The 72,089-nt window shown below is 37.3% G+C and overlaps 2 gene segments (V, D, J or C); both read left to right on the top strand.

Moving 5' to 3' along the window:
- The first annotated feature begins 15,778 nt into the window (after positions 1-15,778).
- On the top strand, positions 15,779-36,273 carry LOC299440 (Ig heavy chain V region M167-like). The segment is given in 3 exon segments: positions 15,779-15,893; positions 16,024-16,450; positions 36,021-36,273. Coding segments are annotated over 3 exon segments (726 nt in total).
- Positions 36,274-50,425: 14,152 nt separating this feature from the next.
- On the top strand, positions 50,426-50,936 carry LOC120103441 (Ig heavy chain V region 23-like). The segment is given in 2 exon segments: positions 50,426-50,527; positions 50,608-50,936. Coding segments are annotated over 2 exon segments (375 nt in total).
- Positions 50,937-72,089: the final 21,153 nt, after the last annotated feature.

Here is a 72,089-nt window from a genome sequence, read left to right as displayed (position 1 = left end):
GTCAAAACAGCAAATGCACAAAATAAAGAAAGAATATTAAAAGCAGTAAGGGAAAAAGGTCAAAAAACATATAAAGGCAGACCTATCAGAATCACACCAGATTTTTGCCAGAGACTATGAAAGCCTGAAGATCCTGGACAGATGTCATACAGACCCTAAGAGAACACAAATGCCAGCCCAGGTTACTCTATCCAGGAAAACTATCAATTAACATAGATGGAGAAATCAAGATATTCCATGACAAAACCAAATTTACACAATATCTTTCTACAAATCCAGCACTACAAAGGATAATAAATAGTAAAGCCCAACATAAGGAGGCAAGCTACACCCTAGACAAAGCAAGAAACTAATAATCTTGGCAACAAAACAAAGAGAAGAAAAGCACACAAACATAACCTCACATCCAAATATGAATATAACAGGAAGATTTAATCACTATTCCTTAATATCTCTCAACATCAATGGTCTCAATTCCTCAATAAAAAACAAAGATAAACAAACTGGATACACAATGAGGACCCAGCATTCTGCTGCCTACAGGAAACACATCTCAGAGAAAAAGACAGACACTACCTCAGAGTGAAAGACTGGAAAACAATTTTCCAAGCAAATTGTTGGAAGAAGCGAGCTGGAGTAGCTATTCTAATATCAAATAAAATCAATTTTCAACTAAAAGTCATCAAAAAAGATAAGGAAGGACAATTCATATTCATCAAAGAAAAATCCACCAAGATTAACCCTCAATCGTAAATATCTATGCCACAAATATAAGGGTACCTACATATGTAAATAAACCTTACTAAAGCTCAAAACACACATTGGACCTCACACAATAATAGTAGGAGATTTCAACACCCCACTCTCATCAATGGACAGATCATGGAAACAGAAATTAAACAGAGATGTACACAGACTAAGAGAAGTCATGAACCAAATGGACTTAACAGATATTTATAACTTTCTATCCTAAAGCAAAAGGATATACATTCTTCTCACCTCCTCATGGTACTTTATCCAAAATTGACCATATAATTGGTCAAAAAACAGGCCTCAACAGGTACAGAAAGATAGAAATAATCCCATGCGTGCTATCAGAACACCACGGCCTAAAGCTGGTCTTCAATAACAATAAGGGAAGAACACCCACATATACGTGGAAGTTGAACAATGCTATACTCAACGATAACCTGGTCCAGGACGAAATAAAGAAAGAAATTAAAGGCTTCTTAGAATTTAATGAAAATGAAGGTACAACATACCCAAACTTATGGGACACAATGAAAGCTGTGCTAAGAGGAAAACTCATAGCTCTGAGTGCCTGCAGAAAGAAACAGGAGAGAGCATATGTCACCAGCTTGACAGAACACCTAAAAGCTTGAGAATAAAAAGAAGCAAATACACCCAGGAGGAGTAGAAGGCAGGAAATAATCAAATTCAGAGATGAAATTAACAAAGTACAAACAAAAAGGACCATAGAATGAATCAATAGAACCAACAGTTGGTACTTTGAGAAAATCAACAAGATAGATAGACCTTTAGCCAGAGTGATGAGAAGACGCAGAGAGTGTGTCCAAATTAATAAAATCAGAAACGAAAAGGGAGACATAACTACAGAATCAGAGGAAATTCAAAAAATCAACAGATATTACTACAAAGGCCTATATTCAACAAAACTTGAAAATCTGCAGGCAATGTACAATTTCCTAGACTGATACCAGGTACCGAAGTTAAATCAGGAACAGACAAACCAGTTAAACAACACCATAACTCTGAATGAAATAGAAGCAGTCATTAAATGTCTCCCAACCAAAAAGAGCCCAGGTCCAGACGGGTTTAGTGCAGAATTCTATCAGACCTTCATAGAAGACCTCATACCAATATTATCCAAACTATTCCACAAAATTGAAACAGCTGGAGCACTACTGAATTCCTTCTTTGAAGCTCCAATTACTCTTATACCTAAACCATACAAAGACCCAACAAAGAAAGAGAACTTCAGACTAATTTCCCTTATGAATATCGATGCAAAAATACTCAATAAAATTCTGGCAATCCGAATCCAAGAGCACATCAAAACAATTATTCATTGTGATCAAGTAGGCTTCATCCCAGGCATGCAGGGATGATTTAATATACAGAAACCCATCAACGTGATCCATTATATAAACAAACTGAAAGAACAAAACCACATGATCATTTCATTAGATGCTGAGAAAGCATTTGACAAAATTCAACACCCCTTCATGATAAAAGTCTTTGAAAGAATAGGAATTCAAGGCCCATACCTAAACATAGTAAAAGTCATATATAGCAAACCAGTTGCTAACATTAAACTAAATGGAGAGAAACTTGAAGCAATCCCACTAAATTCTGGGACTAGACAAGGCTGACCACTCTCTCCCTACTTGTTCAATATAGTCCTTGAAATTCTAACCAGAGCAATCAGACAACAAAGGGGATCAAGGGGATACGGATTGGAAAAGAAGAAGACAAAATATCATTATTTGCAAATGATATTATTGTATATTTAAGTGATACCAAAAGTTCCACCAGAGAACTACTAAAGCTGATAAACAACTTCAGCAAAGTGGCTGGGTAAAAAATTAACTCAAATAAATCAGTAGCCTTCCTCTACACAAAAGAGAAACAAGCTGAGAAAGAAATTAGGGAAACGACACCCTTCATAATAGTCCCAAATAATATAAAGTTCCTCAGTGTGACTTTAACCAAGCAAGTAAAAGATCTGTAAAATAAGAACTTTAAGCCTCTGAAGAATGAAATTGAAGAAGATCTCAGAAGATGGAAAGATCTCCCATACTCATGGATTGGCAGGATTAATATAATAAAAAAGGCCATTTCACCAAAAGGCATCTACAGATTCAATGCAATCCCCATCAAAATACCAATCCATTTCTTCAAAGAGTTAGACAGAACAACTTGCAAATTCATCTGGAATAACAAAAAAACCCAGGATATCTAAAATTATCCTCAACAATAAAGGGACTTCTGGGCAATCACTATCCCTGAACTCAAGCATTATTACAGAGAAATAGTGATAAAAACTGCATTATATTGGGTCAGAGACAGACAGATCGACCAATGGAATAGAATTGAAGACCCAGAAATAAACCTACACACCTATGGTCACTTGATTTTTGACAAAGGAGCCAAAACCATCCAAAGTAAAAAAAGTTAGCATTTTCAGCAAATGGTGCTGGTTCAACTGGAGGTCAACATGTAGAAGAATGCATATTGATCGATGCTTATCACCCTGTACAAGACTTAAGTCCAAGTGGATCAAGGACCTCCACATCAAACCAGATACACTCAAACTAATAGAAGAAACCTGTGGAAGCACCTCGAACACATGGGCACTGGAAAAAATTTCCTGAACAAAACACCAATGGCTTATGCTCTAAGATCAAGAATTGACAAATGGGATCTTATAAAACTGTAAAACTTCTGTAACGCAAAGGACATTGTGGTTGGACAAAATGGCAACCAACAGATTGGGAAAACATGTTTACCAATCTTACAACAGATAGAGGGCTTATATCCAAAATATACAAAGAACTCAAGAAGTTAGACCGCAGGGAGACAAATAACCCTATTAAAAAATGGGTTTCAGTGCTAAACAAAGAATTCACAGCTGAGGAATGCCGAATGGCTGAGAAACACCTAAAGAAATGTTCAAAATTTTTAGTCATAAGTGAAATGCAATTCAAAACAACCCTGAGATTTCACCTCACACCAGTGAGAATGGCTAAGATCAAATACGCAGATTACAGCAGCTGCTGGTGGTGATTTGGAGAAAGAGGAACACTCCTCCATTGTTGGTGGGATTGCAGACTGGTACAACCAGTTTAGAAATCAGTCTGGAGGTTCCTCAGAAAATTGGACATTGAACTACCTGAGGACTCAGCTATACGTCTCTTGGGCATATACCCCAAAGATGCCCCAACATATAAAAAAGACACATGGTCCACTATGTTCATAGCAGCCTTATTTATAATAGCCAGAAGCTGGAAAGAACCCAGATGACTTTCAACAGAGGAATGGATACGGAAAATTTGGTACATCTACACAATGGAATATTACTCAGCTATCAAAACCAATGAGTTTATCAAATTCATAGACAATTGTTTGGAACTGGAAAATATCTTCCTGAGTGAGGTAACCAAATCACAGAAAAACACACATGGTATACATTCATTGATAAGTGGCTATTAGCCCAAATGCTTGAATTACCCTAGATGCACAGAATGCATGAAACTGAAGATGGATGATCAAAATGTGAATGCTTCACTCCTTCTTTAAAAGGGGACCAAGAATACCCTTGGCAGGGAATAGAGAGGCAAAGATTAAAACAGAGACAGAAGGAACACCCAATCAGAGCCTGCTCACATGTGGCCCATACATATACAGCTGCCCAATTAGACATGATGGATGAAGCAAAGAAGTGCAGGCCGACAGGAGCTGGATGTAGATCTCTCCTTAGAGACACAGACAGAGTACAGCAAATACAGAGGCGAATGCCAGCAGCAAACCACTGAACTGAGAACAGGACCCACATTAAAAGAATTAGAGAAAGGATTAGAAGAGCTTTAAGGGGCTCAAGACCCCATATGAACAACAATGACAAGCAACCAGAGCTTCCAGGGACTAAGCCACTACCCAAAGACTATGCATGGGCTGACCCTGGACTATGACCTCATAGGTAGCAATGAATAGCCTAGTAAGATCACCAGTGGAAGGGGAAGCCCTTGGTCCTGCTAAGACTGAACCCCCAGTGAACATGATTGTTGGGGGCAGGGCGATAATGTGGGGAGGATTGGGAGGGGAACAGCTAGTGGAGGGAGAGGGGTTAGGGGAATGTTTGCCCGGAAACCGGGAAAGGGAATAACATTCGAAATGTAAATAAGAAATACTCAAGTTAATAAAAAAAAAAGGTTAAAAAAAAAGAATAAAAGGATTTCCGGGGAATCACTATCCCTGAACTCAAGCAGTATTCCATAGCAATAGTGATAAAAATTGCATGGTATTGGTACAGAAACAGACAGATAGACCAGTGGAATAGAATTGAAGTCCCAAAACTTAACCCACATACTTTTGGTCATTTGATTTTTGAGAACGGAGCCAAAACCATCCAATGGAAAAAAGATAGCATTTTCAGCAAATAGAGATGGTTCAACTGTAGGTCAGCATGTAGAAGAATGTAGATCGATCCATTCTTACATGCTGTACAAAGCTTAAGTCCAAGTGGATCAAGGACCGCCACATCAAACAGAAATACTCAAACTAATAGAAGAAAAAGTGAGGAAGAAACTCAAATACATGGGCACTGTATAAACTTTCCTAAAGAAAACACCAATGGCTTATGCTCTAAGATCAAGGATCGACAAACAGGATCTCATAAAACTGCAAAACTGGGAAAAGATCTTTACCAATCCTACAACTGATCGAAGGCTTATATCCAAAATATACAAAGAAATCAAGGAGTTGCACTGCAGGTAGACAAATAACCCTATAAAAAGATGGGATTCAGAGCTAATCAAGGAATTCACAGCTGAGGAATGCCGAATGGCTGAAAAACACCTAAAGAAATGTTCAGCATTTTTAGTCATAAGTGAAATTCAATTCAAAACAACCCTGAGATTCGACCTCACACCACTCAGAATGGCTAAGATCAAAAACGCAGATGACAGCAGCTGCTGCTGGTGATTTGGAGAAAGAGGAACACTCCTCCATTGTTGGTGGGATTGCAAACTTGTAAAACCCTTCTGGAAATCAGTCTGGATTTTCCTCAGAAATTGGACATTGACCTACCGGAGGACCCATCTATACCTTTATGGTGCATATCCAAAAGATGTTCCAACACACATCAAAGACACTTGCTCCTCTATGTTCAGAGCAGCCTTATTTATAATAGCCAGAAGCTGGAAGAAACCCAGATGCCCTTCAACAGAGGAATGGATACAGAAAATGTGGTACATCTACACAATGGAATATTACTCAGCTATCAAATCAATGACTTTATGAAATTCATAGGCAAATGGTTGGAACTGGAAGATATCGTGAGTGAGGTAACCCAATCACAGAAAAACACACATTGTATGAATTCATTGATAAGTATATATTATCCCAAATACTCTAATTTCACTAGATGCACAGAACAAATGAAAGTCAAGAAGGATGTCCATAATGTGAATGCTTCATTCCTTCTTTAAAAGGGGAACAAGAATACCCTTGGGAGAGAATAAGGAGGCAATGTGTAGAACAGAGACAGAAGGAACACCCATTCAGAGCCTGCCCCACATGTGGTCCACATATATACAGCCACTAAACTAGATAAGATGAATGAAGCAAAGAAGTGCAGGCTGACAGGAATCAGATGTAGATCTCTCCTGAGAGAGACAGCCATACTACAGGAAATACATAGGCGAATGCCGTCACTAAACCACTGAACTGAGAACGGGACCCCCGTTGAAGGAATCAGAGAAAGGACTGGAAGAGCTTGAAGGGGCTAGAGACCACATATGAACAACAATTGCAACCAAACAGAGCTTTCAGGGACTAAGCCACTATCCAAAGACTATACGTGGACTGGTCCTTAGCTCCAACTGCATAAGTAGCAATGAATAGCCTAGTAAGAGCATCAGTGGAAGGGGAAGCCTTTGGTCCTGCCAAGACTGAACCCCCGGTGATCATGATTTTTGGGGGAGGGCAGTAATGGAGGGGTGGATGGGGAGGTGAACACCCATATAGAAAGGGAGGGGGAGGGGCTAGGAGGATATATGCCCAGAAACCGGGAAAGGCTATAATAATCGAAATGTAAATAAGAAATACCAAAGTTAATAAAGATGGAGAAAGAAAATATGAAGAAATCTTCAATGCCTCTAACTTGTTTAGAATTGACAATAGTTCTATCACATATTATAAGAGAAATGCCTGTTTTTTTTCTTAGTAAAATAGGTTTTTAGTACCTTTTTTCAAAGTTTAACCTAAGATGATGTGTCTCATTGATACTCATTGTTAAAGAGGTCTATATCTTGGTATAGAAACAAGAATTGTCCCATTTATTTTTATCCAATCCATTAGTCTGAATCATTTTATTGAGAATTCGAGGTCATTAATACTAGGATTTATTAATGGAAGATATATAATTATTCCTGCCATTTGTTGTTTGTGGTAGTTTCTTAGAACTCATGATTATTCTGAAATTGGTGACCTCTTCAATTTTGTCTTGAGTATGTTTATTCTATTCTGCATAAATATTCAATTTTTCTCTGAAGTAAGGATTAATGATCTTACATTTCTTAACAATTTTATTGTGAATATTTTTCATTTTTTCATCGTTTTTAAGATATACTGTAGTCATACAAGATCATCTGTATTGACAGGTGAGCACTTTAAAAATATGTTGTATATCTTTCCTCGTTTGTCTGACTTAAAATATTACAATTGAAAAATAACCAGTTATTACCATGGACCTGTGCTTATAAATGACCTGACTTGTGTTGCTTTTAATAATTTTTGCTTCTCCTATCATCTTAATAGCTTAACCTTAACATTGTCAGGAGATTTTTTTTCCTGTTTATCTTTAGTCTTCTATTGTCCAGGTGTACATAGATTAGTATTTTTCCTGAAGATTTTGGAAATTTTCTTCTATATTTTTTCTGAAAATATTCTCTGTGTCTTTGTTATGCATTTGTATCGTGTCATCTCCCCATAATCCAAAGAGGGCATGTGTTTCTCAATTGTGTCACAAAGCATCCCTGTGGTATATTTGCAAATAATAAAATGTTTCTGATTGAACTTCATTATGTGACTCAATGCCTTTCATTTATGTTCCTTCATTGACTTTGAGCTTTGGGTTTTTGTTTTAGTATAGCTTGGTTTATTCTAGACTCCTTTCACTGAGGCCTGTGCTTTTTGTAAAATTATAATTTTCATGTCCAGCATTATTGCAGTTTTTTCTTTAACAATGTTTGCTTTATGAAATATTATTTATATTTTACATATTTTCTCATTCAGTAAAGCTCTTTTTGACAGTATTGTTGTGAAGTCAATTGGTTTCTACTGAGTACCAACTGCTTGACTACTTCTATACTTACCACTTTGAGGGAGGATATCAGGATTTTTGCTCTTAAGGAAGGCAGTCTTACAGAGAAAATATGCTTTGTATAATATGGATGCATCACTTGTTAATGCAAAAGTCTAAGAACTATGGCTTAGGTATAAAATAGATATCTGGGAGAAACAGCATTCTGGGATAGAGCTAGGCATGGTACATCAACTCAGGAAGATGTTAGGAAAAAAACATGTTATCTGAGTACAGGTACTGAAAGTAGGTTAAAATACATAACTTATCTCAAGTTTAGAATCTACTCAGATAAAACCCTAGCTAAATGGATAAGGTATCTGTAAATATATTTTGAGTCTGAGTCATATTTCTGGAAGCATAGAGTCGGGATGAAGAACCGGACCCTAACTTAGTAATTTCTTTATTTTATTCACATTATATCCAAATCTCAGCTCCCCCTCTCTTCTTCCCTGAGTCCCACCATTACAATTTCTTTGTCCCATTAGATCCTCCCTTTCTACTCACAAAAAGGGAAGTCCTTATTTAGTACCATTCCAGTCTGGATAATCTAGTCCCAGCAGAACTAAACACCTCTACTCCCACTGAGGACCAACCAGGCAGACCAGCTGACGGGGATTTAATGGCAGGCAACACAGTCAGAGACAACCCCCATTCCAATTGTTAGAAGACACATAAGTAGACGAAAGCTTCACATCTCCTAGAAATGTGGAAATGCTATTTACTCGATGGTTAAGTCCAGCGACAGAATGATAGGTTGATTAGCTGACTCTGTAGGTTTTCTTTTGGGTTCCTGGAGCCCCCCAGCTAGCTCAATTTTATCTCTTAAACTTCAAGAAGAACTCCTCAGCACCACCTGATTTTTGGCTATGGGTCTATATATTTATTTCCATCCCATGGTGGGTAAAATGACTCGTGTGACAGTCATGTGAGTTTTCTGTCTGCAAACTTTGCAGATAATCATTAATACTGGCAAAGGTTTGCCTTCTGCTGTATAATGGGCCCCGTGTCCAACCAACCAGTCACTGATCAATCCCTTAGTCTCTGCTTCATCTTTATCTTTGTAAATCTTGTATGCAGGAAAAACATTGGGGTTGAAGTGTTTTGTGGGTGAATTGATGTTCTTCTCCCACCTTTGGAAATCCTGACTGACTAAAAAACATGTCCATTTCAGTCTTTAGATCCCTTGAAGTTAGGGATCAGCTAAGGTCATCCCACTAGACTCCCCATAGACACCCATATTCCAGGCTCCAGTTGGTAACAAAGATGCTCCCAAACAATATCCATTCTCACTCACAGCCTTCTCATGCCACCTTCCCCCACAAAAGAACATCATCCCAATATCTTTGCTTAACCCCCTCCCAATAAGTAGTTTCTCCTCATCCATCTCATGACAATTTTGTTTTCCCTTCTGAGTGAGATTCATAGGTTCTTCTTTGGGCCTTCCTTGTAGGGCCCAGTATTTGTTAGTCTCTGATTTATAGATTTAATTGTATTTAATTGATTTAATTGATTTAATTGTATTTCATTGGGCAGATGCAATATTTTCTTATCTTTTTACAATATTTTCTTTATTCATTTTGCACATGAGGGACATATAGGTTGCTTCAGTTTCTGGCAATTATGAATATGGTACTATAAAAAGAGTTGAGCAAGGTTTTCTTTAGTAATCTGGAGTATCTTTGAGGAATATTCCCAGTATAGCTATACCTGGATGTTGAGATAAACCCAATCCCAATTTTCTGAGAAAAATGTCAAAATGATTTCCAAAGTTGTTGCAGCAGGTTGCACAGTCTCTAACAAAGGAGGCCTATTCCCCTAGTTCCACTTCCTCGACAGCTTGTACTGTCCCTTAGTTTTTGATCTTAGGCATTCTGTGGCTGTAAGACGGAATGCCAGAGTCATTATGATTTGTGATTTTCTCCAATCTAAGGACACTGAACATTTCTTTCACTGGATCTTGGCTATTCCTCAGTGGAGATTTTGAGAGCCAACTCTGAATTCCTTGTCCTTTCAATAAGGTAGTATATGATAAAGGGCATTTCTGGGGGCAAGAATTGGTCTTGAGAGAAATTATAGTTGATTTTAAAAATAACAAAGGCGTGTATCTGCCTCAATTCTAAATTACTTTGAGCAGTAGCTGGTTGTCCTGTTTGAGTTCCTCTAATAGCAAATGATGCAGATTCTCCATTGTTTATCATCTCATCATAAAACAGTAGAAGATTAAGTCATGGATTAATTCCCAAGGCTTTTTGCTCTCTTGGAAAGGCTTGACTCTCAATTGTAAGGAAGAATGGAGGTTTGGAGCAATAACCTTTTATTGCACCATGAGAAAAGATTCATACTCACTGCAGAAGGAAAAAAAACTTTTACACATGAACTCATGCATAAACGCACATACATCATACTCCTTATCAGACACTTATTTGTTTTCCCAACAAATGATCAATACATACTTCCAAAGGCATTCCTATACATATGTGTATGTAGCATAAGATGAGAGCCAGTGCAGAGAGAATTCACTCACTCATGTTAAAATTCTTGGAAACTTCAGAAATTAAAGGCCCATGTCTAAACATATTAAAAGCAATATACTGAAAACCAGTAGCCAAGATGAAAGTAAATGGAGAGACACTTGAAACAATCCCCACTAAAATCAGGGACAAAATGAGACTACCCACTCTCTCCCTATTTATTCAATTTCAAAGTCTAGTCAGAACAATGAGACAACAAAAGGAAGTCAACGGGATACAGATTGGCAAGGAATAGTCAACATATCACCATTTGCAGAAGATATGATAGTATATTTAAGTGACCCAAAAATTCTAACAGAGAACTACAGCTGAAAAACAACTTCAGCAATGTGTCTGGATATAAATTTAACTAAAACAAATCAGTAACTCTCCTCTACTTGAGGATAAATACACTGAGAAAGATATTAGGGAAATGACATCCTTTATGATGGTCACAAATAATATAAAACAACACTTTTTGACTTTAAACAAGAAAATGAAAAATTTCTATTGCTAGAAGATCAAGCCTCTGAAGAAATAAATCACAGAAGATCTTAGAAGTTGGAAAGATTTCCCATGCTCATGGATTGGCAGGACTAATATTGTAATAGAGGCCATCATTTCAAAAGCAATCTACAGATTCAATGCAATCCCCATTAAAATTCCAACCCAATTCTTCATAGAGTTAGAAAGAGCAATATGCAAGTTCATTTTCAATAACAAAAAAAAAAAAAAAACCCAGGATAGCAAAAACTATTCTCAACAATAAATGAACTTCTAGGGATTATACCATCATGGACCTCAATATGTATAAGAGAGCAATTGACATAAAAAGTATATCGTATTGGCACAGAGACAGGCAGGTAGATCAATGGAATAGAATTGAGGACACAGAAATGAACTCTCATACCTCATATGGGTTATCTTTGATCTTTGACAAAAAAGCTAAATATATCCAGTGCAAATTTTTCAAAAAAATGGTGCTATTTCAACTGAAGGTCAGCATGTAGAATAATGCAACTCAATCCATTCTTATTGCACTGTACAAAGCTCAGGTTCTCAGGGAATGTAGGACCTCCACATAAAACAAAATACACTCAAACAAATAGACGAAGAGGAAGAGCCCCGAACACATGGATACTGGGCAAATTTTCTTGAACAAAATGGCTTATGCTCTAAGACCAAAAATCAAAAAATGGGACTTCATAAAAATTACAAATACTGTTTTAAGGCAATGGACGCTGTTATTAGGACAAAGTGGAAATTAAAGATTGGGAAAAGTTCTTTAGTAACCCAGCCACAAAAGAATTCACATGGTGTACAGTCACTGAAAAGTGGAATTTAGACCAAAATTTCTGAATACCTAAGAAAAATTCACAGATACTCTGACTCTCAGTAAGAAGGAAGAACAAAGTGGGAATGCTTTTAAGAAGTTAAAAGGAAGAACAAAATCCCATGGGAGTGAATGCTGGGAAAAAGAGTATAGCTGGGTCTAAGAAACAGGTCATTCAGAGACTCCTACATCTGGGGATCTAACCCATTTGCAGCTACCAAATATAGTTACTATTTCTGATTCCAAAAATTATTTGTCTAGAGGAGGCAGATATGGGTGTTTATTGAAAGGATCTGCCAGAGATGTACTGGTACAAATGAGCATGCTTGCAGCTAAACATTGGACTGAGTATGAGAGGAGTAAATAATAAAGAGCTTGAAGAAGTCTGTATCCCTACAGGAAGAAAAATAATATCTACCAACCAGACCTTCCCCCAGAACTCCCAGGGACTCGACCACCAACTAATGAGTACACATGGAGGCATCCATGGCTCCAGCTATGTATGTAGCTGACTTTAGCATTGTCTGGTATCAAATGGAGGAGAAGCCCTTGGTCCTGTAAAGGCTCCTTTCACCAATGTAGGGAAATGCCTGGGCATTGAGTTGGGAGTGGGTTGGTAGGAGTGGGAGCATCCTCAAAATCATGGAATGGGGAATGGATATAGGAGAGGTGGAAAAAGGATAGCATTTGAAATGTAAATACATAAAATATCCAAGGAAAATAAAATTTAAAAACGATTAAAACAAAAGAACAACAAAAACAGACTGTTCCATCTCATGGTAAGGAAAAGCCTACCTGCTCTTTCTGCTCTATCTGTAGCTTCGTTTTGTCTCCATTACTCACTTATGCTCTGTATAATTTTGAATTGCTCACCTGCCTCTTCATCTACTACCTTAGTTTCCAATTTTCTTTCTGCATTCTATCATTTGCTTTTGCCTTCTGCTTTCTGCCTAACCTTTATACCTGTTTTTGGAGAAAATATCAAAATTTTCTCTTATTTTTTTCATATTGTATATTTTATATTTACATTTCAAATGTGAACTCCTTTCCCAGTTTCCTGTCCACAAACCCCCTTTCCCATTTCCCTTACCCTTCTTCTGTGAGGGTGTCCCCCCACCAAACCACCCACCTCTTCCTGCTTCCCTACCTTGAAACTCCCATACACTGAAGGATCCAACCTTGGCAGGAAAAAGGGCATCTCCTCCCACTGGTGCTCAACAAGGCCATAGTTTTCTACATATGCAGCTGGCACCTAGGGTCTCTCCCTTGTACTCATTGGATGGTGCTTTAATCCCTGGGATCTTGGGTTGTTGGTATTGTTATTCTTATGGGGTTGCAAACCCCTTCAGCTCCTTCAGTCCTTCCCCTAACTCATCCCTCTATGTCCCTATGCTTAGTCTGATGGTTGGCTGTGAGTATCCACATATGCATTTGTCATGCTCTGGCAGAGTCTCTCGGGAGACGAATATATCAGACTCCGGTCACCTTGAACTTCTTGGCATCATCAATATTGTCTGGGTCTAATACCTGCATATGGGATGGATCACCAGGTGAGGAAGTCTCTGAATGGCCTTCCTTCAGGCTCTGATCAATTCTTTATCCCTGTATTTCCTTTATACAGCAGCAATTCTGGGTTAAAGTTTTGGAGATGGGTGAGTGGCCAAATGCTTCAACCAGGGGCCATGCTTAATTTCTGTATATGATCCCTTCCAGTTTTCTCTTTTCTTTGTTGAGCATTTCAGCTAATGTCATTCCCCATTGTGTCCCAGGTGACTCTTGATTAACTTTTAAATATTTCTTCATGGTGTGGCTCATCTTTAGGAATGGTTTCTTTCCACATTTAAGCAAAGTGATTCCTTCCTTTACAAATCCATCTTTCTTATTCAGAGAATATATTTTTCAGAAGTACAAATGAAATATCAATTTCTTTCTTCTAAAAGGGAAGAGAGGTATGGTAGTCACTCAAGTGGATGTTTGCCAAAAGGATTTATGGTCTCACTGGTGAATAGAAACTTGGAACAACCTTAGAAGAAAGTCAAGGTCCTAGCGTCTCCTTGATAGTCATCAAATACCTCGTGTCTTTTCTTTAGAGTAGGCCACAAAAGGAAGGTCAGGAGCAGGAGCTTCAGTGTTTTGTGAGGAAGAAATAAATGATTTTTGGCCTTGTCTCTATGTTTTTACATTTTTTCACAGAAATGCAAGGTCGCTGTTCTCATCAATCAATCTAGACAGAGAAAGAGCAACTGCTCGCTGGGCAGCCACTTTTTAAATGATTTCTTCTTTCCTCACCCTTCTGATTTGGGTGTCAAGAAATTTCTTCCCCTAGAATCCCTTGCCTCTTCCATTGTGCTTTCAATCTTCTTACCAGCATTTTTTTTTAGAAGACCTGGGGTAGCTGGTCCCCCTGGAGTAATTCTTGAATGATGATGAAATGTTTTCCACAAAGCAAAGACTGTTGAGTTGAGCAGATATGATTTTCTGAAAGTGTTGAACACCTGTATTTACACAGCACAGCACAGAGTCTGCTAATCTTTATGCATTCAAAACCCAATATCATGCTTTTCTGGAGCACTGATCTTCAAACCATCTGTGTGCACAATTATCTATTTGATACAAATACTGTCCTGATGATATTAATGGGCCCTGGCATTTTAATTAGGAGTCTCACTGCTAAAAAAAGACTTAAGACTCCGGAGAACCTGCAAGGAGAACCTGGAAAAGAATGAATCCAAGCTGCTCCATTCAAAACTCAGTGAGACTTACGTTAAATGAAATGCCTGACGGTTAGGAAAGGGAACTCCAAAAGTCCACCACTTCAGGAGGAAAAATGATATTGCCACCGCTCAGTCAAAATGTCTGACACAGAAGGGTTCCTTTTTAAAGGAATTGCAGGGACAAAAATGAGAAGGGACTGAGGGAAAGGTGTTTTAGTGATCAGCCCAACTACAAATCTACTTCATTGGAAGACATCAAGGCCGGTTCTATTACTCATGCAATGATTTTCTTAGAGTCTAGAGCTTCACATGGCTGTCCTCTGAGAGGCTCAAAGAGCAGCTGACTAAGTCAGATGCAGATATTTACATCTATACATATGAGTGAAGTCAGTGACTCCTACGGTTGAGGATGGAAGATGCAGAGGATGAGGATGACCCAACTAAGCAGCATGCAGGAGCTACTCTGAGGTCCCTGATACATACATATCAGAGGAAGGCCTAGTCTGGCATCAGTGGGAGAATATTGACCTAATCTTTAAGAGACTTTAGGCCCCAAGCATGAGGGGGCCTGGTGGTGATGGAGCATCCCCTCAGAGACACAAGGGAGGACAAATGTGATGAGGAAATGTTGGATGGGGTACCAAGAATGGAGACAGTTACTGGAATGTAAATAAATTTTAAAAAGAAAAGAATTTCATTCATGAATATAATATATCCTTTCCTCTTCACCTTAACATAGGGCACACATGTTTTCCCTGCACCCTCTCCAAATACAAATAAATAAATAAATAAATAAATAAATAAATAAATAAATAAAGCAAAACATTAGAGAGAAAAAAGAAAAGGAATGTCAATAGAAAGAAAAGAAACACATACTGTTAGTTAGAATGTGAACTTGCTAAATAACAATAAATATTGAAGTGTTATCACATATACATTATAAACAATTTAGTAGGATGGTTACTGATAGCTAGCTCATTCACTCTTTCCCTGCATTTTGTAATAACTTCATATCCCATCTCCACAGCATCAACAGTAGAGCTGATGATATAGCAGAGGACATGCAAATTAGACCTCCCTCAGCACATGAAAATCATCGCATACAGACCCTAACAGTGGGATCTAGACCTAAGTTACAAAATCTTCACCTTCACAGATCAGCACTCAGGACAGACCTGACACTATGAAGTTGTTGCTAAACTGGGTTTTTCTAGTAACACTTTTAAATGGTAATTTATGGGGAACAATTGTTGCTGAATGCGTGCGTGAGTGTGTGTGTGTGTGTGTGTGTGTGTGTGTGTGTGTGTGTGTGTAACAGGGATAGTAGATGTGTATAATGAGCATTCTCTACTCTTTCAGGTATTCAGTGTGAGGTGAAGCTGGTAGAATATGGAGGAGGTTTGGTGCAGCCTGGGGCTTCTCTCAGACTCTCCTGCGAAGCTTCTGGATTCACCTTCAGTGATTTCTACATGGAGTGGATCCGACAGGCTCCAGGGAAAGGACTGGAGTGGATTGCAGCAAGTAGAAACAAAGCTAATGATTATTCAACAGTGTACAGTGCATCTGTGAAGGACCGATTCACCATCTCAAGGGATACTTACAAAAGCATCCTCTATCTTCAGATGAACACACTCAAACCTGAGGATACTGCCATTTATTACTGTGCAAGAGATTCACACAGTGAGGAGACTTCAGTGTTAGCCCTGACAAAAACTTGCTTACAAGATTTCTCAGTATCAGCAGGGGGCGCACATGACCAGAGAAAAAGACTGCATTATTTCTCCAGGTACTGTTTTTTTTTTTTGTTTTTTTTTTTTTGTTTTTGTTTTTTTTTTTATCTGGAAAGTTCTCTTGAACTTACAATGCTTCATCTACCAAAGAAGTATTTTTTTGCACTGGAAAGTGGAAACTGAAAAACATGCTACAATTGTGAAACACTGCAATGTGGGTGAAAATTTCTCTTTGGCCTAATTGAAATTTTGGAGACAGGGTGTAAAGTAAAAACACAGATATGTCTTTTCCATTGTATATTTTCTTTAGAAATATTTCTCTGCAACATTTTGTGTAATAATTTAAATTGTTGAACTTTTACCTTAGATTGTGTTTCCAAGTTTCCTTTGAAGAACACATCACATTAATTGTAAACCCAATATTTGAATTTAGAATAGTAATATTTCACTAAGCTCCTTCCCATACTTAAAGTTTATTTGTGTGATATGAAGCTGTTACATTAAATATAATGTATGCTGATATTTATTTGTACAAAATCAGTCACTATTGAAAAGGAATTTTCTACTCTTCTATATTAATCCATTTTCTGTTAAAGATAGTACAATACAATAATTTTAAAGCTCAATTTTACAATGGGCTTTCTCACAGAAACATTGACAAAAAACTCTGCCATATTTTTTGCATAATTCAATAACAATTTAAAAAGTATTATTCATCCTTCAGTACTTTAAAATCATGAACTCAACTTACTTTACAAATTTAACCCATATAATATTTCTCCAAACTGATTTCCATAATAGTTGATTTTATTTTTCTAACCAAAATATTGTGTAAAATGCTTCTTTCTCTAATGACCGTTCACATCATTTCAGATTTTCTGATCGTAGTCATTCTTACTGAGGTGAGCTAGTACCTGAAACTTGTTTTCATTTAAATAAGCATGATATCTAAGGATTTTGAACACTTGTTTACTTTAACTTCTTTGGAATGTCTTCTTTCCCATCTGTCCTTCAAGCTTTTTGACACTTACATTATTCCTGCCTCCTCTTCAGAGTTCCCACTTAGAAAGGCCTGTTCCCCTTCTGTTCTTCAAACTTTCTAACACTTATATTCTTCCTGCATCCCCTAGATAATTCCCAGAATTTAGGACCAGATCCCACTGCAAGAGTCAATCTGCGCTGGTTTTGAAGTGCAGAGGGAGGCCTACTTTGCATTTTAGTTCAATCAAAGGCCAAGTTATAAAAATTCCAGTGAATCTGGGTGTCTTAGACATAAGAGGTGGAGGTTAGGAATCCATTTATGACTCAAATAGTAAAGAGCCATGCTGGTAGAGAACATGTTTCTAGAACATGTTTCAGCCCTAATCTTGATAGAAATTAATATGATGTGAGTGAATCAGGGTGATAATGTCTCAGAGTTTGGGTTGCGTAGAGCAGTGAATCAGTACCATAGGTAACATTGAGAAATGGTTCATAGGATATAGAAGTCTGCTTTATAGGAAGTCGGAAAAATGCCTGGGAAAAAATTTTAGCCAAGTTATTGTAAAAAATTGCTTATCAAGAACTCATTGGGTTCCTGCTGTTTTTGAGTAAGACACATACACATGGGACACTGACCAGGGATGCAGGCAGATAACAGGGTGTTTCTACTGAACAGAATTATATTCACAACTCAAAGACTCCTATTGTAAAAGTGGTTCTGACTCCTGGGCAGTGACCCACCTTATATGAGAGATGTTCCATGGACCCTGCTGGTCAGTGATATGTGATCAGCAAGAGCTTTAATGTTCTCCACTGATGCCTTATGAGGCCAGGTTGAATTCAAAGCACTTCCTCAAATCCAGAGATATTTTTCCTTATGAGGAAGGTCTTGGCCATTCATTGTAACTTGTTATGAGCAGCCTAGATATGGGGGTCTTAGTATAATCAGGAAGAAGCCTGTTTCCAAAGAGCTCATGGAAGGAATGGGATGTTTTTCCTCAGATAGGATGAAGAGGTGCTTTTCTTTGCCAAATTGTCTTTCCCAGGTTATTTTTATCTCTTACTGAAATTGGATCTAGTCTTAATAAGGTCAGCTCTTATCTCATGTATATGAACACCACATTAATATTTTCTGCTCAATACAAGACTATCTCTTAACACACAGTACATGTTAAGAAGCCTCACCTCCAAATTTTCTAAGTTGACAGTTCTCTACTATGAGCTAGAGGTAGAAAATCTTTCTGGTGGCAAAGTCAACATTTAAATGTCTCCACAACTTAGGCCTCGAGGGTAATCTACACACTTGTGTGAGAGTGACATCAACTTGCCTTCTCTACAAATGTGTTCACTATCAGGTCCAGCTACAGCAGTTTGGAGCTGAGCTGAAGAGGCCTGGTGCCTCAGTAAAGGTGTCCTACAAGGTTTCTGGCTATATTTTTACCAGTCCCAGTATTAACTGGGTAAGGTAGAAGCCTGGAGAGTGGCTAGACTGGATGAAGTAGCTGAAACTTACCAATAACAATGCCGTTTATGCTCAGAAATTCCAAAGGTGGGTCTCTATGACTGGGGACACATGCTGTAGCACAGCCTAAACAGAGCCAGGCTGACTGAAATCTGAGGACTAACAATCTATAATTTAAAAGGCACAGTATAAATATCACTATCCCATATGATTTTTCCAAAGTCTGATGGAAAAGCAAATTTCCATGTGTCTCAGATTTTATGGAGAATTAGACAGAAGATTTTTTCAGGAAATTCCTCAAGTATAGGAGAAAAATATTATGATTTATTCTCAATTTAAAGATTAATTTTCCAATCAATCTGCACACAAGTTACAGAGTACAGATTTCCCATTTATTAATGTTTGTCCCTACAGCTCCTTTTGATGTTGATGTGAACATTTGTTTCTACCATAATTGGATCAATGTCTTTCAACAGTTGCTTATCTATATAAGGATGACCAAAATGTGGATTCTACTACTCCTCCTTAGAAGGGGGGAAAATAGCAGTTGGGGATTTAGCTCAGTAGTAGAACGCTTTCCTAGCAAGCGCATGGCCCTAGGTTCAGTTCCCGGATCAAAAAAAAAAAAAAAAAAAAAAAAGAAAGAAAGAAAAAAATAGCGGGGTGGGGTGGGGAATATACATAGGAGTGAATATGGAAGCAAAGTTTAGAGCAGCGACTCAATTATGGCCATTCAGAGCCTGACCCACATGTGGCCCATATATACAGGCACCAAAACTAGATAATATTGATGAAGCTAGAAAATGCATGCTGAAAGGGACCAGATGTAGATGTCTCCTGAAAGACACATTCAGAGCATGTCAAATACAGAGGTCGATGCTAGCAGCGAACCACCAAACTGAGAATAGGACCCACTCGGTGAGAATTAGAGGAAGTATTGAAAGAGTTGAAGGAGCTTGCAACCCCATTAAAAAAAAAAAAAAGACAATGTCTACCAACCAGAGTTTGCAGGGACTAAACCACTACCGAAAGATAATACATAGACTGACCTAGGGCTCCAACTGCATATGTAGCAGGGCACCAGGGGAATGGGAAGCCCTTGCTCCTGCCAAGGTTGAATCCCAGTGCAAGGGAATATGGGTGGGTGCAATAAGGAGGATGTATTGTATAAGGGGAATACCTATTTGAGGAAGGGAGAGGAGAGGGAAGGGAAGCTTGTGGACAGGAAACCTGGAAGGGGAATAAAGTTTGAAATGAAAGTAAAGAAATATATCTAATAAAAAATAAAAGAAACAAAAAAAAATCAAGATATATTTTCTATGATATGGCCAAGATTATTCTTGAATTGCACTATAATTGAAATCCTGGTTAAATATTCAGTTTTTGAGAATTGAGGAGTATTTTCAAATATTCGTTTTTATTACCTGATGCAGTCTTAATAGCTTTCTTGATTTTTGATATACTTCTTAGTAATCATAAGTCTATTATGGGGTATAATATTTTCAATTTTTAATTTGAGTCATTAGGAATATTCTACATCAGATTGTCTTATAGTGAAAGACCCCCCAGAGTGGGGAGACCCTCACACAAGTCTCGTGACGATGCGAGCCCCCAAGGACTCACGTCCTTGAGACCATCCTTGCTGTAATAAACATGAGGTTTATTGATAGGAACCAATGCACTGGGGTCGAGACTCATATTCCACGCAGGGGCAGTGGAGTTCAACTCTGAGAGGCTGGGAGAAAGGGTATTTAAAGGAAGAAACCACAACCCAAGGGGGCAGGGATAGCATCATTGGAGAATCACAAGAAGCTTCCTGTCTCTCAAGATTGCTTAACTTACCTTTATGGTCCACTAGTTCCTAGAAGCTTCCTGCTTCTCAAGGTTGTTCTCTATGTTTTTAATATAACTTTATGGTCAGCCAGTTCCTGGAAGAAGCTATCTGTTATCTTTACTAGGTCTGGACTCACATATCCAAGGACCTTATCTTAAGTCCTTTTATCTAGTTCCTGGGAGAGCAGGCTCAAGAAATGTGATCTATTACTTACTTACAGGTAGAGGGCAGGGTCTGGAATTTGAGGTATTTAGGGCTTCTTAGGAGTGAGGTTGCATTTTTAAACTCTGACTTCTTGGCTGCAACTTTTGTTCTTTTAATAGGGAAGTGTTTTTATGATCTTAGGTGATACTTGAAAACCTCCCCCAAACGGGGCAACAGTTTTAATTGAGTATAGGGTCCCACAAATTATAACTTCAGAAAGAGGCTGAGTGGAAGTAAAAATAAATGCATTCATTGCCTCATTTTTATTTACTCATAAGTGAGGTTGGAACTAGGTGTTTCATATTACTATCTCAAATTCCGGCAGACTTATGATACACCAAGGAATCAATCATATGACTACTAAGTTACCTTTTATCATTATATTTTGTGTGAGCAAAAGGAATGAAAGTAAAATGCATAATGTCTGTCTCTACTGACAAATAATCTTGTCCCACAATCTCTAGTTACATGCTTAAACCATACTTTGGAATTGAGATAAAAAACATATGCTGCTTCAACTTCAAAAGGAACATTCAAATGTATGAGTTCTAGACAAGCCAGGTTTAACACAATTGATAATGAGAGGTGCCTAGCAGCTTCAAATGAACTATAGGAATTAAGGAAATCTGGTTTCCAGCCATGTCTTGCATTTATTCATAAATGCTCAAACAAAACCCTGGTGGATCTTGAGGAATGGTTAATGTAACTTGGTGTTATTCCCTAAATCACAGTGTTAAACAAGCAATAAGAAGTAGAAGGCAAACTGTAAGGTCTGAATACTTATACATAGCAAACATATCTCTTGCAATTTATCGGGCAATCCCACTTTTCATTTGTAGCATTGCCTCTCAGGTATTCCAACAGATAGGAGGTAAATTTCTTTTGTTCAAAAATTACTATGTAACTGTGATATCTGGTTAATCCTATGTTGTCGAGAGAGCTAGGAGCACTGGTAGCACACAGTGATATTTCATTGATAAAACTCAATGACCAATAAATTTGTAACTTATCTTTCTATGGTCTTTAATGACAGGAATTTTCAGAGATGGCAGATTGCATTCAAGAGGAAGGTCCTCTGCTAAAGATTTCATGTCGTTCTCAGTAGTCTTGCTACTAAATCTGAATGATTATTTTGACCCCCTTTCATTGTTTCATAGCAAGAGTCTTATAAATTGAAAGAGTAATGGGAGTAAAAATTGTTGTGTAACATTACTATTTTCTCAATGATCTTGAACTGAACTGAATCAGAAATTTATTCTGTCATTTTGATTGTTTAATCTTGTCACTTTCTGGTTAAGTTCAGGAAAGTGTTATAAGTAACTGTCCCACAGATTACAGATCTCTATGTCTCTATGGCAATCTTCTTTTGGGTTAGTTGAAAGAAGAATAATTTCTTGCTTCTTCTAGGGTGTGTCTTTACCTCCTGATTTCTGAGACATAACAAAAACAGAGGGGTTTTATATATTATGGGGACATGGATTCTTGCTTTGTGCATGCAAAGAGTACATTCTGCCTGTCGGGCTATAGCCCTGGCAGTTTTGCAGTTTGTATTATATATCTCTCTTATATAAGAAGGTTGATTACCTGATATACATAATTATATAATTTTTGAGATTATAATATACATACACCATTCTCCCATATCTTTCTTCCTATAATGCACCCTTAGTAGACATGTACTTTTTCAAATTCATTCCCATTTGCTTTAAATTTAAATAATGTTGAAAAGAAAATTTTCTTCATGTGTAGTGATAACTACACCTATCTTTGATATAAGGGAAATATTTATAATGGGGAGAGATTATGTTTTGATATTATGTTAACTATCAGCTATAACTTCTCCATTAAGATCCCTGATCTAAGTAACCCTAGATAGTCAACTAGGTTCCCATTACCAGGTATAATCTTTTTTTCTTGATAAGGTTATAAGTCAAACTTATTATTACACATCATTTCCTAACAGAACTTTACTTAACTTTTTCTAAAATCCTAGCCAGAAATATCTTTAACAAGATCTTGTTGTTTTTTTGTTTTTTTTTTAAATAGGCATATAGATTGCTAAAAAAATTACTTTGAGTAATTTTAGGTTTACAGGAATGTAAGAGAATCATCTCACTCAAAATCTCCAACCGCACCCAATACTTCAATCACAGTAAATTACCATGAATCAGGACGTGTATATTTGAATCAATGTCACTGTTTGAAAAAACCCGTGTCTTTATTGAAAATTACTAGATTCCTGCCATGTTGTATTTCATTTCATTTTATTTCAAGATCTGCCAAAACTATCTGCCTAGGTAGATGGCTTACTGATCCAGTGATCGAAGGCATTAGTTGAAACTTTTGTTCATGGCACACTGTCCGGTTTCATGGCCATAATTTGACTGTTGTCTCTTATGATATCTCTGCCAGACTGTCTGCTACTTATGCACACTGCAGTGCAGATGTCAGAATCTATTAGGATGGTTGAATTGTTTTCTGTGTGAGTAATATTGTAAGAACAATTTTAATTTGTGGAGCAGCATAATTTTTTTTGGTTAGTTTTCTTTTCTTTATTAACTTGAGTATTTCTTATTTACATTTTGGTTGTTATTCCCTTTCCCGATTTCCTGGCCAACATCCCCCTAATCCCTACCGTCCCCTTCTATATGGGTGTTCCCCTGCCCATCCTTCCCTGTGGGGCAGGCTCTGAATGGGTGTTCATTCAGCCTCTGTTTTAATCTTTGCCTCCCTATTCCCTGCCAAGGGTATTCTTGTTGCCCTTTTAAAGAAGGAGTGAAGCATTCGCATTTTGATCATCCGTCTTGACTTTCATGTGTTCTGTGCATCTAGGGCAATTCAAGGATTTGGGCTAATAGCCACTCATCAATGAGTGCATACCATGTGTGTTTTTCTGTGATTGGGTTACCTCACTCAGGATGATATTTTCCAGTTCACTCCATGTACCTATGAATTTCATGAAGTCATTGTTTTTGATATCGGAGTAATATTCCATTGTGTACCATATTTTCTGTATCCATTCCTCTGTTGAAGAGCATTTGTGTTCTTTCCAGCTTCTGGCTATTATAAATAAGGCTGCTATGAACATAGTGGAGCATGTTTCTTTGTTACATGTTGGGGCATCTTTTAGGTATATGCCCAAGAGAAGTATAGATGGGTCCTAAGGTAGTTCAATGTCGAATTTTCTGAGGAATCTCCAGACTGATTTCCAGAATGGTTTTACCAGTCTGCAATCCCACCAACAATGGAGGAGTGTTCCTCTTTCTTTACATCCTCGCCAGCATTTGCTGTCACCTGAGTTTTTGAACTTAGCCTTTCTCACTGGTGTGAGGTGAAATCTCAGGGTTGTTTTGATTTGCATTTCCCTCATGACTAAAGATGTTGAACATTTCTTTAGGTGTTTTTTCAGCCATTTGGCATTCCTCAGCTGTAAATTCTTTGTTTAGCTCTGAACCCCATTTTTAATAGGGTTATTTGTCTCCCTGCAGTATAACTTCTTGAGTTCTTTGTATATTTTGGCTATAAGCCCTCTATTACTTGGAGGATTGGTAAAGGTCTTTTCCCAATCTGTTGGTTGTCGGTTTGTCCTAACCACGGTGTCCTTTGCCTTACAGAAGCTTTGCAGTTTTATGAGATCCCATTTGTTGATTCTTGATCTTAGAGCATAAGCCATTGGTGTTGTGTTCAGGAAATTTTCTCCAGTGCCTATGTGTTCGAGATGATTCCCCACTTTTTCTTCCATTAGTTTGAGTATACATGGTTGATGTGGAGGTCCTTGATCCACTTGGACTTAAGCTTTGTACAAGGTGATGAGCATGGATCGATCTGCATTCTTCTACATGCTTCCCTCCAGTTCAACCAGCACCATTTGCTGAATATGCTATTTCCATTGGGTGATTTTGGCTCTTTTGTCAAAAATCAATTGACCATAGGTGTGTGGGTTTATTTCTGGGTCTTCAATTCTATTCCATTGGTCTATCTGTCTGTCTCTGTACCAATACCATGCAATTTTTATTACTCTTGCTCTGTAATACTGCTTGAGTTCAGCAATAGTGATTCCCCAGAAGTCCCTTTATTGTTGAGGATAGTTTTAGATATCCTGGATTTTTTTGTTATTCCTTATGAATTTGCAAATTGATCTGTCTAACTCTTTGAAAAATTGGATTGGTATTTTGATGGGGTTTGTATTGAAACTGTAGATGCCTTTTGGTAAAATGGCCATTTTTTCTGTAATAATCCTGCCAATCCATGAGCATGGGAGATCTTTCCATCTTCTGAGGTCTTCTTCATTTCTTTCTTCAGAGGGTTGAAATTCTTATTGTACAGATCTTTTACTTGCTTGGTTAATGTCACACCGAGATATTGTTTATTACTTGGGACTATTATGAAGGGTGTCATTTCCTTAATTTCTTTCTCATCTTGTTTTTCTTTTGAGTAGAGGTAGGCTACTGATTTATTTGAGTTAATTTTATACCCAGCCACTTTGCTGAAGTTGTTTATCAGCTTTAGTTGTTCTCTGCTGGAACTTTTGGGATCACGTAAATATACTATCGTATCATCTCCAAATAGTGATATTTTGACTTCTTATTTTCCCGTCTGTATCCCCTTGATCTCCTTTTGCTGTCAGATTGCTCTGGCTAGAAATTCAAGACTGTATTGAATAAGTAGGGAGAGAGTGGGCAGCCTTGTCTATTCCCTGATTTTAGTGGGATTGCTTCAAGTTTCTCTCCATTTAGTTTAATGTTAGCGACTGGTTTGCTGTATATGGCTTTTACTATGTTTAGGAATTCGTATTCTTTCCAGGACTTTTATCATGAAAGAGTGTTGAATTTTGTCAAATGCTTTCTCAACATCTATTGAAATGATCATGTGGTTTTGTTCTTTTAGTTTGTTTATATAATGGATCACATTGATGGTGTTCCGTATATTAAATCATCTCTGCATGGCTGGGGTGAAGCCTACTTGATCATCTTGGAGACCTTTAATGATTGCTTCTATTTCATTAGGAGTTATGGGGCTGTATAAATGGTTTATCTGTTCCTGATTTAACTTCGGTTCCTGATATCTGTCTAGGTAATTGCCCATTTCCTGCAGATTTTTAAGATTTGTTGAATATAGGCTTTTGTAGTAGGATCTGATGATTTTTTGAATTCCCTCTGATTCTGTAGTTATGTCTCCCTTTTCATTTTTGATTTTGTTCATTTGGACACACTCTCTGTGTCCTCTCATTTTTCTGGCTAAGGGTTTATCTACCTTGTAGATTTTCTCAAAGAACAAACTGTTGGTTCTGTTGATTATTTCTATGGTCCTTTTTCTTTCTACTTGGTTGATTTCAGCTCTGAGTTTGATTATTTCCCGCCTTCGACTCCTCCTGGGTGTAATTGCTTTTTGTTGTTGTTGTTGTTGTTGTTGTTGTTCTAGAGCTTTTAGATGTTCTCTCAAGCTGCTGACATATGCTCTCTACTGTTTCTTTATGCAAGAACTCAGAACTATGAGTTTTCCTCTTAGCACAGCTTTCATTGTGTGCCATAAGTTTAGGTATGTTGTACCTTTATTTTCTTTAAATTCTAAGAAGTCTTTAATTTCTTTCCTTATTTCTTCCATGACCAGGTTATCATTGAGTAGAGCATTGTTCAACTTCCATGTATATGTTGACATTCTTCCCTTATTTGTATTGAAGACCAGCTTTAGCCCGTGGTTGTCTGATAGGACGCATGGGATTATTTCTATCTTTCTGTACCTGTTGAGGCCTGTTTTTTGACCAGTTATATGGTCAATTTTGGAGAAAGTACCATGAGGTGCTGAGAACAATGTATATCCTTTTGCTTTATGATAGAATGTTCTATAAATATCTGTTAAGTCCGTTTGGTTCATGACTTCTCTTAGTCTGCATACATCTCTGTTTAATTTCTGTTTCCATGACCTGTCCATTGATGAGAGTGGGGTGTTGAAATCTCCTACTATTATTGTGTGAGGTGCAATATGTGTTTTGAGGTTTAGTAAAGTTTCTTTTATGTATGTAGGTGCCCTTGTATTTGGAGCATAGATATTTAGGATTGAGTGTTCATCCTGGTGAATTTTTCCTTTGATGAATATGAACAGTCCTTCGTTATGTTTTTGTTGACTTTTAGTTGAAAATCGATTTTATTCGTTATTAGAATCGCTATTCCAGCTTTCTTCTTCAGACCATTTGCTTGGAAAATTGTTTTCCAGCCTTTCACTCTGAGGTAGTGTCTGTCTTTGTCTCTGAGGTTTGTTTCCTGTAGGCAGCAGAATGCAGGGTCCTCATTGCATATCCAGTTTGTTAATCTATGTCTTTTTATTGGGGAGTTGAGACCATTGATGTTGAGAGATATTAAGGAATAGTGATTATTGCTTCCTGTTATATTCATATTTGGATGTGAGGTTATGTTTGTGTGCTTTTCTTCTCTTTGTTTTTTTGCCAAGATGATTAGTTTCTTGCTTTGTCTAGGGTGTAGCTTCCCTCCTTATGTTGGGCTTTACCATTTATTATCCTTTGTAGCGCTGGATTTTTAGAAAGATATTGTGTAAATTTGGTTTTGTCATGGAATATCTTGGTTTCTCCATCTATGATAATTGAGAGCTTTGCAGGATACAGTAACTTGTGCTGGCATTTTTGTCCTCTTAGGCTCTGTACGACATCTGTCCAGGATCTTCTGGCTTTCATAGTCTCTGGCGAAGAGTCTGCTCTGATTCTGATAGGTCTGCCTTTATATGTTACTTGACCTTTTTCCCTTACTGATTTTAATATTCTTTCTTATTTTGCATTTGGTGTTTTGACTCTTTTTTTTTTTTGGTTCTTTTTTTCGGAGCTGGGGACCGAACCCAGGGCCTTGCGCTTGCTAGGCAAGCGCTCTACCACTGAGCTAAATCCCCAACCCGTGTTTTGACTCTTATGTGATGGGAAGAGTTTCTTTTCTGGTCCAATCTATTTGGAGTTCTGTAGGCTTCTTGTATGCTTATGGGCATCTCTTTCTTTAGGGTAGGGAAGTTTTCTTCTATGATTTTGTTGAAGATATTTACTGGTCCTTTGAGCTGGGAATCTCTCTTCTATTCTATTATCCTTAGGTTTGATCTTCTCATTGAGTCCTGGATTTCCTCTATGTTTTGGACCAGTAGCTTTTTCTGTTTTACATTATCTTTGACAGTTGTGTCAATGATTTCTATGGAATCTTCTGCTCTTGAGATTCTTTCTTCTCTCTCTTGTATTCTGTTGGTGATGCTTGTATCTACCGATCCTTGTCTCTTCCTTTGGTTTCTTATATCCAGTGTTGTTTCCCTCTGTTCTTTCTTCATTACTTCTATTTCCATTTTTAATTCCTTCAACTGTTTGATTGTGTTTTTCTGGAATTCTTTCAGGGATTTTGATTCCTCTCTCTAGTCTTCTACTTGTTTATTTATGTTTTTCTGCATTTCTCTAAGTGAGTGCAATCATCTTTTAATCTGAAATTATTACATTTGAAATTCTTAGAAAACCAAGATATACATATATATGTAGATATATATATATATAGATATATATATAGATAGATAGTAGATAGATAGATAAGTTTTCATCACTGTCTTCACTAAGGTCTGCCACATTATTTATGTAACTGCTGTTCTGTCTTTTAAAACCATGTTTATGAACATAGGTTTTAAAACAATATTTTGAGATATTAAAACTACATAAAACTTTATTTGTTTACGTAAAAGAATGTCCCTTCAATAGCCAACTTGTTACATAAAAATAATCCACTTGGAATTAATGCTAAGGTCATTAAATTGCACTGTATGAAATTGGTTTGGCCTTTTGAAAATATGATTAGGCTCTATGTATTTACTCTTTAAATGTACTTTATTTTGATATTGCCAAAACACAAATGACAGATTATAAGTTCCTTAAAATTGTTTTAGTTGTTTACAATGTTGAAAATGTCTAAAAATTACAGGCATTAAAATATATCTCCCACTACATAAACTCTATTCAGGTTCACTGAGATGGACTTTGCAATATGTATCTAAACTTTGCTTTTGATAGCATTTTTAAATGACAACACTTTTATTAACTGTCATACAGAAAACTGTTACATTATGTAATGTTATATGGTATAAATGTTGGAAGAGTTACCAGTCTCCTTATAGAGTATATTTATGGATTTGAAATTTTGTTTTGATACTAAGAGGATTCTAAATTAATTTGTTATTTTACTCTAAATAAAACAGAGATAATAGCTAGTCTCAATCTTAAGCCACTAAATTACTGTAAACTGCTAAGAACATTTAAGAAGTGTAAGTTAATAGTAATGATTTTTAATGGTCCAGATGAAATTTAAAAATAGAATTAGTTTGGCTTTACTTGGTGAATAATGAAATTTAATACATTTATTGTTTATTAAAAACAAGAAAATCTTTCCCCAGTATATTTTTTGAAGAATTTTAGTAGACAGAATCTATGGTAAGCTTAAATATTAAACCAAATAATTTAATTACAAAGTAATTAAAAACAGATGATTCTTTAAAAAGTAAACATGAATTACAATAAATATATGAACTAGTGTTCAATACTGTTATATATCAGAGAGAATAAAATGAAAGGTGACACTTAAGTAAGAATTGTTTCCATCAAGAAAATGATCATTATATCAGGTGTAAATACAAAAACGGAATTCTTACATTTTGTTGGTAGGAAGTTGAACTGACTAAATAAAAATAAAACATTTAAGTGTTAACACAGACACATGTTAAACAATATTGTAATACTGCTTCTGCTACTGAACTCATCCACTTCATTAGTGTATTCTGTAGTAACTTCACTCACCACAGCATTAACCCATGAGCTGATGCTGTAGCAAGAAGATATGCAAATTAGGACCCTCTCTGTACTTATAAAAATCTGTCAAGACTCTAGTTCTAGCATAGGGGCGCTAGTCCTGATTTCCTCAACCTTTAGTTTTCAGATTCAGTGGTCAGCCCTGAACACAGACCTTTCACCATGAAGTTGTGACTGAACTGTATTTTACTTCTAATTCCTTTAAATTATATTTTATGGGAAACAAGAAATACCAAGTGTGTGAGTGTGTGTAATTGAGATGGACAGTGGATCTGTGTGCTATTTTCCTCTCTGGATTTCTCTAATATTGCACATATCTAATGTGAGGTAAAGCTGGTGGAAACTAGAGGAGGCTTTGTACAGCCTGGGGGTTCTTTGAGGCTCTCATTTGCAGTTTCTTGATTCATCTTCACTGATTTCTACATGGGCTTGTTCTGCCAGCCTCCAGGGAAGGCACCTGAGTGGTTGGGTTTTATTAGAAACAAAGCTAATAGTTGCACAACAGAGTAAAATCCAATTGTGAAGGGTCGGTTAACCATCTACAGAGATAATTCCCAAAACATCCTCAATCTTGAAATGAACACTATGAGAACTGAGGACACTACTTACTAATGCATAAGTGATGTACGCAGTGAGGAGACTTCAGTGTGAGCCCAGATACAGAACTCCATTAAGGGGTGTTTAGAGGGTAAGCACCTGACAAGGGACAAAGACAGTGGTATTGCCTCTCCATGAACTACTTCAGCTGAATGGTTAGCTGTATATATTTGCATTTGGTGGATACCAAGTTTTTTCCCAAGTGACTAGAGGTCCTTTCTGACATTCTGTCATTCATGTATATCTGTATATATCATTCCTTTTAGACTGGAAAAATAATTGGTTAAAATATTTGAAGGAATGTGAACGTTCACATACCCTACTGTTGGGCATTTCTGCTGAGGTCTTCCTCATTGTGTTCTAGGAGCTTCATAACTCCAACAACTCTGAGACTTTCTAGAGATTCCCCCTGAATCCATAATAGTTGCCTATTTCCATTCATTCTTCTGGTCCTCTGTGCTTGTCTCCTGTCTTCCCACAGACTGGACTAAATTCCCATTTTTATCCTATCCTCTTTTTTCCAGGTTCCTCACTTCATCTTCCTCCCATGATTTTTTCTTCCATCTTCTAAGTGGTATTGAAACATGCTCACTTCGGTCTTCCAACTTTTAAACTTTTTATAGTGTGTGCATTGTATCATAGTACTTTGTACTTCCTTCCTAATATCCTCTTTTCAGTGAGTGCATATCATGCATGCAATTTGGGGTCTGGGTTACCTGACTCAGGATGATATTTTCTAGTTCTGTTAATTTGGCTACAAAATTCAGGTTGTCCTCAATTTTAATAGCTTATTAGTATCCTATTATGTGAAGAAACCACATTTTCTCTATTCATGCTTCAGTTGAGGGACAACTGGGTTGTTTCCAGCTTTTGGCTGTTACCAGTGATGCTACTAAGGTTGTAGTAGAGTAGGTTTTATTGTAGAACAACAACTAGATATATAATGTTCTATTCTACTGAATATATATATATATATATATATATATATATGTATAAACCTAGAAGAAGAAGAGTGAATTCTTAAGAACTGTCACCACCGCTAACTAGTATTCATAGTACTGAAACTTACTTTTCATGATACAAGAATTTAAAGCTAAATATTAACCCAGCTATAAGTACATCAATTTGTAAGAGTGACATATCAGCATGATACCATGGTAAAATTGTTACACATATGTTTTGCAGATAAGGCCCATTCCAGAAGATGAATCACACACCTGACAATATGTGGATGATCAAAAACCCAATATAGGGGGTTGGGGATTTAGCTCAGCGGTAAAGCGCTTGCCTAGGAAGCACAAGGCTCTGGGTTCGGTCCCCAGCTCCGAAAAAAAGAACCAAAAAAAAAAAATATAGGCCACTGACCTATGGGAAAATCAAATAAAATTTTTCTGCTAATCGATCATGTAGGCAAGATGGATATGAAAGCTATGATACTATACCAAGAGCCACCATCTGAGAAGATTCCTCCAGCAAAAGATTGGGATAAATATAGTGATCCACAGTTAGACAATGTTCGAAAGTGAAAAAAACTTAAAAAATATCAGTTGTGAGTTTGATGTTGTCATCAAAACCCTCCTCTCTGGGCTCTACATCTGTCAGCTGCTGGACGGAACATTGTAGAGAACAATGCTAGAGTCCTATCAGCAGTCTTAACAAAATATCTTTAATAGTTTCAAGGACTGGTGCTTGATCGAGATGGATCTGAAGTTAGGTTGGTTATTGTTTGGCCATTCCTCCAGGCACTGTGAATCCCCCATGCCTATATTTCTTGCAGACAGGATAAATTTAGAGTTGAAAATTTTGGGCAGGGGTTGATGTCTCTATTGGCCCACTGGAATTCCTGCCTGGTTACAGGTATAGCCTCTTCAGGTTCAATATCCCCCATGTAGGGAGTCATGACTAAGGACATTCCAATAGATTCTTGGGTGCCTCCTATATGCCATGTCTCTGTCTCTTCCTCAGATGACCCCATTTTATAACCTCTATCATTTTAGATTTATATTCATTCTCTTGGCCATTACTTCTGCCCCTCCCCACACCTTCTCTTGAACCCCCCATTCCTTTTCCCATCCCATCCCTGTCATTGTTCCCTCCCATCCATCTAACACTTATGACTATCATATTGACAATTTAAGTGAGATTTAAACATTATTGCTAGTGCCTTTATTCTTGTTTAGTTTCTTGGGGTCTCCATTTTACCTGTATTTTAAGGCAAATATCCATTTCTAACTCAATACATACGAAGCATGTCTTTGTGGGACTGGGTTTCCTCACTTCAGATGATATGATCATATTCTATCCATTTCCCTGCACAATTTATGATGTCTGTGCTTTGAGTAGTTGAGTAGTATTTCATTCCATTCTTCAGTCATCAAGGTAGAGAGAGGGGTGTCTCTGTTAAAAGTCATCATAAAATTTGTGGTACAAAAATATGTAATTAAATAATGAGTAATTGTTACATTCTTTCCAAGTTCTTCAGTTTTACCTCTCTCTATTGTTTGAGACATTCTATTTTTAATGCTTTTGAATCAGATCTTTGAGTATTCAACAGTAGGAAATACAATAAAAATGTCCCTGTGCTCATAAAAATCAGTGTAACCCTTACCTTGCAGCTCTGGAAGAGGAAGGAAGCCTTCAATTCTAAGGCCTTTTCATTCTTTGGTAGGACTGGGCACAGACCCAACATGGCATCAGAGGTAAAATTTTTTTGGTGATTTGTAGGAATTGAAATTTAAATGGATTTTTGAGTTTCTCACATAAATACTGTATACATCACTATTCCCCAAAATTTCTCTCATGCCCATCTTTATCTCAGTCTCAATTTCATGAACTTCTTATCACTAATTGTGATTATACATGTGAATGTATGTATATTTTTGTATGTATTTAACATATATATATTTAACATATATATATATGGAGAGAGAGAGAGAGAGAGAGAGAGAGAGAGAGAGTCAGTGAGTGTGAGAGAGAGTCTAGTTTTAGTTTTGTATATTTCCCTGTGTTTAGAGCAGTGTACTTGGGTTTGATTAACTTAGCAAGGAGCTTAAGTGTGAAGAAACTGACTGTTCCATTTTCAGGGGCCATTGATTACCTGTAGCTCTTCTTCTAGGAATAGGGAATTTTGAGGTTTCCCCCTAAACTGTAAGTTGTCTTGACTAGGTTTCCATAGCATACTAAAAATGCATTTAGTTCAATCTCCCAAGTCCTCATTGTCTATCACAGTCTCAAAAATGTTAAATGTTGCTTCTGAGATGCTTAGATATATCCAATCACTTAACCGCAAACTCCAAAGAAGGCAGGGAAACCAGCTTGGCAATATGAAATGCTACATCTCTATGCATAATGTAAAAGAACAGATATGATCAATTTTTCATCTTTTTTGACTGAAACAAACATCTATATGTTCTGCAGGTTACACTGCCTATTAACAGCTTTCCTGAGCAGGTATAAGAAAAAAAGCCAGTTGTGTCCCACTGAATTAGTATCTGAACAAAAGTAAAACTAAATATGTCTAGTAGTCCAAATCTTTTTTTTTTCTGAAACGAGTCACATATGGCTGTGGCATTTAAGTACCAATAGAAGAAAGAACCAGGATGACATGATTTTGGCACATAATATAAAAATTATAAATTCTGAAATTGCTTCTTCCACTGGTCCAAATCATGAGGTGACTTTAAGAGACAGGGACAAGGAATGTTCAGGTGGCCATCATGAAGACCTGAATATAATGGTGGGAGCCTAGTCATGCTACAGGGTCAGATTCAAATAGCTGGGAGTGTCAAATTTCCATGGTTTCATTTATATCATTGAACAGGTTAACAGAAGTCCAGAAAATACTTCTCAGACTTGGCCTTCCTCTTCCTTCCTAGTATATGGAGCAACTTGAGAGTGTCATGAATGATTATTGACTTCCTTTGTCAAACAGCCTCTGTGCTATCAGAAAATTGATAGTGCAGTGCAAAATTCAGGTCTGAATGCACAACACAGTTGCACTCATTTCTTCTATTTTCTCTCTTCTTCCCACTGCTTTTGTTCGGAACCCATTATAATTGTCTATCTTTTTTTTTCTTTTTTTTTTTTTTCCGGAGCTGGGGACCGAACCCAGGGCCTTGCGCTTGCTAGGCAAGCGCTCTACCACTGAGCTAAATCCCCAACCCCATAATTGTCTATCTTTAATCCACACTATGAACACAGAATTCAGTCCACATAAAACAACACTTTGTCACTTTAAGTCAAGTACAAGACACTTCTTTTATTACCACTGTTCATGATCCAATTTTGATAACTACATGTTAGTGTTACACTACTTTTTCTCTATGTGTATTATCATGATAACTAATAGGAAAATATTAAATGTGGAAATTATACAGAATCGGATTCCTCTAATGAAGCATACCCCCCCTCATTCTGTTTGGAGTACAAAAGGGCAGAAATAATATTAAAATGAGAAAAGGATTTCATAATAATTCCCTTAATTTCTATATAAGTAGATCCATGCTCTATTTTCCTCATATTATAACACCAAGTTTGTCAGTTAGAAATCTACATGAAAAAGATCTAGAGATTTTATTTTAGTATGTGATTTTTGGCATATGTTGAATTACTGTGAAAGAATTCTTTCTTTCCAAATTTGTATTATTTTAATTATGTGTCTGAGTTTTGTGTAGGTATGTGCATATGAGTATAGATGGCTGATAGGATTGAAAGAGTTGCTTACCTTAGGATCTGAAGTTATAGGTAATTGTGAGCTACCTGATTTTAGTTCTAAAAATAAACCTCAGGTCCTATGAAAGGCAATACATGTGCTTATTCATTGATCCATCTCAAGAGATCTTTATACTATTTTTATTATAACCACTGTTTTCCTAATTTTTAATGTAATGATTTTTAATTTTAATAAACTATAAATACAGCACTTCTCTCAAACTTCCCACCTACCCCTTTGCACTTTTTCCAAGTTTTATAATTCATACTTGACATATTTAAAGTGAAATCACATTTTATAATTTAAAAAGAAATGTAGTTTAAATCTACAAATTTCATAAGGAAAGGTCAATCACTCCCGTTGGGGTGCACAGGAACATAAGAGTTCAGGGACAGAATCCATTTACACTGTAGAGGAAAAGATGTTTTGTTGCAAATGTCTCATTATGCAGACTGCACTACCCACTGGACAGAATGAAGTCAGTGAATCTGAGCACAGAGCAGGGCAGACACATAATATGTGATTGCTATAAGGCACTGTTACCATGTTATATGTATATGGCTCATGATTAAGCCCTAAGACTATGAAGTGTATGGCTGAGAACAGGAGAGGGTAAACCCAGTGAAAGTAGAAGACTTGAAGGACAACAAAATCTGCATGAAGTCATGAACAGCAGATACTTTAAAGCATAGGCTCAGCTACCTCATGTCAGGTATCCTTTTATATCTGATTGTATAACTGGTTTAGCTCAATATGCATTAGGGAGCCAAGCATATGCAAATCTATATGACTGGAGAGTAGAAATCTGAGGCTCACCCCAAATATCACCAAAGGTTTGCCCAGTTCGTCTCAAGGAAGCACTGAGACCCAGTCTTAGACATTATGGATTGAGTGTGAAACTTGCTATTCTCTATGACAGCTGCCAAAGTAAGACACCAAAAACAAGATCTCCAAGGGAAAGGAAGCATTTCCATGAGTTCCAAACCTCTCTGTTTTCTCTTCAGAGGTGCCCAAGCACAGATCCAGTTGTTACAGTCTGGACCTGAGCTGAAGAAGTCTGGGGAGTCAGTGAAGATCTCCTGCAAGGCTTCTGGGTATACCTTCACAGACAGTGGAATGCACTGTGTGAAACATGCTCCAGGAAACAGCTTAATGTGGATGGTCTTGATCAACACCCAAACTGAGAAGCCAAAACAGGCTGATGATTTCACAGGGAGATTTGTCTTCTCTTTGGAAACTTCTGCCAGCACTGCATAGTTGCAGATCAGCAACCTCAAAAATGAGGACATGGCTACATATTTCTGTACAAGACACAGTGTGAAAAACACATTCGGGTGGTGTCAGGAACCCTAAGGGAGAAGTGGTTCAGCACTGCCTAGACAAAAACAGAGAAAACATTCTCCTTTTGATCTTTGACCAGAATTATGAGGTTACTGTAGGTAGAAAATTGACATGTGGTCTGTTACAAAGTATATTCGTGGGGGGGTGTGACAGACAAGTGAAAGAATGGGTAAAGAAAATGTGGTTCATTTACACAATGGAATAATTTTCAGGTATGAAAAAGCAAGGAAGGCATGAATATTGCAGGCAAATGGATGTAACTAAACAATATTTTCCTGAGTGAGGAACAAGGACCCCACAGGACAAGCATGATGTGTACTCATTTGTAAGTGTATATTAGCTATGAAATTCAAGATCACCAATGTTAGCATTCTTTCAAAGGTCCAACTCCCTAGTTACCTGGCAACAGTCTGTTATGCTCCACCCCACAGTTATGTGGCAATAGCCAGGTTTTCCTGACAGTATAAAAGGGGCCTCCTGCTTCCTCCTCACTTTCTTGATCCCATTTTCTCTCTCTTGCACTCTTTCTCTCTTGCTCTTACCTTCTTCCCCCTTTGTACCTACTCTCCTCATTCCCCTCCTGACATTCCCTCCATGTGCTCATGACCAGCCTCTCTTCTTCTTCTTATCCTTCTCCTTCTCCTTCTCCTCCTCCTCCTCCTCCTTCTCCTTCTCCTCCTCCTCCATCTTCTTCCTCTTCCTCTTCCTCTTCCTCTTCCTCCTCCTCCTCCTCCTCCTCCTCCTCTTCTTCTTCTTTTTCTTCTTCTTCTTCTTCTTCTTCTTCTTCTTCTTCTTCTTCTTCTTCTTCTTCTTCTTCTTCTTCTTCTTCTTCTTCTTCCCCTTCCTCTCCTCCTCCTCATCCTCCTCCTCTTCCTTCTCTCTCTCTCTCTCTCTCTCTCTCTCTCTCTCTCTCTCTTTCTCTGTGCCCCTAGGACCCACTTAACACCCCTCCCCATGCCCTGAATGAACTCTATTCTATACAATACCATCCTGTGGCTGATCAATCAGGGGGAAAGAATGTCTCAGCATGTTTCCACTGACGCATCTCTTCCCCTCAGAACTCCATAGAAGTTATACTCTTTCTACCCATTAACTAAAACAGTAGTACCTTTTATGTACATAAATTTTTCTCCCTTGTTTGGATATTATTATCTATGTGGATTTATTAATTTCCCCTTCCTCTCTTAATATAATTTTTAGTATTCTACTTCATTCATTTGTCCTTATATTTGATGAAAAACTTAGTCCCAAGATTCATTGCATTTGTTCAGAAATTTTGCCCTTCATTACATGTCATGTACTACCATGAGTTATATCCAGATTTCCTGTCAGAGTCCACATCTAAAGAGACTAAATGCTCAGAGCAGTGTGACATTCTATCTCATGCTAGTTGGCACGAGTTGCCATTAGTCGTCCTCTGCAAACCCTATGTTTTACATAGGCTTTGTTGGCTTTCTATAATGTCTGCAGAAGGCATATAAGCTATTCACCAAGCAGCATAATTTTGCTGGCCACACTGCTTTAGAAGGCATATTCAGCACCCATATGACTCATCTGCTGTCTGTCCAGAGCCTCTACAGCTACACTTTAGTGGCAATGCTTTGGAAAGAGCTGATATTCAAGCCAGTCTTAGGTAGCCCATGGGCTAAGGGAAATTGCATGTAGTCAGCTCAGGGGACACAACCATATCCATGTCCATGTTATGAACCTCTGGATCATGCATGCCAAACCATTATGCATTGTATCCCTTGTCCCAAACTCTGTTTGTTTTGAAGAAAATGGAAGTTGCAAAGGGACCATTTTCCCTGACTTCCTAGGTACCTTCATAGTGCTTATCTTAAAGGGAGAGCGTGCCTTGAATCCTGGAATCTAACATCTAAATTTAGGTTAGTTAAAGTGGGTCCCTGCCATATGTTAGTTTGCCAAAAGGTTTTAGTAAAAATTAACCAGGGATTTCTACTCAACCTCTGATTATTTTGCCACAAAATAATATAAAACAAAACTTTATATTTATTATAAGCCTTAAAGCACAAAACCTGGGAAGTTATCAATTATTTAAACTATTTTGTCTACTTCACTCTCAATCATTCCAAGATATCATTTTTTAGTATTCCATTTGGGATACTCCCACTACAACAGGTCAAATGCTTTTGACCCTTTTTTCACAGTCCCTCTATACCATGCAGTCTTCATCTTTTTCTCTCTCTCCTCACTTGTGGTCTCTGCTTCAAACACCAAGTCTGGGAAGCAAAACCCAACCTACCTCTCTTCTTTCTAGCTACGGTCTGCAGGTGTTTTATTCTACTCATAGTTTTAAATTAAGGAAAAAGATTACATAGTTTCATTTAGTGTGCATGAGGATCTCCTAGTCCCCTGAGCAACCAGAGCCAGTATTTATCATTACAATGCATAGCCATAGACAAAACCCCAACAGTTCCCCAAACTATTCCCCCTTGCCTGGCCTTAGTGAGAGAGGATACACCTAGTAGTCCAGTGACTGATGTGTGTTTGTGTGAAGGGTGATAACAAGGAGGGGTCCTCATTATCAGAGGAGAAGAGGACGAATAAGGAGGAAATGTCCAAGAAAAGGGGAAATTTGAGAAGAGGGGACAGGTATTAGTATGTATATTCAGATTATTAATTAAAAATAAAGGTCTGTTTTGTTGTTGAGGCTTCCTCCTTTTAAAAAGGCAAAGTGTCAGTAGTACTAAGATTAGGAGAGGCATTTGGAGACATACTCTGGGGTTTGTACCCTCTAACATGTCTCAAATATTTCTACTTTTCCTGAAACCTGAGCATATGAAGAAGAGATTTGACACATTTCCATTTTTAGATGTTTCAATAACTTAATGAATAACTTTCTTCAATGTATAGCCCATGGTATTTTCTTTCATCTAGGAAAAGCTGTGATTTTTGTTCAAAGCACAGTCATGAGCCTCTTACCTTAATTTCATCACAGGCTTAGGCTGTAACTTCTCTGGTGATTTTGGAAAGTTTTTGGGAAATGGTCAATCCAAATTTCTGTGATCCTTTCATCTATCTCTTGTTATAGTCTATTAGAATCTATAACATGATTAATCTTGGAACATGTCTGCCAAATAAAATATTAATATTCTGTGGATTAAGGACTTGCCATACTATTTTCACCATCTTGTGCCATTTTAGGGAGCCTGACGGAAGGTGTCATCTGCTGAGCGGTGAGCGCTAGAATTCAGTGGCTAAGTTTTTGTGTGATATGGACCTGGTTCCTTGACAATAACCTATAAGTTGAAACTTCCTTTCTGGAAGTCACTCATGTGGTATCACTATCGAAGAGGCTCCTATATTAACTCTATCCTCACAAAAAATTAGAAAGTATTTTCGTGTTTTCCCTTCATTGCCTCATTATTAGAAAAAAAGATATTTTTGTTGAAAATGTATTTGTGTGAGAATGAATTTATTTCATAAAATATGTGTTTAATATCTACATTATTTCATGTATTTTGCGTATGTATTTTGAATAATATTAACTGTACTCATCCATTACTGAATAATTCCTTCTTCAGCATGAAAAGATAAAAAATATCTCATTTACATTAGAAAATAATAGACATGTTTGAATCTTTGATCTATATGATGTATCCTGCAAATAGTTTTATGTCAGTTGCATTTAATGTTTTGTGGAGCCATGAAGTATGTATGAACAATAGACAGAACACTTCCCACTCGGAAGACTTATGCAAGTTTTCTTATTTTAAACATTAATATAATATAATATATATAATTAATATATTATATTAAAATTAGCTATAAAGTAAAATCAAGTGATATTTATACAAAACAAATAGATGTAATTTTGTAATGATAGCAGGTAAAATATTGTCATGTGTTGGAAAATTAAGATACCATGCCAATGAGCACATGTGGTTTCAGCTAAGGCAATACTCGACAAAATATAGGAATAGAAGACAGTGGGAGGGGGCTGGAGAGATGGCTCAGTGGTTAAGAGCACCCGACTGTTCTTCCAGAGGTCATGAGTTCAATTCCCAGCAACCACATGGTGGCTCACAACCATCTGTAATGAGATCTGATGCCCTCTTCTGGTGTATCTGAAGACAGCTACAGTGTACTTACATCTAATAAATGAATAAATCTTTAAAAAAAAGTTAAAAAAAAAGAAGACAGTGGGAGAAACCTCTTACCTTTGCATAAAAACTCTGTTTAGGTGTAAAACTGAGTGTAGCCATAGTCATCTCCAGTGCACAATTTTCTCCATCTACCACTCATTCTGACCTCTTTCTCATTCTCTTTTTTTTTCTTCTTTTTTCTTTTTTTTTTTCCGGAGCTGGGGACCAAACCCAGGGCATTGCGCTTGCTAGGCAAGCACTCTACCACTGAGCTAAATCCCCAACCCCCCCTCCTTCTCATTCTCAACCATTGCCTCCTTCTTCCCATGCCTTTATCTTTGCAGGAACGCTCTTCCTCTGAGTGTTCATGGTTGATGACCTTGCCACATGGAAAAACAATTCTTCACAGAACTCATCTCCACATGCTGGCTCTTACATTCTTTCCACCTTATCATTTCTGATGTTCCTTAATACTTGGAGGAGGTGCTATCAGTGTTTCCATATTTCATTAAGAAGTTATCATATTACATTAAGTTCATATTATCGATAACATTGTGAAGAAACATAAAAAAGCAAATAAATAAATAAATTGTGCTGAGGCTGACAAGCAGGTACAGAGAGGAAACAACAAGGGTGTTGCCTAACTTTACAAAGTTTTATCCTCTCAGTTAACCACATATAAGACCCAGGAAATCATCACCTATATCATTTAGAACTCTTGCCTTGAAGAACACAAGAGGTTCCAATAATCATTGAAGTTAGTTCCTAAAATCTATATCACTCTTCTAAGAAGCTGTAGAATCAGAAATGTCACAGTATCAAAGACCCTATAATTATGAAGACCATTTACTATGAGTCTCTCTTCAGCTCCAGTGCTAATGTGGAGTGTACTTTACTGTGTTAACCCTGTACAACTGCTGTTGGGTGCTTAGGGATAAACTAAGATACTGTGTAGGGAGTGTGTGAATGCAGCCTAGGATATAGGATGCCAAATCTGTGGTTCCCAAGCTCTGAGGCATCCAGTCACCAATGGAAAACAGGGAAAAGAGACCATATCGAAGAAACAGGGGCCCATGGGCCTAAGACAAGAACTGTACAGAGTATTCCCAAATGCCAGGACATTCAGGCACCACTGATTCATGAGGAGTTGTGAACAGTGTCAGGGGCCTGTAGGCTGAGGCTAAGTCTAGATTCAGGGACATGAAACTTTGTCTTAGCATCTGCCATTATCCTAACTTTGGCAGCAGTTGTCTGGGAACACAGAGGGGCTTTCTGAAGGAAGCTTAATCTGTGAATTTGTAGACAAAGGCCTTTTCCATGCTGATCAGAGTGGTTCTTGATGAAAGAGACAGTCCATGTTTATCCATCTATTTACATTCATGAAGGAAAATGAATGCTTACTAACTCCTCAGGGTCGACCAGATATTAAGTACCGTTGGAAGGCCAGAATTTCAAGGAATGTAAGCTTACTGGATAAAGCAGCATAACCTCTAGATACCTCATTAGCATGGAAATTTCTGTTCTGGACTATGTGACCATAGGTCCCATTTTCTACGTGGGAAGTGTGGCATGTAGAATGAGTTCCTCAATTGGAAAACTAAAAACTGAGGAGTCTTTTCACATGTAGAGGCAGTTTCAAAGTCCACCCACATTATATTGAATGAGTCTCATCCCAAGTCTCTACAGAGTGTCATTTCCAAGAAAGGGACAGGAGAGAAAAGATGGAAATATATCAGAGTAGCGACCTAGAATGATGGCGCTAAATTTCTGTTCATCTTTTATGCTCACAGACATGCTCCTTTATTTCTTGAAGATATTTTAAAGTACTTAGCTGCTGTATAGGAATGTTATATAAAACACGATCCACCCAAAAATAAATAAATAAATAAATAAATAAATAAATAACAGACACAGAAGTTCAATTTTTAAAGTAATTAAAATTATGTATATATATATATATCATATATTTATTTTTCAAAACTAGATGTTTTGTGCCAGTTCTTTTTCATGAATCAGCACTAAGTTACATACTTGAGAAGAATATCTTTAATTTACTATCTTCATTCAACATTCATAATCTTTGTTACTCTTCATAAAAATATCAACAGTGTATGTAGCTGGATTTTAGCTATTTTATGGGATCTTCTTTTATTTTTTTTTTGTGCCCTTCTCCATTCCTCTGGCTTCTACCCTTCAAATCCCACATTACTAGACAAAATAGAAAAAAAATGATAGATTTAAATGGGGCAATATAACATTTAGACCACTTCCTGTCAATTAGGGTTGTGGAATTTCTTGAGGAGGGTTTTATCTTCATACAAAAGAGATCTGTTTTCTTCTCTGCTCTTCTTTTCCCACTAATTCTTAACAACAAAACAACAAGAACCAACCAATCATTCCCCACATTCAATGACCTCACTGACCAATCTCATCTCTCAGGGCCCTCTCATGTATATACCCTCTGAAAAATTATATTCTGAACTCTTAAAATTACATATGTCACACACACATGCACTAACTATCTACAGCTGACAAAGACATGCCTCTGCTAGATAATAAGGCAAATCCTAACAGCAGGGGACAATCTGAAGCAGCCCCATCACCTACACTTGGGGTTAAAACAAAAACAGTCTTATAATAATTCTATGGTTTTTAAAAGAAACTAAAATTCTCACTACCAGTTTAGTAAAATACACACACTCATAAAGCAGATAGAGGTTATCTGGTCAAAAATGTAATAAAATAAGATGTTGAATTATACTACAAATGCACAACAAATAGTAAATACTTCTTTACTTCTTTACTAGTTCTTAGTTTTGCTTATACAACTGTACTTTACATTCATATGACTAATGATTTCAATTCACAGCTAATAGTGCAGAAGTAGGAAATGCAAACAAGGCCTCCCTCTGCTCATGAAAACAAGACCAGCCCTGACCTTGCAGCTCTGACAGCGGATGGAAGCCATGGATACCCAGGACTTCCCATTCAGTACACAGAGATCACTCACCAGAGTGTTAGATCTGAGCTGAGATTCCTTCAAGAATTTTATAACACTTAATTAATATGTTTTTGAGAGTTACTTATCTGAATACTGTATATGTAAATATCCCCAATGAAATCGAACTCTTATCTGTTGTTTACTTCGTCTCAAATTCAGGACCTATTCATCTTTCTTTTTCCATTAATTTACTTATTCTTTCATTTTACATTTTGATTGCTGCTCGCCTGGAAAACCACCCACACACAGACAACTCCACAATAACCCTGCCTCTTCACCTCTGAGAGGGTGGATCCCACCAAAGTATCCTAGCACCCAGACTCACCTATTCTCTGCATTGTTAGTAGATCCTGTCCATAGAGGCCAGATAAAGGAACAGATTCCACAGAAAAGCAGCAGCTTTAGTGACAGCTCATGCTCATATTAATTGAGTTACAAGCTAGTTGAGGGAATTCCTAGGTATAAGGCCAAAGGCCTATAAATAAATATAGTGCCCGTCATTATTCAGGAACTGGAGCAACCAGAGAAAGGCCCTGTGTCACAAAAGAAGAATGCAGGTCAGCAGGTGGTGCTCATTACACACCAGGTAGAAACTTGAAGAGGAGGAGCAGACAAAATCGGCAAGGGATCTTGCAGACTCCATCAGGATTTCCTCCTCTCACTGAACCACATGTAACAAAATTTACCAGTGAAGCCCTGAAGAGACCATTACCTGATGACTTATAATGTTTTTTTCCTGAAATACCCAAACCAGATGTGACTAGAGTTCATTATGTTTATACTCTTGAATTTAAGTCAGTCTCCTGAGACTGTCACAAAAATAGAAATGCCACAATATACAGGAACATTTTGGTACCAAAACATTTGCTTTCATAGTTGAATAAGTTTTTCAATTGAAAAACAAAGAAGCAACATTGGTTGTTGTAAGGAGAAATGAGCAGATTTCAACAAACTTAACCTTAAAATGTAACTCACAACTGCTGTAGATGTATTATACCCTCAGGTTGGATACATGGAAGGTGTACTGGAACATGGCCTGATATTCATGATGAAGACACTTCTCTAAACTTTTGTGATCATTCACATAATATCTTTTCTAGCTTTTAGGACATTAACTAATAACTTGACTCCTAAGGTAGTAAACTCAAATATACCCCACGAAAAGATGTTTAGTTATAGATATATAGGTATAAAAGATATAAATAGATGTAGACAGAAATATATAATATATATATAGATACACATATGTGCATATGATATGCATACAGTATCATATATATACATATCTACATACATAGATAGACATTCTCAAAGTTATTCTATTAGAGAATATATTTATAATATTAATTCTTCCATTATTCAGGATTAATTTCAAGAAGTGAACAATGTTACACTATATATCTAAGACATTAAAACTTGGTTTATCTATACATGGAACATGATTTACCTTCAAGTTAATCCTCTAAAACCGACACATATTTTATTACTCTTTTTGAAGCAATAAGGGGTATAAGTTCTAATAATTTTCATAATTTATCCAAATAAATTATATTCTAATGATATCATTGGCACAAATTCCTTCATTTCACATCTGGCTACTGCACTAGTAAGTGGTATCTTTTAAGCTTCCACTCCAGAACTGCTTCCTTTACAAGAAGTCCCTATCATTCCCATTTGGCCATTTTTTCAAGTAGACAGTTTGAATTCCCTTTTATTACTTATTTGCATACAAAATTCTTTCTAACTGTACAAAATCTAGGGTTCACAAAAGAGTGAGTCATGCAATACCTCTGTTTCTATAAAGGTCTTATTTATGTAAGAAAAATTAGTCCCTTAATCATTACAAAAGAACACATTTTGCTGTGTTGTATGTATAGCATATTTAGTTATTCAACTGTTAGTTGACAGACACGTTTGACTTAGGAATTTAGTTCTTATAGACAATGCTGAATAAATAACAATTTGCATGCCCATAATTCTAAGGCAAGTTCACTTGCTCTCATTTTTGTAATATTTTGGTATATAAATTACATGAAGCGTTCCATATTTTAATATCTCTCAACAACAATGGTCTCAACTCCCCAATAAAAAGACATAGATTAACAAACTGGTTACGAAATGAGGACCCTGCATTATGCTACCTACAGGAAACACACCTCAGAGACAAAGACAGACACTACCTCAGAGTGAAAGGCTGGAAATCAACTTTCCTAGCAAATGGTTGGAAGAAGCAAGCTGGAGTAGCCATTCTAATATCAAATAAAATCAATTTTCAACTAAAAGTTGTCAAAAATATAAGGAAGGACACTTCATATTCATCAAAGGAGAAATCCACCAAGATGAACTCTCAATCCTAAATATCTATGCCCCAAATACAAGGGCACCCACATGCATAAAAGAAAAGTTACTGAAGCTCAAAACACACATTGCACCTCACACAATAATAGTAGGAGATTTCAACACCCTACTCTCATCAATGGACCGATCATGGAAACAGAAATTAAACAGAGACGTAAACAGACTAAAAGAAGTCATGAACCAAATAGACTTAACAGATATTTATAGAACATTCTATCCTAAAGCAAAAGGATATATATTCTCCTCAGCTCCTCGTGGTATTTTCTCCAAAACTGACCATATAATTGGTCAAAAAACGGGCCTCAACACATACAGAAAGATAGAAATAATCCCATGTGTGCTATCAGACCACCACGGCCTAAAGCTGGACTTCAATAACATTACGGGAAGAACGCCCACATATACGTGGAAGTTGAACAATGCTCTACTCAATCATAACCTGGACAAGGGAGAAATAAAGAAAGAAATTAAAGACTTCTTACAATTTAATGAAAATGAAGGTAAAACATACCCAAACTTATGGGACACAATGAAAGCTGTGCTAAGAGGAAAACTCATAGCTCTGAGTGCCTGCAGAAAGAAACAGGGGAGAGCATATGTCAGCAGCTTGACAGCACACCTAAAAGCTCTAGAACAAACAGAAGCAAATTACCCAGGAGGAGTAGAGGGCAGGAAATAATCAAACTCAGAGCTGAAATCAGCCAAGTAGAAACAAAAAGAACCATAGAAAGAATCAACAGAACCAAAAGTTGGTTCTTTGAGAAGATCAACAAGATAGATAAACCCTTAGCCAGACTGACGAGAGGACAGAGAGTGTTTCCAAATTAACAAAATCAGAAATGAAAAGGGAGACATAACTACAGATTCAGAGGAAAATCAAAAAAATCATCAGATCTTACTATAAAAGCCTATATTCAACAAAACTTGAAAATCTGCAGGAAATGGACAATTTCCTAGACAGATACCAGGTACGAAAGTTAAATCAGGAACAGATAAACCAGTTAAACAACCCCATAACTCCTAAGGAAATAGAAGCAGTAATTAAAGGTCTCCCAACCAAAAAGAGCCCAGGTCCAGATGGGTTCAGCACAGAATTATGTCAGACCTTCATAGAAGACCTCATACCAATACTATCCAAACTATTCCACAAAATTGAAACAGATGGAGCACTACCAAATTCCTTCTATGAAGCCACAATTACTCTTATTCCTAAACCACACAAAGACCCAACAAAGAAAGAGAACTTCAGACCAATTTCCCTTAAGAATATCGACACAAAAATACTCAATAAGATTCTGGCAAACCGAATCCAAGAGCACATCAAAACAACCATCCACCATGATCAAGTAGCCTTCATCCCAGGCATGCAGGGATGGTTTAATATATGGAAAACAATCAACGTGATCCATTATATAAACAAACTGAAAGAACAAAACCACATGATCATTTCATTAGATGCTGAGAAAGCATTTGACAAAATTCAACACTCCTTCATGATATAAGTCCTGGAAAGAATAGGAATTCAAGGCCCATCCCTAAACATAGTAAAAGCCATATACAGCAAACCAGTTGCTAACATTAAATTAAATGGAGAGAAACTTGAAGCAATCCCACTAAAATCAGGGACTAGACAAGGCTGCCCACTCTCTCCCTACTTATTCAATATAGCTCTTGAAGCTCTAGCCAGAACAATCAGACAACAAAAAGAAATCAAGGTGATACAGATTGGTAAAGAAGAAGTCAAAATATCACTATTTGCAGATGATATGATAGTATATTTAAGTGATCCCAAAAGTTCCACCAGAGAACTACTAAAGCTGATAGACAACTTCAGCAAAGTGGCTGGGTATAAAATTAACTCAAATAAATCAGTAGCCTTCCTCTACACAAAAGAGAAACAAGCCGAGAAAGAAATTAGGGAAACAACACTCTTCATAATAGACCCAAAAAGTACCTCAGTGTGACTTTAACCAAGCATGTAAACGATCTGGACAATAAGAACTTCAAGACTCTGAAGAAAGAAATTGAAGAAGACCTCAGAAGATGGAAAGATCTCCCATGCTCATGGATTGGCAGGAATAATAAAGTAAAAATGGCCATTTTACCAAATGCGATCTACAGATTCTATGAAATCCCCATCAAAATAGCAATCCAATTCTTCAAAGAGTAAGACAGTAAAATTTGCAAATTCATCTGGAATAACAAAAAAACCCAAGATAGGTAAAGCTATTCTCAACAATAAAAGGACTTCAGGGGGAATCACTATCCCTGAACTCAAGCAATATTACAGAGCAATAGTGATAAAAACTGCATGGTATTGGTACAGAGACAGACAGATAGACCAATGGAACAGAATTGAAGACCCAGAAATGAACCCATACACCTATGGGCACCTGATTTTTGACAAAAGAGCCAAAACCATTCAATGGATAAATGATAGCATTTTCAGCAAATGGTGCTGGTTCAACTGGAGGTCACCATGTAGAAGAATGCAAATCGATCCATGCTTATCTCCCTGTACAAAGCTTAAGTCCAAGTGGATCCAGGACCTCCACATCAAACCAGATACACTCAAACTAATAGAAGAAAAACTAGGGCAGCATCTCGAACACATGGGCACTGGAAAAAATTTCATGAATAAAACACCAATGGCTTATGCTCTAAGATCAAGAATCGGCACATGGGATCTCATAAAACTGCAAAGCTTCTGTAAGGCAAAGGAAACTGTGGTTAGGACGAAATTGCAATCAACAGATTGGGAAAATGTCTTTACCAATCCTACAACAGATAGAGGGCCTATATGCAAAATATACAAAGAACTCAAGAAGTTAGACCACAGGGAGACAAATAACCCTATTAAAAAATGGGGTTCAGAACTAAACAAAGAATTCACAGCTGAGGAATGCCGAATGACTGAGAAACACCTAAAGAAATGTTCAACATCTTTAGTCATAAGGGAAATGCAAATCAAAACAACCCTGAGATTTCACCTCACACCAGTGAGAATGGCTAAGATCCAAAACTCAGGTGACAACAAATGCTGGCGAGGATGTGGAGAAAGACAAGACTCCTCCATTGTTGTTGGGATTGCAGACTGTTAAAACCATTCTGGAAATCAGTCTGGAGGTTCCTCAGAAAATTGGACATTGAACTACTTGAGGATCCAGCTATACCCCTCTTGGGCATATACCCACTGGATGCTCCAACATATAAAAATGACACGTGCTCCACTATGTTCATAGCAGCTTTATTTATAATAGCCAGAAGCTGGAAAGAACCCAGATGCCCTTCAACAGAGGAATGGATACAGAAAATGTGTTACATCTACAGAATGGAATATTAATCAGCTATCAAAAACAATGCCTTTATGAAATTCACAGATAAATGGTTGGAACTGGAAAATATCATCCTGAGTGAGGTAACCCAATCACAGAAAAACACACATGGTATGCACTCATTGATAAGTGGCTATTAGCCCAAATGCTTGAATTACCCTAGATGCCTAGAACACATGAAACTCAAGAAGGATGATCAAAATGTGAATGTTTCACTCCTTCTTTAAAAGGGAGAACAAGAATACCCATGGCAGGGAATAGAGAGGCAAAGATTAAAACAGAGACAGAAGGAACACCCACTCAGAGACTACCCCACATGTGGCCCATACATATACAGCCACCCAATTAGACAAGATGGATGAAGCAAAGAAGTGCATGCCGACAGGAGCAGGATGTATATCTCTCCTGAGAGACACAGCCAGAATTCAGCACATACTAAGGCGAATGCCAGCAGCAAACCACTGAACTGAGAATTGGACCCCCGTTGTAGGAATCAGAGAAAGAACTGGAAGAGCTTGAAGTGGCTCGAGACCCCTTATGAACAGCAATGCCAAGCAACTAGAGCTTCCAGGGACTAAGCCACTACCTAAAGACTATTCATGGACTGACCCTGGACTCTGACCTCATAGGTAGCAATGAATATGCTAGGATGATCACCAGTGGAAGGGGTAACCCTTGGTCCTGATAAGACTGAACCCTCAGTGAACGTGATTGTTGGGGGGAGGGCGGCAATGCGGGGAGGGTGGGTAGGGGAACACCCATAAAGAAGGGGAGGGGGAGGGATTAGGGGGATGTTTGGCCGGAGACCGGGAAAGGGAATAACATTCGAAATGTAAATAAAAAATACTCAAGTTAATAAAAAAATTAAAATAAAAAAAATTCAGAAAGGCTAAAACAATTTTCAAGTATATCAAAGAAGATTACAAACTATCAAAAATGAGGGTATTTTTAAATGTCCAGGAACCATTATCCTCCTTGTTACTACCACCAATCAATTGTGTCATCAAGATTACTAAATCTCTAAGGTTAGGATTCTATTTTAAAATTGGGAGATTAGGCTTTGATATCTAAATGGTCTGCATATATCTCAGAAAAAAAAATTTCTGAGATAGAATCAGGATTTGAACCCTAGCATCCTGTTGCCTTACCCAGGCACACTCTACTTCCTTCTTCTCTTGCTGGAACGTCCTTATGTAAGAAAGACCCTACCTCATGAATATGTAAACCATGTGAATCCATTATCATAAATACAGGGATATCTACACCAAACAATAGCATATGAACACTGTTTTCTCTACAGTCACTGAATCACAAGGTCATTATCATGAAAAGCAGCTGGATCATCCTCATCTTGATGGTACTAGCTACAGGTAAGTGGCTCCCATGTCCTAAACTTGAGGTACCCTACACTCGGGTGACAGTTCCAATCACTTTGCATTTCTTTCTACAGGGGTCAACTCTGAAGTCCTGCTGCAGCAGTCAGGCGCTGAGCTTGTGAGACCTGGGTCCTCAGTCAAGATTTCTTGCAAGGCTTCTGGCTACACCTTTACAGATTACTATATGCACTGGGTGAAGCAGAGGCCTGAACAGGGCCTGGTATGGATAGGACGGATTAATCCTGCAAATGGTAATACTGTATATGCAGAGAAGTTCAAAAGCAAGGCCACACTGACTGCAGATAAATCGTCCAACACAGCCTACATGCAACTCAGCAGCCTGACATCTGAAGACACCGCAACCTATTTTTGTACTAGACACAGTGTTGCAATCACATCCTGAGTGTTTCAGAAACCCCAGAGGAGCAAGGAACTTATCTGGGACAGTAAATGAAAGACAAAATTATCATGAAGATTTGCTCGTAGTCATTCTGAGTGTTCCTGTGTCTGCCTCCTCCTCACAGTGCTATATGTTATTTTTCAACTTTCCAAAAGGACATCTGTGGTGATATAATTAAAGAAGTGTCTGGTTGATCTGGTTAAGGATTTATCTTGCTTGTTCATTTTTTTCAAAGAACCAGGTTATAGATTGGATGATTCTTTGCATACTCCTTTTTGTTTCTACTTGGTTGATATCAGCCCTAAATTTGATTATATCCTGCCTGTATTGCTTCTTTTTGTTCTAGAATTTTGGTTGTGCTGACAAGCTACTAGTATGTGCTCTCTCCAGTTACTTTTTGGAGGCACTCAGAGCTATGAGTTTTCCTCTTAGCACTGCTTTCATTGTGTCCCATAAGTACTTTTTCCTTCATTTTCATTAAATTCTATGAAAAGTCTTTATTTTTTCTTTATTTCTTTCTTAAACCATTTGTCAATGAATAGAGAGTTGATCAACTTCCATGTATATGTGGGCATTCTTTGACTTTCGTTATTATTGAAGATCAGCCTTAGACCCTGGTGAACTGATAAGATGCCTGGGATTATTTCAAACATCATGTAACTGTTGAGACCTGTTTTATGACGATTATGTAGTCAATTTTTAAGAAGGTACTATGAGGTACTGGGAAGATGGTATATTCTTTTGTTTTAGGGTTAAATGTTCCATAGATATCTGTTGAATTTAATTGGTTCATATTTTTTGTTAGTTTCCCTGTTTCTTTTAGTTCCTGTTTCCATGATCTGTCCATTGTTGTGAATGGCGTGTTGGATTCTCCACTATTATTCTGTGAGGTATACTGTGTGCTTTTAGCTTTAGTAAGTTTTCTTGTATGAATGCAGCGGCCTTTGTCTTTATAGCATAGATATTTAGGATTGCGTATTCATCATGGTGGATTTTTCTTTGATGAATGTGAAGTGTCCTTCCTTATATTTTTTGAAAACTTTTGTTGGAAGATGATTTTATTGGATATTAGAATGGCCACTTCAGCTTCTTTCTTGGGACCATTTGCTTGGAAAATTGTTTTCCAGCCTCTTAATCTGAGATAGTGTCTATCTTTGTCACTGAGTTGTGTTTCCTGCATGCTGCAATATTCTAGGTCTTCTTTAAGTATCAAGTCTATTGTTCTATGCATTTTTATTGGGGGATTATGTCCATTGATGTTAACAGATATTAGTGTATAGTGATTATGTTTCCTGTTATTTTTACTGTTAGAGATGGAATCATGTTTGTTTGGCTCTCCTTTTTTTAGGTTTGTGGCAAGAAGATTTATTCATGCTTTTAAATGTGTTTAGTTTCCCTCCTTGTGTTGGAGCTTTCCATCTAAGACCCTATGTAAGGCTGGATTTATGGAAAATATTATATAAATTTGGTTTTGTCATGGAATATTTTGGTTTCTCAATCTATGTTATTGAATTTTGCTGGATATAGTAACATGGGCTGGCATTCGTGTTTTCATGCCATCTTCTGAGTATCTACTGGCTTTCATAGTCTCTGGTGAGAAGTCTGATGTATTTTGATAGGTCTTTCTTTATATGTCACTTGACCTTTTAAACTTACTGCTTTTAATATTCTTTATTTTATGTACATTTTGATTTTTTACTGTTATGTGAGGAGAGGAATTTCTCTTCTAATCCAATCTATTTGAAATTCTGTAGGCTTCTTTTAATTTTATGGACATCTCATAAAATTCTGTCAAGACTCTAGATCTAGCATAGGGGCCTAGTCCTGATTTCCTCAGCCTTCAGTATTCAGATTCAGTGGTCAGCCCTAAACATAGTTTGTTCACCATGAAGTTCTGACTGATCTGAATTTTACTTGTAACACTTGTGTTTATGGGGAATGGTATTTATGGGGAAAAAGAGATACTGAGTGTGTGAGTGAATGTAAGTAAGATAGACAGTGGATCTGTGTGACATTTTCCGGACAAGGATTCTCTACTATTGCAGGTATCCAGTGTGAGGTGAAGCTGCTGGAATCTGGTGGAGTCTTGGTGTAGCCTGGCGGTTCTCTGAGACTCTCCTGTGCAGCTTCTGGATTCACCTTCACTGATTTCTACGTGAGCTGGTTCTACCAGCCTCCAGGGAATACACCTTCCTCCAGCCATCAGGGAAGGCACCTGAGCAGTTGAGTTTTATTAGAAACAAAGCTAATAGTTACACAAAGAGTACAGTCCATCTGTGAAGAGTCAGTTCACCATCTCCAGAGAGAATTCCCAAAATATCCTCTATCTTCAAATGAATATCCTGAGAGCTGAGAATACTGCCACTTACTACTGTGCAAGAGATATACACAGTGAGGAGACTTCAGTGTTAGCTCAGACAAAAATCTCTGTCCAGGAGTGTTCAGGCACAACAGAGGGAGCACATGGCCATAGAAAAAGACAGTACATTGCCTCATCATGAAGTATTTATCATATAGAAAGTTCTTGGGAACTTATAATGCTTTATCTACTTCAGAAGTCATTCCATTGGAAAGTCACAACTGAACAGAAATGCTAATCTATGAGAAAATGTAATGGGGGTACAAATTTCTACTTGGAAAGAGAGAAATTTTGAAGACATGAACACTGATATTCTATGTTTCTAATTATAAGTTTTATTTAGATATATTGTTCTGCAGCTTCTTGCATGTCAATTTAATGGCTTGAACTTCTACCATAAAAAGCACATCCACATTCCCTTTAAAAATACATTACAGTCTTACCCTACACCAACATTTGGGGGCTTGGAAAATTTATTGGAAAAATTATTGCAGTAATGCATTTGTCATACTTGAAATTTATTCAGATGCTTTCAATTACTCTAAATAAAATGAAAGACAGAATTTGTTTATAAGGTATGTGTTCAGGAAAAAGATTTTTCTATATATTGGAAAAACCAATTTATGTTATACCTATTACATTAAAATAATTTTATAATTCATTTTTATTATGGGCTTTTTATGGAAAGAGTGACCAAATATAGAACACTGACACATCTTGACATAACTCATTACCATCATGTTCAATATTAGCTTTAAATAATAAATAAGCTAAATGGCTTTATTTTATTAATGTAATCTGATCAATTCTTTCTATCTCGTTCCCTTCTTAATTTCTTTATTTTAATGAATGATAAAGTTTAATGATTAGTGAAGTATCTTTGTAAACCAGACACTAAACATGAAGGTTAGCATTAGGTTTGTCAAATGATTTTCTTTTCCAGTTAAAAGCAAATGTTGTATTTGTGTTTTTTAGAACTTATTAGTTATTTTTACCTTTGTACAGATAGATCTTAATATGTCCTAAGAAATCAAAGTATCAATCCATATAATGGTATATTCAGTTCTATGTTTAAATAAGGTTTTGATGAAATAGCCAGACTTCTAACAACACCTATATTCATGACAGCCTTATTTAAAATAACCACAAAACGAAAAGAACTTAGATGCCGTTCAACAGAGGAATGGATGGAGAAAATATGGTACAAATAGACAATGACTTACTACTCTGCTATCAAAAACAGTTCTTGCACCTGGTGGTATCTTCTTCTCATGGACACATGCCAGTGTAGTTTATTCATAGCATAGAAGTTGACTGGGAGAATTATGATGATGCTGTATTTTGTTTTGTTGAACAATGACTAAGTATTTACATGACTAAGTAATGACTAAGCATGACTAAGTAATTACACTTAAACCAAAAAATATGTTCATATCTGTGTGTTGTCTTCAGCGTTTTTCATTTCCTCTTTCTTCCAAGCTTTTCTAAGTATGTGATGGATATTGCAGTTTGTATTTATCTTGCATTTCAGTGATTTAATGTCTTTACATATCTATGAACATACACATGTATTGTTCATAAACTATCTGTGTAAAATGTCTGTCTATTTTTTTGAATTTTTCTTTTCCTGTGCCTGAGTTGAGTTACCTAAATATCTATAGATTAGCTCATAATCATATTTATGCCTTGTAAATGTGTTCAAATGCTGATACCAAGTTGTCAGCCCTAAAATCATGTAAATGAAACACTGAACAAAGTAATGTGGGTATATGTGTATGTGTGTTCATGTATGTGTGTGTTTGTGCGTCCGTGTGTGTGTGTGTGTGTGTGTGTGTGTGTGTGTGTGTGTAAATAGATTATAGGAAGGGGAAGGTCAGGAATTTGGGAGTGAGAGATGTGGGTGGCATGACATTTTGCTTTCTTTTTTTGTTTATTTTAATAAAGCTAGTATTGCTTTATATACATTTATCAATGTTGTAGCTCTCTGTGGTTCTTAGTGTTTTTATTGGTTCTTCTTTTGGGGAATGCCTTAATGCCTGGTTGTTTTCAGTATATAAATTAATTTGTACAATGATATTGATCCTGTGGAGGCTTGATGCCCCAGTGAGGAGGGAACAAGATAGTGGGTGTAGGAGTACCCTCATTGAGACAAATTGAAAGGGGTAGAGGAGGGATGGGATGTGGAATTAGTGGAGGGGCAAACAGCAAGAAGGATATGACTTGAAATGTAAACAAATAAAATGATAAATAAAAGGAAAGTTAATTGTATAATAAAAAGCTATTATTGTAAATAAAATCTATGATATAAATTTATTATACAGTATGGGCCACCTTTAAAAAGAATTCCTAACATTTAATAATAAATCAATATTATCTTATACTAATTACACTTAAGTAATTTCATAGTTCAATTTTATGATGGACTTTCCAACACTGACAAAATATAAAATTCTATCACATTTTGGAATAATTCTATAACAATATTTACAGCAAATATTCTTGGTACCTTATTAGTTTTGTGTAATGACATTTTCAAATTGTTCTTACTTTATTAATTATATACAACTAATGCTTTCTGTATAATTATATTCCTAAGTCATTTAATGTTAAGAAGAAAAAGAATATAAAGAACAGAAGAATTAGGATAAATAGTATAGGAGGAAGAAGAAGAAGAAGAAGAAGAAGAAGAAGAAGAAGAAGAAGAAGAAGAAGAAGAAGAAGAAGAAGAAGAAGAAGAAGAAGAAGAAGAAGAAGAAGAAGGGGAAGGGGAAGGGGAAGGGGAAGGGGAAGAGGAAGAGGAAGAAGAGGAAGAAGAGGAAGAAGAGGAAGAAGAGGATGAAGAGGAAGAAGAGGAAGAAGAAGAGGAAGAAGAGGAAGAAGAGGAAGAGGAGGAAGAGGAGGAGGAAGAGGAGGAGGAAGAGGAGGAGGAAGAGGAGGAGGGAGAGGAGGAGGAAGAGGAGGAGGGGGAAGAAGAGGAGGAGGAAGAGGAGGAGGAGGAGGGGGAAGAAGAGGAGGAGGAAGAGGAGGAAGAAGAGGAAGAGGAGGAGGAAGAGGAGGAGGAAGAGGGGGAGGAAGAGGAGGAGGAAGAGGAGGAAGAAGAGGAAGAGGAGGAGGAAGAGGAGGAGGATGAGGAAGAGGAAGAGGGGGAGGAAGAGGAGGAGGAAGAGGGGGAGGAAGAGGAGGAGGAAGAGGGGGAGGAAGAGGAGGAGGAAGAGGAGGAAGAAGAGGAAGAGGAGGAGGAAGAGGAGGAGGATGAGGAGGAGGAAGAGGGGGAGGAAGAGGAGGAGGAAGAGGAGGAGGAAGAGGAAGAGGAAGAAGAAGGAGGAGAAGCAGGAGGAGGAGGAGAAGGAGGGGAAGAAGGGGAAGAAGAAGAGGAAGAAAGATTAATGATCAGTGAAAAGAACTTCATAGGAATGGACACTTAAAATGATGGCTAGTTTTAGGTTTTCCCAAAATTATTTTCTGGATTTTCTTTTTCTTTTTTTTTTTTGTTAGGTTAAGACAAATGTTAAATTTTATTAATTCTTTCAACTTTGGCCATACACTTTTAACCAAAAGAGTAAATGAATGTAGCTTGAATTTTCTTGCAATGCTGTCAAATAATTAAATCTTCATGACATATAAGTTTTTGTATAGAAATATTAGTAAATTTGTAAATAAGAATAATAAATGAAAAAGTTAGTGTATAAAATAATGAAATCAATTTTTTAATTTCTTTATTTAAACCATCTTTCAATTTTATTAAACTAAAATACTAAACTTGGAGAAACATAACTAAATTGGAATATGATTCATGTACTACTTTATTAACATTTACAATAATTGTGGGTTCAAGTAGTCATTGGACATTGAAGCTACAAATTTTTACTTTTGATATTATACATTCCATATCAAATGTATTTTTAAAAATTATCTTTAACCATTTTTTATAGTTCAGTGTTATTCCACTCACAGACTGCCCTACAAAATTTTCTCATCCCATTTTTCCTTCTCCATCTCCAAGATGATGATGCCAGTCTCCTCATCCCACCATACCATGTCTCCCCACACCCTGGGTCCTCAAATCTGTAGAGGTTTAGATACATCTTCTCTCACTGAGGGCAGACCAGGCAGTCCTCTGCACTATATGTGTCAGAGGTCTTGGACCAGTTAGTGTATGATGCCTGGATGGGGGCTCAGTGTCTGTGGGACCTAAGGACATTAGGTTAGTTGAGATTGTTCCTCTTCCTATGGGGAACTTCTTCCAGCTTTTCCCTGCGTCAACCACGGGGGTCTCTCTGGCTACTTTGCATTGGTCGGGTTAAAGTTTCTGCATCTGTCTCATTCAGCTGACTTTTGAGACTCTCAGAGGACAGTTATGCTAGGCTCCTGTTCTGTAAGCACACCATAGCACCAGGAATAGTGTCAGGCCTTGGAGCCTCTTCTTGAGATGGATCCCAATTTGTGCCTGACATTGGACCTTTCGTCCAAGTCTCTCCTTCATTTTTGTCCTTGGAATTCTTGTAGGCAAGAACAATTCAAGGTCAGGATATTTTGAATGTGGGATGTGAAACACATTCCTCCATTTGATGCCCTGTCTTTCTACTGGAGGTGGACTCTACAAGTTCCCTCCCCTCACTGTTGTGCATTTGATTTAAGGTCCATCTCTTTGAGTCCTGAGCATCTCTCATCACCCAGGTCTCTGGTTTATTTTAGAGGGTCCTCACAACCCCTACCTCCAGAGGTTGCCTGGTTGCCTATTTCCATTTTTTCTGCTTGCCCTCAGGACTTCATATTTGCCCAACCCACACCAACAATACCTGTTCATGCTTCCTTTTTCTGCCCTCTGTCCCCTCTCACACCCAGTTCCCTCTCTCCCCCTGATCTTCATGATTGCTTTTTCTCCCTCCCATCTCTGATTAGGGCACCCTCATTTGGGTCCTTGGCTTGCTAAACTTCTTGAGTTCTGTAGATTGTATCCTGGGTATCCGGAACTTTTTGGCTAATATCCACTTAGTAGTTAATATTCACATGTGAGGGAAATGAAAATCAAAATGACCCTGAGATTAGCCATTACCCCAATCAGAATGGCTAAATTCAAAAACTCGGATTACACCATTTTGAGGAGACTGTGCAGAAAGAGGAAGACTCCTCCATGGCTGGTAAGATTACAAACTGGTACAGCCACTCTGGAAATCAATTTGTAAGTTCCTCAGAAAACTGGAAATAGATCTACCTGGAGATCCAACTGTACCTCTCTTGGGCATATACACAAAAAAATGCTCTACTATGCTACAGGTGAATGTCCTTTTGGGACTGAGTTCCCTCACTCAGGTTATTGCTTCCCAGTTCCATCCTTTTGCCAGCAAAATTCATGATAGCTAGATAGTATTCCAATGTGTAATTGAGCCATATTTTTTTATCAACTCTTCCATTGTGCAACATCTGGGATTTTTTCTGGCTTCTGCCTATCTCAAAAAAAGGCCACTATGAATATAGTACATATGAACACCTATGGCATGGTGGCTTAAGTTTTATTCATTTTGTTGTTCACTTTGTTTCGTTTCGACTGTGCTTCTCATCTTACTAAATGGGGTCATTTCTCTTTCTGATAACAAAATAATAATGTGTTGTTTCTTTGATTGTGAACTAAAATAATACCAGCTGAGCCACATCTCTTGTTTTATGACACACACACACACACACACACACACACACACACACACACAATTTAGCAGCTATTAGAAACTCAGTTCACATCAGCATGGCACTATTTATCACAATAAATGATTAATCTCACACTTAATTGCTCACACCTTCACCCTTAGAGACTTTCATATGTTGGAGCACATTCTAAACTGCTTACACAAAGCACTTGCCTCTGTTCCAAGAGAACTGAAAATCATGTATATAAATATACCTTGACCGGCACCATTAGAGGGTGGTCTGTTTTGTGATATGATCCTAGACAATGACATTGGGATAATCTAAGTGCAGATCCAGAAACACGGTGCCTCACCCAAGAATTCAAAGTAAAAACAGCAAAGTATGAGGCCTTGTAATACATATAAGTGAAACGAGATTCACATTAACTCTGTGATACTTTGCCTATTTTTCTGACCATTAGGAACTTTGAGATAAAAAAAAGAGGAGATGTAATGCTTGTAATGAACTCATAGTGTATTACACAAGGTGGCACATCACACAAAGACGTGATAGTTCCCCAGAGTCTGCAGTGGACAACTGCCTCTGCGGTTAAAACCTATATCCACAACTGATATCCATAGCGCAAAGATCAGGCATAAAAAAACAGCAAGGACTCAAGTGATAGACATCCAACCAGTCAGGAAAGACCCAAACAATATACTCAGTGGAAGGATTCTCTAATGATATCCATGCCTCTGGTCAACAGTACAAAATGAACATGGGAGGAAGGCATAGTGTGGTAAATGAACATAGAAGAGGTCATCTTCATGTTCAAAGAGCACTGGCTATGTGGCATGATATTATATTATTACTTATATAGCAAGACCCTGGATTTGAATACAGCTTTCTTGTATCCTGTAATTTCACTTAATCTTTGTATAAACTATCATTTCTCCATTTCCAAACATAATTTCATGCTTGAACCTTTGTTTTTCCAGTGTCTACCCCCATTTTTGGGGTTACATTTTGTGAAATGGTTTCTGCCTTGTCACTTATTGACTGCTATTCTGGAAAAGAACTTATCAGATCTTGTTATTTTTGTTCCTATGTCTCATCACTAGCCTCATGTTAGAATTCACCTTACTATCTGGATTGGCTTAATAAAGATCATTTCATTTTTGTATATCTTAAACACAACTATACAGGTTTCAAGAGTCTTCTCTCACTGTATTCTCCATTTTTAACACAGAAATTATTTTAGTTTTTTGTCTCTAACTCTATTATTTCTTTGAAGACTTAATATTTCTTTATACATGATTATAACCAAATTATTTTCCTTTTCAGTGTGGAAGAACATTTCAAAGTAATTACTAAATCAGAAGCTCATCTGTGCTAACTTCTAGCTCTGTACTTCCTGCACATTGTTTCTTTTCACAGCCACAGCAGCTGCACATGCCCATCCTTCAATATGGGACTCATGGTTTGGGGATGCTTTCTGACATCACTGCAGACCTCACTTTTCTCAAGTCTATGGGCTGCAGTAAGAGCTGCTTGTAAAGAAGCGTGCTCAGCTGGGTCACAGACACTCAGGTGTTTTTGCCACTTGCTCACTGTTCTGGCTGCTCATAGGTTCCACTCAAGTCCTGAGGAATGTGGCCTTTTAGCACATGTTTTGGGATAGTCTATATTCTCATGGCTAAAAAAGGGAACATAGATTTTGGAGATTATGAATTACAACAAATATCGAATAGTACTAGAAAAGTGCGTGATTAACTACCTGACCCCAAAGTTATCTTGGCCTGAGGCTGGGAAAAACTGACAAAAAGTCCTAAATTGTTAATAACAATATATGTCTTCAATATTGATATTTGCCTATTTATATATTACTTGTAGTAATATAGGTAAAATATTAAACACACAAACACACACACACACACACACACACACACACACACACACCACCACCACCACCACCACCACCACCATCACCACCATAACAAGCACTACCATCACCACCATATCAAGCACTACCATCACCATCATCAAGAATCACTGTGCCAGAGGTCCACAGAAGCAGGATGAGAGATAGCAAATACCAAAAGCATGGTCCTGGGAGAGAATGGGATGTGGAATGCCCATGGCTATACAAAAAATAACAGGGGCATCCAGGATTCTCATGGCCATACAAATTGATTGAAAGCTCTATTCCTTAATCAAGGCTCTATAGAAGAGTTATCAAGGACAGCATTTATTCTTATCATACTGAGGAGTGATCCATGTTGTCAGATCTGTGGGATAAAAAAATGTGGCTCTACACATTTTTAAGTTTCTACCATTGTCTGAAGATATCTAAGGATCAAATCTACAAAACACTGTGTTCCTGACTTTATTCATGATCATATTGGATCAAGTTGTAAATGCTGGAGATGCATTCTACCCACAGTTGACAATTACTAATCTTTTCTCAATCCCCAAGCACTACTGAACTATTCTTATTTACACAAAACCAATAAGCCAGAACAGTTTCAAATATTTTTGAGCTGTTGCTAATTATTCTATAAAATTTTTGCATAGGCCTTAAAATATGGAAATTTGTAATATTGAACTTTGCTGTAAGTACCAATCATTCTCCCATTGAAATCATGGAATCCCACTGTGTTTGTGCAAAATTAAGACGAGCACAGAGAGATCAAGCTGAAAGTTAAATGCAAAGATAATGTGTTTGATACACAACAGCTTTGTAGGAATGAGACATTAGATACTGTTTAATCACAAAAATTTGAAATAATTTCGAGTAAAATATGATATGACATAATATTAGTCAATCTCTGACATCACTGGAACAGATGACCATAGGGTCTCAGATTATCTTAACAAATTTGGAAGTCATATGCCCCCAGCAAATCCAGAAAGTATAAACCAAATAGGTTCTAGGGAACAGGAAACATGAATATATGTCAGGGTAAAGTATGGAAGCTTTGAAATCAGCTCTAAGAAGGCAAGATCAAGATCCTGATTGGCTAACAAGGATTGTATTGCTTCTTTGAAGGAAAAGGGAATATATAGAAATATCAGAAATCAATACTATAGAAACACTTTTTCCCAGCTGCTTCACTAGGGACACAGAAATGGAACTTCACAAATCTCCCTTGAGGGGAAGTCATGTCCACTAGGAGGTGCTCAAATCACACAAAGCCCAACATACAACATAAGAGAAAGTAAGATGTTTCTGTACTCTTTGCTTGTTGTTCCCTGTGGTACCTTTCAAGCCTTTCAGAGGATGATATGAATAAGCACGTTGTTTCTTTTGTTCTTAACTGAATAATGATTTTGCATCTTTCCTAGTGTGCTGTTCCAGGTACAGCTTCAAGAGTCAGGTCCTACACAGATGAAGCTTCGCAGTCACTGTATTTCATCTGCACTATACTGACTACACAACCACCAATAACTCTGTCTGTACCTGGATCCATGAGAGCCCTTGAAAGGTCCTGTAGTTGATGGAGTACATAAATTTGTTAGATGGTATACAGTACAAACTCAGGAACCACATCTCATCATAGAGACCTGGTTAAATCCCAATAATTAAAGCAAGTAAACAATGTCACTACCAAGGACACAGTCATGTATTCCTGCACAAGAGACACAGTGAAGTGATTTCAGTGTGGGTCCAGATGTAAATCTCCTTGCAGAGACACACAAGATGACCCTGAGGGTGGTCAACACACTTAAAGCTCAAAGACTTAACACTGTGCTTAGGGTGTAAAGAGACTAAAGTGTGTCTCTGATCTTCATTCTAATCTCTCTATCATAAAGAGAGACCTCTTGTGGTTTTTCTCGGTCAACATTATAGAAATGAGGTATTTGTGTAAAGTAATGTAAGAATTCTCTCCTGGATGGGAAAAACAACATCTTCACATCTTAATAGAGATGGGTGATAAATTGATTCCATGACTCATGAGTGCTACTAGGAGTGCTACTAGTGAGAAGAATTTTCCTCTGAGCATCTTAATTACAATAAGATATGCAGTGTTGCCCTGCATTCCCAAACTGATTGCAGGACTGTTTACAATAGCTAGTGTATTGACATACCACAGTCCTACAGTAGTTGCAGTGGAACATGTCATTAATGAAAAACAGAAAATGTAAAACGATGAGTTTTCATTTTCTGAGAACTTGAAAAAGACTATGTGACATTTTGTTAGATGAATTCCAGTCATCTTTTGAGGTTCTATTGTGTCCTAATTTGATATATTTTGCTGTAATAAGTACGAAGAACATAAGCAACATGTGAAGGAAAGGATTTCTTGTAACTTACACAATCAAGTAATTGTTCATCCCTGAGTGAAGTCTGTTCATGTGTCAGGGTCTATGAAAAAATGCTGCATACTTCTTTATTTTCCCTGTTTTGCATTCCTAGTTTCTTTCTATAGCTCAGGCTCACTTTCACAGGGATAGCATCACTCAATCTGGAATGATTTCTACTAATTCTCAGTAAGCAAGAAAGTAAATGAGCTCTACATATATCCACAGTCCAGCCTGAGATGAAATTCACCTTCTAGTTTATGTTAGTTATAACATGAGAGGTACAGAAACATCTACATATTTATTCTTCATGCACTGTTTTTTTTTTTTTGCTGTGACATTTATGTCCTTTCTCCATTGAGAATCTTAGCATTCATTACCAGAACCACATTGACTGGATTTGGGTGATTATTAAAAGGTCATTTATTACTTTTCATTGTTCCATGCGATTATTTAAGAAATAACAACACTCTCATTACCTATTGGGATTTTTATGGCATATTATAATAGATAATAGCAAAACTCTACTTGAAAGGCCTGGGTAGAATTTTGTGCCTATGTAAAAATTAGCAAGTCATTTGTTCCATTTAACTTTGAAAATTTTGGTGCTTTCCAGCGATTTTCAACTTAAGGTCACCTAGGAAAGGAGTCTCTGAGAATGTTCAGAGTAATTACCACAATTAGGCTAATGGAGTGAGAAGACTTCCCAAATGTAAACAGCAGCATTCCCTGTGATAGTCCTGGACAGCAAAAGAAAAAAAAATGCTAGCCGAACACAAACATCAATTTGTCTTTCTTCCCTTGATTGGATGAAATTTACAAGCTCCTTCAATATCTTGCCACTATGCCTTCTCCACATGACTAAATGTGTCTCAAGTTGTAGGTGAAATAAGCGTTTCTTTCTTAATGTAGTTATTTTCTTCAGAATGCTTTACCACTGGCACTAGAAATCAATTAGCAAACTGGGTGCAGGGGCACATACCTTTAATCCTAGAACTGAGGAAGCAGATACAAGTGGATCATATTAATCTGTAAGGAAACCCTGCTACTCAAGGCCGAGGTCTACCATGTCTGATTGGCTGCTTAAAGCTCAGATTAAAATGAAGGACTCCATTTTTCCATTAGGGCTTCTCCTTATGTGACCTTGTCTAAGGAGCCCAACTCCCATATCCTTTTCCTGAAGAAATTCTTGCCACCCATGGCAAACCCTTAAGGTTAACTTCCTCTTTCCCAACAAATACCCAAGGAGCAATAGCCCTGGATTCCTGGAATAACTCTCCGTACAAATGAAGCATCCACAGTACTTTTTTCATTAATTAATTTATTTATTCACAACTATATATCATAAACACAGCTCTATGTCACAACCATAGCAGACTCCCTCTTCAATCCCTCCTCTTCTCTGAGAAAGGGATGGGACCACCTTGCTCTTCAACCCACACTGGCAAGTTACTACAGTACTAGAAATATCCTCTCCCAATGAGGCCATAAAAGTTGGCCTCATTAGAAGAACAGGATCTACAGACAGGCAACAGAGTCAGAACATCTCCTTCTAATGTTTGGAACTCCCATAATGACTAAGTTAGACATCTGTTAGATATGTGGGAGGCAGGGTCCTGCCCCTGCTTACTCTTTGGATGGTGGGAATCAAATGTGGCTAGATTAGTTGACTCTGTGCATTTTTGTGGAGTGTTAATCACGTTTGTGTCCATGAATCCCTTCCCAAATTCTTCCCAAAACACCCTGAGCTTTGGCTAATGTTTAGCTGAGGGTCTCTGTATCTGTAGCCTTAAGTTTCTCACTCAAGCCTCTCAAAGGTCAGTAATGCTCCATTCTGCTCTTCAAGCATACCGGAGTGTCATTATTAGTATCATAAATAGGTTCTGGCTCATGGAGTGAGTCTCAAATTTGGCCATTTTTTGTTCTTTCCCTCAGTCTCTGATCCTTCTTTATCCCTCCATACCTTTCAGGCAGATCATATTTGTGGTGAAAAGTTTTGTAGGTAGGTTGATATCTTGTTCCCCACTGAAATTCCTGTCTGGCTATAGTAAGTGGGCACTGCAGGGTCCATATCTCACACTGCTAGGTGTCTCAACACCATCAAGTCCTTGGAACTTCCCCTATCTTGAGTCTCTTACACATCATAGAGATGCTCCTTTTCCACAATCTCTACATATGACTTACCCTGCCCAATTCCTCTCCCCAACACTATACCACACACTGTTCCCTTATCCAAAATATATAAATATCTCAAGAAGTTAAAAATCAACATACCAAATAACCCACTAAAATTACATATATAAACAGAATTCATCACAGAAAAATGTTTAGTGACTAATAAACACTTAAAAAATGTTTAACATCATTTGTCATAAGGAAAATGCCAATCAAAATGATTCTGAGATTTTATTTTATACCTATCAGAATGACTAAGAACAGTAATTCAATGACAGCACATGTTGACAGGGAGGTGGTGCAAAGAGAATACTTCTCCATTGGTGATGAAAATGCAAACTTGTGTGACAAGTCTGTAAATCAATTTGGCAGATCTCAAAAAATTAAAAATAGTTCTACCCTAAGACCCAGCTAAAACACTTATATAACTTCTGGGCATATACCCAAAAGATGCTCCACCTTATCACAAGGAAATATATTCATAAAAGCTTTATTAGCTACATCCAGAAAGTAGTAATAACCCAGATGTCCCTCTACAGAATAATGGATAAAGAAATATTGTTCACAATATTGTACACAATGGATTGCTATTCAGCTATTAAAATCAAGAACATCCTAAAATTTGTAGGCTAGTCTTCAGAATAAGAAAATGTCATCCTGAGTAGAGTAACCCAGATCTAATAGGACATGCATGGTATATATTAATTTATAAGTGGATATTAGTCATAAATTATAGGTTAACAATGTTATAATCTATAGACACAAGGAAATGAATTAACGATGAATGCCCAAAAGAGGATGCTTGAATCTCACTCACAATAAGAAATAACATAGATATAAGAGATTCATTCACAGTACTTTAAATTCTAGCTAATGATCAAATTTACCATGACAAATCCTTCCCACTCTCTTTACTCATTTAAAGCCTTTGTTTACACTAAATGAATGGTATGTGCACATGCTCTTTCACTGAAGAATATCCAAGAAATCTGTTTCACAGAGTACTTTCTAAATGTGCTGTAGCAGTAAATTCCTTGGAGGATTTACTTCTTTCCTATTCTTACCACAGCTCTCATTCCCAACCAGAGAGCCAGACTCCACTTCATTCTTCCAGCACAAATCTATAAGTTTGAGGCCAGCTAGTTTGTTAGAGTGAGATTAGAGGAACCCAGAGTTATTCAGAGTAATAAATAAATGAATGAATAAATGAATGAATGAATAAATAAATAAATAAATAAATAAATAAATAAATAAACAAGCAAACAAAGTAACTGGCACCAGAACTTGGTATCAGAATGCCAGTCCATTTTTTTTGCTGTAGATTTGAACTATGTGTTTCAAAGTCTGAAAAAGCTTTTGGAACATAAAGAAAAAATTGTTTATTTGGGGTAGAAATTGCTTGAGTACTCTAAGTAAAGACAATGGTGGGAAAATGGAGGACTAGATTATAAATAAGAAATAAAGAAAGATTTTTTTTTTACTCCTCTTTCTAAGTGAGATTCAAGCATTCTTGCTTGGACCTTTATTCTTATTTAGCTTCTATGGGCCTGTGGGGTGTATCTTGGAAATCCTATGTTCTTTGGCTATTATCCATCTTTCTCTCTCTCTCTTTCTTTCTTTCTCTCTTTCTTTTTTTTTTTTTTTTGGAGCTGGGGACCGAACCCCGGGCCTTGCGCTTGCTATGCAAATGCTCTACCACTGAGCTAAATCCCCAACTATTATCCATTTTTCAGTACATGCATACCAAGTATGTCCTTTTGGGTCTGGGTAACCTCACATGGTATGATATTTTCTAGTTGCAGCCACAGTGGGCACTGGAAGAAAGATAATTGTGTGGGAGAGGAGATTGAGAGGGGCTCAGGATCAGGTGTGGGGATAGAAAAAGCCAGAAGAAATAATGGAAATCTACAGCTGTCAGGGGTAGAAGTTTGAGGGAAATCTCTAGAAAGTTTAAGAGATCTGAGAAGGGGGATGCTCCCAGGCGACAATAAGGGTGGCTTTATCCTAGACACAACTGTGTGGCTATGGAACCTAAAGAGGCCACTTTCTGTAGTCAGGCAACACTCTCAGTATAGTAATAAGTATATGACCCCATCCAGAAAAGTTCTACTGAAAAGGTGTTCTGTCTAAAAGCAAGGTAAGAACAAAGGTATGTCAGAGATTGAAGGAACGCCCAAACAATAACTGGCCCAACTTTGGATATATTGCAATGGATAGCATCAAACCCTGACACTATTAATGATATGCACTCATTCAAATTTTGGATGCTTTTATTTTGTTATAGTTTGGTTGTATGGTTTGTTCATTTGATTGAAGGGAATTGTTTTCTTTTCTAGGTTTTAAGTGGTTTCCTGTGGTATTTATTTTTTTTTGATATAAACATAAAGTTGGATGTGTAACAGATGGGGGTGGGATTTTGAAAGACTGGGAATGGGAAGTGCATTAACAGATACAAAGTTAAATTGTTTTCTATAAAAATGTAATAAAATTAAAAAGAATAGAATATGTTGGAGGAAATAAGGAAAAAGGCAATAATTGAAATGGATATGGAGAAAGAACAGTTATTTTCTGCTGGTAGGTGTTCCAACTGAGTCAAACACCATGGAACACAGTGTGGAAGTTCCCCCAAAGGCTGGAAATAAGTCTACTAGATAATCTAGGTATACTACTCTTAGGCATATACCAAAAAATTGTATTTCTGACTGTGGTGATATATGTTCTTTCTGTAATCACTGTTGTGCTATTCAGTATAGCCAGAAAATAGAACCAGAATATATGTCTATCAACTGAACAATAAATAATGAAATAATGCATATTTACACAAAGTAATATTTATCCAGCTATTATGTTGTCCATTTTAGTAAGAATGTTGTAGGTAACAACAGTGCCTCAACAGATTTGGAATTCTTTACCCATAATTAGGATATATTATCTCCACGAAGGAGTCCAAGACATCTTGATAGATCATTGTAACATGACATCTCAGAAAATAAGCACTGTGCACGGAGGGCTATGGAGAAAGGTTCTACTCTTATTTTGAGGGACAGGAATGTATCCACAATGTATCTAAGATGAGTGTTATAAAGTTTAGTATTCTACCAATAAAGAGGGATTTTACAAAAATGGAACTCAAAAATTATATGAGTTTAGATTCAGGAATCACAAATGGAAAATGAGAGCAAAAGTTGATTTTTCTATGCGATGACCACAAATTTGACCACAAAATTCTCACAGGAATGGGGCACTGCACACAGATTGCACATTTATCCTCCCAATGTTATAAATTGGTTGAAGTAAAGAACGAGACAGTCAATAGTCTATTTGGTCTTCGACAGATCTGATGCAGATATTTTGGGTCTCTATATGCTTACAGTGCAATGTAGTCACTGCATAAATAACTTAACAAATTCTCAGGAGACAGACATGGTATCCAAGGACAGGAAAAAAATGGAGAGAAATCAGGAACAGTAGTAGAATCAGACCTAGGATTGGGCACACATTCCAGAGCCTGGGCAGGTCAGGGAAGTTTGGGATGAGTATAGAGATTACAGATGGGGATTGGAGGAATAAATGGATCTGGGATAGCGTTATAAACTTCATAGTCTTTATTATAAAAGAATACTTTATTCTGTAAAAAGGAATCTTCACAAAACAATAACACCATTAAACGTTAGTTGGATCTAATTTAGCCTTAAATCCAGGTGTCTTCCAAACTTGTAGATTTAATAAATACAAAATTCAGTGGCATGAGTGTTGCAAAGCCACTAATGGAGGGGGGGTGGACTCTCACAAACCAGTCCCAGAAAAAGAGAAGAAGAAGGCTGAATTTGGAAGCACCTTATTGCCATTGTTCTGGTTCTGTTCAAAAAAATTATGACAGATGACCTGAGAAAGATTTTAGACGTGCCGAAGAGATTTCTTACTGAGTAAATCACAGTTCAAAAATTTAATCCTGGATTTAGTTTATGTGATGGACAGCACATGTCCAGACGTTGACATTTATAGGTGGAAAATAGGAAACATACCTCACAGAGTATAGAAGGACAAAGGGCAGCCTGGCTTTAGTCCTCTGAGTATGTGAAAAGCATATTCTACATGCAAATTAATCATCATACTCTGATTTAAATTTCCCCTTTTCCTGTGGTAGCTCACAGGTCTCTGCCCACAGAAGGCTGGCATCACTGGGGAAAGTAGTGTTGTGATCCAGAAGATGAGACTACTAGGTCTTCTCCTGTGCTTGGCAGCAACTCTGCAATGTCAGTGTCACTAATTGGGTCTCCTATATTACCCATGTGTTCTTTGGGGTTTTATGACTTCAGGTTACTGACAGACAACTACTCTGTTTTCAGGCACTCAGTCCCAGATTCAGCTGAAGGAGTCAGGTCCTGCTGTCATCGAGCCATCACAGTCACTGTTCCTTATCTGCACAGTCTCCAGATTCTCCATTACAAGTGGTTATTGCTGGCACTGGACCCGTCAGATCCTAGGGAAGAGGTTAGAGTGGATGGGGCGCATATGTTACGAAGGTTCAACTTACTACAGTCCATCCTTCAAAAGTCGCAGCACTCTCTCCAGTGACACATCACTGAACAAATTCTATATCCTGCTGAACTCTGTGACTGCTGAGGACACAGCCATGTACTATTGTTTCAGGGAAAACCACAGTGAGGGAAGTCCAGTATAAGCCCAGACATAAACTTCCTGCAGCAAGGCTGAGCACCAGTAGGGTATGCCCAGGACGCACTAAGTATAGGTTCATCTTCATGAGCAGGTCATGGAGAGAGGCTTGACACTATGAGGGTTTGTTTTATATCCTGTTATCTCAGTCCCTTACACCTGCATAAGAAGTTCTACAGATTTTCCTATTGTCTTAAAATGTTTCTCTGCTGAAGTTACACTTGTCTGATTTCAAATCTCACATGGATGATTGACTGAATCTTTGTCTCCAATGAGTTTTACTACATCATTCTATTGCTTGTAAAGTTATAAGCATGTTTTTTTAACATAAAGCATGTTATCCTTTTATATACCTAAAATCACTTTTAAAAAAATCACCATACAAGCTTTCAAGTCCAACAATCTAAATAACTCAAATCAGAATACCTGACATAAAACATCTTAACAGACATTAAAAACATTTTTTAGATCCCTCACAACTCAAACTGCCATTACTTAATGTACAGATATTACATAAACATTTTACTTAACTTCACTTATCAGCCATTTTATATATTTACATTTTAAATCTTATCATCCTTCGTGGTTCCCCCTCTCCCGTCTCCCTCTGCTACTTCTATGGGTACACTCACCCTCCCATCCACCCATTCTCAACACACCATCCTGGCATTCCCCTACAGTAGAGAATCAAGGCATCACAGGTGCAAGAGCCTCTCCTCTTATTGCCAGACAATGCCATCCTTTTACACAGTGTTGAAGACATCTTTCATTGTCATCATTATGAAAGGATTTGTACCAGTGGGAAAAATTTTCAGAAACTATCAACAGTGCCAAAATTTGTCAAAGATACTAGTCCCTCACTCAGTGATCATGTTATTGGGAATGAGGAATACAAATAAAAACAGTTATTCAAAGCATAAACCTGATTTTAACCTGAAGAATGAATTTCTGGAGTATGCATGTTACACAATCAAACAATCAGTGAAATTTTTAAAATCACACACACACATACACACACACACACACACACTCAAACACACGCATGCACATACACACTCACACATTCATTCACTCCTTCCACATATTAGAGGTGTACACTGTCTTTCAATTAGCTGTTTGATTGCTTATAGATAGTAGAGACATGATATGGTCTAAGAAAAAAATAGGATGCAGGTCTGTGCTTACTGTCACAATTACTATAGGTTAATATGCATAGCTTCGCTGTTGCATACAGAACACACTGTTTTTCTACAGTTGCCCACTCTCTCTGGTTTTTCCAACTTTTCTTTGTCCTCTTCCAGGATGATACCTAAGCGACAGTAGGAGCTAATATTGCACAATCACAATGCAAAAGCACTGTTAAAACCTCAGTATTTCCTAAAAATATTTGGAAAATTTTATATTAGGTATTCAAGAAAGAAACATGAGTTTTATTTTCTTGTTTGCCTTTAAGCAGTAAATAGCTGTCTCTTGTTTTTCTAACATGATCTTAGACCTTTCTGATTCTGGATTTTCTAAGCTCCAGAAGACAGGACACATTCCTGGGAATTGAAGTCATTGTGGGATCTCAGAACAAAACACACCATCACTGCCTCCAGATACTCAGAAAATATCAGATGCTCCCAGGTGTTTACATCTTTGGGGGGAGAGGTGGCTGTTATGTACTATAGTTAGAGACACAGGGAAGATACCTCAGTGTTGTCATTAAACCACCACCTCTCTCTCTCTCTCTCTCTCTCTCTCTGTGTCTCTCTGTCTCTCTGTCTCTGTCTCTCTCTCTGTCTCTCCCTGTGTCTCTCTGTCTCTCTGTCTCTGTCTCTGTCTCTCTCTCTCTCTCTCACACACACACACATATACAACACACATACACACACTTTTTCTCTTTTTAAATTTAGCAAAGCAATTTAGCAATTACCTTGATTTTTGGCTCTGTTATAACATTCCATTGTCTAAGTCTAATGTTTTCTGTCTATGTGTGCTGGGATTTGCTTTTGTTTTGTTATTAAATAAGAAAACAC

This window comes from Rattus norvegicus, chromosome 6 (assembly GCF_036323735.1).
Source record: "Rattus norvegicus strain BN/NHsdMcwi chromosome 6, GRCr8, whole genome shotgun sequence".
Classification (NCBI taxonomy): Eukaryota; Metazoa; Chordata; class Mammalia; order Rodentia; family Muridae; genus Rattus; species Rattus norvegicus.
This window is presented reverse-complemented; position numbering and strand designations above follow the sequence as displayed.